This window comes from Eptesicus fuscus, chromosome 22 (genome assembly GCF_027574615.1).
Source record: "Eptesicus fuscus isolate TK198812 chromosome 22, DD_ASM_mEF_20220401, whole genome shotgun sequence".
Lineage (NCBI taxonomy): Eukaryota > Metazoa > Chordata > Mammalia > Chiroptera > Vespertilionidae > Eptesicus > Eptesicus fuscus.
The window spans coordinates 10,250,290-10,313,703 of record NC_072494.1 but is presented as its reverse complement, the minus strand read 5'-3'; the positions used below and the strand labels follow the sequence as shown (position 1 = coordinate 10,313,703).

Sequence of the window (63,414 nt, the reverse complement as noted above, 5' to 3'; positions counted from 1 at the left end):
TGGCAGAAGGGCCCCTGAAGAACATGGACCTGGGGAGACAAGAGGGGATGGCGAGGAGGGCAGGCTCTAGGGCAGGCTACCTGGGTTTGCACACTGAACTTATTTCTAATAGCTGTGTGATCTCAGAAAAGTTAATTAACCTTTTCTAACTCTCATCTATAAAACAGTATGTACCCCACAAGATTGCTGTGAGAATTGAACGGACGAATTTACTTAAGACGCTTAGAACACTATCTCGTGCTCAGTAAATGTCAGCCACCGTCCTTTGACCTTTAAGTGCATCTTCTGCCCAGTGTGGGCCTGGGCACCAAGGCGGCCGGGGGGAGAGCCTCAAAGCTGGTACTGAACTCTGGCCACCTGAATGCCACTCTCGTCCCAGAAGACAATGGGTGAGCTCACGGAGGACTAGTTCCCTGGGTCAAGCCGACATTCAGATAGGCCAATAGCAAGCTGGCCTGCTTCAGGCAGATCCCTGGCTCCATCCAACCATTTTTTAGTATTTCTATGTGCTGGGTGCTGTGGTAGGCTGTGCCCCTTACAAAGGTGTTAGCAACTCCGTCTCGGCTCTCAGGGAGCTTCCACTTCATCGGATGATCAGAATGCCACACAATCACGTCAGCACCCAGAGGGAATGGGGGCGGTTGGCGGGCAGGAGGGATGGACAGGATGGGCTGGGCTGGGACAAATGAAACAGCTGGGGAGGAAGGGGGCCAGGTACCGATGGAGAGAAGCGGTTTGGTGTGAATGATGGCGCACCAGCTGTGCCCTCCTGTTGGAGTCAAGTTCGAGGCTGGTGTGAAGGGAGAAGGGTCTAGAGAGGTAGGCTGGGCAGAGCTTAGTGAGTCATGCTCACCAGGCCCAAGAGTTTGGCTTTTACTCCGTAGAAAAGGGGAGCTCTTGAGAAGGTGGCGTTTTCTGTTTGTTTTGGTTTGGGGGCGGGGGGGGGGGGTGTTTGTTTGTTTTTTACAGGAGCATGGTCTAGTTCAGTGGTCGGCAAACTCATTAGTCAACAGAGCCAAATATCAACAGTACAACGATTGAAATTTCTTTTGAGAGCCAAATTTTTTAAACTTAAACTTCTTCTAACGCCACTTCTTCAAACTAGACTCGCCCAGGCCGTGGTATTTTGTGGAAGAGCCACACTCAAGGGGCCAAAGAGCCGCATGTGGCTCGCGAGCTGCAGTTTGCCGACCACTGGTCTAGCTAGATTTTCCTGTTAAGCTGAATTCCATGTTGTGTTTTGCTAATTTTTGTTCACAAGCCATGGCATCTGCTAGCAAGAGCTTGATGGTCTAGGACAGTGGTCGGCAAACTGCGGCTCGCAAGCCACATGCGGCTCTTTGGCCCCTTGAGTTTTTAGCAAAGGCCAGCTTAGGAGTACCCTAATTAAGTTAATAACAATGTACTTACCTATATAGTTTAAGTTTAAAAAATTTGGCTCTCAAAAGAAATTTCAATCGTTGTACTGTTGATATTTGGCTCTGTTGACTAATGAGTTTGCCGACCACAGGTCTAGGATGACCTTGGCTTGGACTCCCCTCATATCCCTCTAAGAGGGTAGCCTGGGCACGTTTTCATGGTGTCAGGGGTCCAAAAGAATGAGAGGAAATACATCGGTACTTTTTAAAGCTTCTACTTGCATCAGGACTGCTAACATCTCACAGATCAAAGCGAGTCACATGGCCACGTCCAAAGGCAAGAGCTGGGTTAACAGACTCCCTCTCTTTAGTGAAGGGAACTGCAGAAGGAGCGATAAAGAACGGGAGCCATCGATGCAGTCAAGCTGCCAAGTGCACGGAAAAGAGAATTATTTTTGAAATCAGCATTGACCACAGAGATAACCGTTGCCAATAATACAGAGTACCCTTTATTCCCGAAATACATACAACCAAGGAAAAGCTATGCAACTTCTCATTCCTGGCGATTGCCCGCCCCCACCCCCTTTTTTGTTTCCATTTTAGTGGCTCCATTTCTGCCAGAATTTAACATTCACAGGGTGATGTCATTTCCTTTCTGGAGGGAAAAAAAGAAGCTTTCTGTTGTCAAGAAAAAAGGAGAAAGAAAAAACAGAGCCAGAGAGAGACAGAGTTATTCTACTACCTTGGGAATCGGTGCGACGCCATTGTATCATTTGAAAGGAATGCAAAATGTAGTTCTTGCTTGAGATGAAGGTGGGGGGGGAGGGGACAGTTCTAGACAAAGCAACCCAGGAATGTATTAAAGGGGGAAAAAAATCCTATTCTAGGTCCTGGAAGATTAATGAAAAGAGATGTATTTTTTTTTTTTTTTAGATGTGATACGCTCAAATACTTATTCCACAGAATCATAGAAATTACTCCTTCTGTGCCCTCCCCTACCCTAAGAACTCGGGCCCAAGAAATAGTTAAACAGGGACCCTTGACACATAGTTTTATAGAATAACTCACATCACTATGTGACAGGTATTGCTAATCCCATTTCGCAGATGAGAAAACTGAGGGGCAGAGGAATCAACTCACCTAGCCAGGATCGTATGGCTGGGAAATGGCTGCATTCTAAGGCTGCTGCTTACTTTGATTCAGTGTTTTCTATTACAACTTGCAGCTTGCCATTCATGACTTTCAGAGAAAGCAGAATGTGTGTCTGCAGGAAGATGGTCATGATTTTGCAGGAAGATGGTCATGATTTTGCTCCTTTCCCTACTTGAGCTTACAGTTCAGGTCAGAGTCATGGCTATATCCAGGCGTGGAACTTGCCAAAGGTATGGGCTGAGCCTCTTGTCTACATGTATGGAATACCAAGCAGTGACACCACAGGAAGGGATCAAATGATCTCAGTCAACTCCCTCAAAGAACAGAGGGAGAAACTGAGGCCTTGAATGGGCCCAAGTCACTGCTGGGCTCTTTCCAGGGCGTTAGCTGCATTTATAAACAGCCAGTACCTTCCCCAGGCCTGGAACGGAGCCAATTCCTGGGCAAGGTGAGTAACGAGGACACAGACCTCAAAACACGAGCTGGTTCCCGCCCAGAGCACACAGGAGGCCCACAGGAAAGTCCATGGGGAGGCCAGCCAAGGCCGCGGCGGCTCCAAGGCCCAGCAGGAAGTCGGGGCTCCCGCGCTCCCCGCTGTCCAGGTCCCAGAAGCCAGCAGCTGGGGGGATAGCACTGTTTTTATATTACAGGGGCCAACACCTGGACTGGGTGGGTTCCAGACTGCGTCATGAGTCAGAAAAGCCACTCTGCTCCAGTCACGGTATGGTCACAGGACGTTGGTCTTGGTTTCCTGATCCGCAGAGAGGAACAACGACGACTTCTCTTTCCCGTTAGGAGACCAGTAAGGTCATGAGAATCACCCAAAGACCAAAAAGACCTGGTGCCAGGTCTGGCCCTCACCTTTCCGCTCAGTGGGAATTTCAATACTGACCCTATGAAATCCATTTCGTCTTTTATCTTTATTTTTCAAAAATGTGTTTTTATAGATGTTTTTAGAGAGAGGAAGGGAGAGGGATAGAGAGAGAGAGAGAAACACCAATGAGAGAGGAACCTCATTGATTGGCTGCCTCCTGCACACACCCGACTGGGGATCGAGTCCTCAACCTGGGCATGTGCCCTGACCAGGAACTGAACTGGCGACCTCTTGGTTCCTGGGTCGATGTTCAACCGCTGGACCACACCGGCCGGCTCTTCTCTTATCTGTAGTCAAACTCTGCGATACCGACCTAGGGGTTCAGAGCTCGGAAGGCGCTCGAGTTGCAACCGGAATTCAGCTATAATCCCTCACGCAGAAGAGAGAGAAGGATAGCAGAGGCCAACATCACGTTTCTCACACAACTTCCATTTAAATTAAACTTCCTTTAATGAAATAAAAAACAAATGGTGCATTGCGTAATATTTGTGGTCACAGTATAAAAACAATACAATCAGTTCATATAACATTGGAAATGGACAAAAATACACAAGATCCTTCGTTTGTCTACGTGAAATTTGGCAGCTCCCATGTGCCACACTACAAAAGAAAGTCAACTTTTTTCTCCTAGTGATTTGCACCCAATCTTTATCACTGAGAATTTGGTCAAACAGTGGAAGAGAACGTACCCAAATCTCAGTTCCCTTCTTCCTCTGTGGTTATTGGTGAAGCTAAAAAAAAAAAAAAAAAAAAGTTTTCTGAAAGTAGCAAGTTGTGTAGTATTGCTTATTATTTCCTGCCACAAAGGCCCAGTCTTTGGCTCATAGGTGCCCGTGGCAAAATCGTGGCTGCAGGCAGTCTGCAAAGCAAGCAAGAGCCACCAGGGAAGCAGACAAGAGTCTGGGTCGGAGGGGCCTCCCTCACCAGCATCCCGGGGAAAGCCGCGTGGATAGGAGGGGAGAAGGGACACAAATAAATACAATTTCTAAACGAAGACTGAACTCCAGTTGGTGAGTCAGAGTTCCACCGTCCCACGAAAAATCGGGAAGTTGTTAAAAAGTCAGAGCTTGCATTTTCTTTTCTTTTTTCTTTAAAAAAAGTGTAAAGTGTTATGTAAACATTACAAAGTAAACAATTGAAAGTAATTTTGAGGCTCCTATCTGAACATAGCTTAGGCGCTTTCCGGGGAGACTTTCATGATTAGGGGGGAAAAACCCAAACATTTTATAAAGTTTTGCTGTTGTTCAGAAGTGCAACGCCGTCCGTGGGCATTGTGGCTGGGTCCTTCCCTCCGTACGCCCAGTGCTTCTGGCAGGAACCCCCGCCAGAGAGCCCGAAAGAACGTTTCTCACACACGCTCCTGGCAGGTGCATGTCCCTGGGAGGGACGAGGTCCTCGCTGCAACACCCTGGGATTTTCGCCTTTGGACCCGCCCCCTGGACAGAGGGTGGGGTTGAGATCAAAGCCTTGAACTACAACAGAGTTTAAAAGGACAAGGGATAGTGTGAGCACACGTCACCTTTCCTACGACCGAGTGTCTGGTGTGACCCTTTCACAGGTCACACACACCTGGGGCCACCTGGTCACGCCCCAGGCTAAGTACACCCTTTCCTCCTACCAAGAAGGGCTTCCGCTGCAACAATCCTGAATCTTCCTAGTGCAGTGGTCGGCAAACTCACTAGTCCACAGAGCCAAATATCAACAGGACAACGATTGAAATTTCTTTTGAGAGCCAAATTTTTTAAACTTAAACTTCTTCTAACGCCACTTCTTCAAAATAGACTCGCCCAGGCCGTGGTATTTTGTGGAAGAGCCACACTCAAGGGGCCGAAGAGCCGCATGTGGCTCGCGAGCCACAGTTTGCCGACCACGGTTCTAGTGAGTGTGAGCTCTGCCAGGCTCCAGGGAAGGCTGCTCCCAACGCAACACCTGTTTATGTGTTCTCTCTTTAATCTCCGTGTGCACGCTCACGCGTGACCCACCTCCTCTGAAACAGCCGTTAGGAAGCGACACGTAGAGAATACCCAACTCTTGCCCAGCCGGTGTGGCTCAGTGGTTGAGTGTCGATCTATGAACCAAGAGGTCATGATTCAATTCCCTATCAGGTCCCATGCCCGGGTTGTGGGCTCGATCCCCAGTGGCGGGGCATGCAGGAGGCATCTGATCAATGATTCTCTCTCATCATTGATGTTTCTATCTCTCTATCCCTCTTCCTTTCTCTCCGAAATCAATAAAAATAGACTTAAATTTTTTTTTAAGAAAATACCCAACTCTAGTGCTATGGAGACCTCGTCCTCTTCCCCCAGTCACTCGTGCTCCGTGGCCCGTCTTCCCCGATTCCATCTGTGCCTAGACGTCATCTGTGCTGCCGCCATCAGTGCAGGATCCCGGGGCCTACCCCACGAGGGGTCCCGCGGTGGGCAAACAGGGAGTGGGGATCTGCCTCCTGGGGCTGCCTTGGTGGTGCCTGCAGAAGGGGCGGTGGGCAGCAGAGTGAGGGAAGTGGAGGGAAGACTGTGAGCCGGGAGGGGTCGGGCTCGTCCGGCCCATTGTGACAAAGAGCCGTACATGAATGGCCATCGTTTCGTATTACTTTATTGCTCAGAACCAATGTGTCTTTTTTCCCCTTCGGAAGACAGAGGAGTGTCAGATCCTTCGGGGCCACACGCAGCAGCGTGGAGGAGTGCAATGCAGGGCGAGCGTCACCGCCGAGCCTCAGGGCCCCGCGGGGAGGCCTCCGAAAGGCCGGCCCTGTGCCGGGGGCCAGACCCTCCGGGGAGCGGAAGTCTCCTTTGGTCCGTTGTCCTGTTCCTGGTACGAGCGGTCGGGCCAAAGAGACGGCTCTCAGATCTCCTTTGGAGGCTGCTCCCAGGGCAATCCATTGCTGGGTTTCCTTCATGTTCCTAACAGGAAAGCAAGCGTCCCACAGAAGCCAGCTCTCACCAGCCCTCGAAGGGGATCTCACACAGACCTGCGGGGGCTGACAAGGCCAGAGAAAACACTCGGTTCTTCCAGGCAATGTTTGATCCCGTGAAGTCAGCCGGTCTCCAAGCAGCAAGCGTCCTTCACGCTAAGGAGACCAAGCAGCCTCGGGAGGAGGGGGGGCACCTGTGGGTCCCCCTGGCCGTCCCTGGGTGTCCAAGGCCTTTGCCTCCTGCAAAGGACAGGATTGGGGACTGGAGGTGGCTTCTTCCGCCTGACACACCCCTGACCCTCCGGCATGAGCTGCAGAAACCTAACTCTCAGGATCCACCTTCCGCACTCCCTGCCCTCCCCCCACCCCACCCTCCCGCCAGTGGCCTCCGCACGATCGCAGCGTCTGTTCCTTCCCTTGTCCCCAGCCTCCTCTTCCTTGCAGACCTTCTTCCTGCCCTGGTCCGAGGTGGCTGAGTATTTTTCTTCATATTCATTCTTAAGGCTAAGGTGGCATGATAAGGTGCTTGGTGGAGAGCCAAATCCTAGATTCCAGGGCTGCCATTCTCAGCACGCTCACAGAAAGCAAAGAGCAAAGAAATGGAAAGGGGGCAGAGAGGCGAAGAACCAAAATACGCGTCTGGGCTCGATGCGAAGCTACATATCGCAAGTTCAGATTTCCTATGTGGCCTAACCCCCTGAAAACGGGCTGGGCAGGGGAGTCCACGCCACACCTTCGCCCTCGGCATAGGTCTGTGTGGTCCCTGGGCCGGCGTGGAGGGCCACCCTCCTCCTAACACCTGCCTCCCGCCCCGAAGCCGGATGGCTCTCACCCAGGACCAAGAGCTCCGAATGCCATCACCCCGCCCTCACCGCGACCCCTCGGGACAAAAAGCTATAAACACACACACAAGCCGGAGATCTATAAACCAGTAGGAGAAAAAAATTAGACAGAGGTTAACCACGAAAAAGCCGCCGTCGGGAAAAGACACGCGCGCCCGTCCTCGGAAAGTGCCGTGGGAAGAGAGGCTGTGTGCTGGTAAACGTGTCCGCGCTCGAGCTCCACATGCAGAGGGGAGCGCGCCGAGTCCCACCTGAGATGAGCGAGGACTGGGTTTTAGTGCGACACACTTCACGTTAGAACATCACCGTCCTCTTCCTGCCCCAACCGCTCCGAGACCGTCCGTCCCGGCGTCGTTGCCCCGGCCGGGCGCCGGCCCCGCTAGTCCATCTCCATGGACATGAGCCGGCGGCGCTCGCGCCGGGTCTCCTGGACCTCCTTCTTGCAACACCAGTGGGAGCTGCAGTACCCGATGAGGCAGGACAGGAGCCCCACGACGGTGGACAGGCCGACGCCGATCAGCAGCGGGTACTTGAAGGCGTTCAGCACTGGCAGGGGCAGAGCAGAGGGAAGCCGGTCAGTGATGCCGGGGCCGTGGCCGTGGCCGCAGGGCCGACCACCACCTCCTGTCCCCCCCCCTGGAGCAATCGGATCCCCTTCGACCTTGTCTCCAGCCCCTGGCACAGCACTGCTGACGGGAGCAGCTCAGCCCTATCTGTAAGCACATGTCTCCCCACCCGGTGCTGTGGGGGGGAAAGAAAACAGAAAAATGACTGCACTCGATGCCTTTGAATGTCAATTTGCTTTTTGGGGTTTTGGCAGGAGATGGATTTTTTAAAAGTCAGTATAAGGGCGCCGCACCCTCCGCAGCAGATGCCTCCTTAAGAAAACGGTACGTAAATCAATTCTACGCGTCAAACGACTCAAGTGCACTCGGGGAGCTATTTTAAGTAACACAGTAGTAAATTATCCAGCAAAGTCAAGAGTCACTCCCGCACTTGTTTGGTAAGTCTGGGCTTCCTTTTTTTTTTTTTTTTTGCCACTTCAAGGAAAGAATTTCTAAGATGCAAATACGGTGCAAGTGTTAGGAATGCACACTGTTTAGGTGCCCCCCCCCCCCCGAATCCCACGTCTCCTCCCCCGGGAAGCACCAGCACGCCTTGGTGGGATGCTCGCAATGTGGGAGGTGCCTGACATTTCGTACGGCTGCCCTTTCACAGCCGCCCAGGAAAGGCGGCTATCCCATTTCACAAGAGAGGGGATAGAGATCGGAAGGGCTACATCATCTGTGGGAGAGCTGGGGGTCCAATTCCAGTCTCCCCCGAACTGACACTATCACCAGGGCAACAGACTTGAGTCTCCAAATGCTCAGAGGCCCCTGGACTGGAACTCTCTCCAAGGGACGCTTTTCAATCAATGTTCACCCTGAAACGTTTTGCAGAGACGGTTCTCGTTAGCTAAGGAACCACTGTCTCCGACTCTGGGATGCTCGGGGAACAGGGTGGGAAGGGGGCCCTCTGCCCTCCTCGTTCGGCTGACCCTGGTGGTCAGTGTGGGCCGAAGAGGCCGGGAGCTCCCCCTCCCATCTTGGGGTCCCATGAAGAACCCCGCCAAGCTAGTAACACCCGGAGGAGCTTCCCTTTCCCAAGAACCGAAATCAAGGAGGGCACGAGTAGCAGGAGCCCACTCCCAGCATCTCCCCGGAGACCGGAACCGGCTCTCTTGACTCCGCTCTCTGCCGGGCACAGTGAGCTTGCATGGAATTTATAGGAAGCATCGAAAATCTTCCCAGGAAGTCTTAAAAATCATTTCTCAACGCTGCCCCCAGCATATGATACCGAAGCTGGGCAAACACCAAGGGCTGCCTGCTCTTTCTGGAGGACACCAGGCCGTGTTCTAGCACATTCCTCAAATAGGGGGAGCCCGGCTTCTGCCCGCCGCGGTCCAGCAGAGGGAAGACAGGATCTGCACGCCACCCTTACCATCCATCTTCACAGTTATAAAGATGGGCTTGGAGTAGATCTCCGCCTCCTTCTGCCAGGAACCCGTCGGCGACTTCACCCAGGGAGCCACGGAGCAATAGTAGTTGCCGAAGTCCTGGTCCTCGGAGCCGTGCACCTGCAGCAGGAACTCCAGCACGCCCACGCGCTCCAGGCTGAGGTCGCTCTTCCAGTCCCTGCGGGCCGTGCTCACAATCCCCTTGCGGTCCAGGGAGGACAGGAGGATGGGAGCCTTGTCCAGCCCGAAGGAGTGCACCACGAACCAGGACACGTCGAAGGCCATGTCATCTATAAATCACAAGCCAAAACCCCGGGGTCAGTGCCACGGGCAGAAATAGTCTAGCACACAGGTCACCTGACAACGGGCAGGCACTGCTCTACCTGCTCCTCACCGAATTCTCACGCCAACCCTGCGATGGAGGTGCTGTCACTCTCCACACCCTGTGGCGGGGCCAAATCCCCATGAGGCCACACAGCCAGGAGGCAGCAGCGCAGGGAGGCCAGCCCAGGGTGCCCCGCTTGACCTTGTCGCTGCCACCACCCAGCCCAAGGAGCACAGGAGGAAGTCAGACCCCAAACTGTCTCCTACAGAGAACACGGGGCGTAGAGCTGGTGACATCACACGCCGTCTCCCAGAGAAAGCAGGGCCCCTTGACATTTCGGGCAGAAGCACCCAAGACTGGGAGGACATGAACGTCGTAAGGAACGAAAGGTCCACCCAGTGGATCATAAAGAATTTAGAGGTGTCAACAGTTTCCATGTTATGGTTTCCTGTGGATTATCCCTCCTCTCCCCACCAAAGTGCTTAAACTCAGAACCAGAGAAAAAAAATGTCAAGCTGAGAAAATTGAACACAATTTAACAGTCCTAGAGAGCAACACTGCCGGATTGTAAAGTGTGCTGCAAAATTAAGGTCCTCACAGCCTCAAATACATTAATATGGGCATCAGAGAAAGAAGAGTTCGGCCCAAGTGGTAATGCTCACAGAATGAGAAGAGAGTGTCCACCATGAACCCTAGTGCATTGATACTTAATGTCCTCTTAAAAAGCGAGAAAGGGCCCTAGCCGGCTTGGCTCAGTGGATAGAGAATTAGCCTGCGGACTGAAGGGTCCCAGGTTCGATTCCGGCCAAGGGCACATGCCTGGGTTGCGGGTTTGATCCCCAGTAGGGGGCGTGCAGGAGGCAGCCAAGCAATGATTCTCTCTCATCATTGATGTTTCTCTCTCTCTCTCTCTTCTCTCTCTCTCTCTCCTTCTTCCTTCCTCTCTGAAATCAATAAAGAAATATAATTTAAAAAAAAAAACAAAAAACGGTTGGGATCCACTGCTATCGTGCAAAGCTTTTTTTTTTTTTTTTTTTTCAGGTTTAACTGATTTTTTTTTTTAAATTTCTTTATTGATTAAGGTGTCACATATTTGTCCTCATCCCCCCATTCCCATCCCACACCCCTCCCCACGCATGCCCCAACCCCCTGTTGAACTTAACCGTTGGATAGGCTCATATGCATGCACACAAGTCCTTTGGTTGAACTCTCCCTCGTGCAAAGCTTTTTGAAAAAATAAGTGAGAAAGGGACACTAACTGTCACGAAGAGAGCCACAAAGAAAGGGTGTAAGACGAATGGCCACATCTCTTTGGCGTCCTGTTGGCAATGCTAGTGTTTTCTTCAAAGAAAACATTTACAACGATTTTTCTAAGGATTTAACCTACACTAGCTCCTCCTGGTCACCTGCTACCCATCTGCTCTTCTCTGCATTTCTTCCTAGCATCAATCACTATCTGATGCTACATGGTGATGTCTTTCTGCTCTGCCTCCTGAACTAGACTGCCAGTGCCTCGAGGGCAGACTTTGAATGTTTTGTTCACTCCTCTACTCCCAACATCTCGAACAGCACCTTACACAGAAGGAGCTCGATAAATACCGGAATGAGTAAGAGAATGAAAGACCTTGCAAGGTGAGGCGCTTCACTCTGCCAGTGGGTTTCACACCAGCTTGAATCAGCCCTGTAAATGGCCCACTAAGTGCCTGAACAACCCAGACTAAATCTCTGCATGGGGCCCAGCTGGTGTGGCTCAGTGGTTGAGCATCGACCCAAGAACCAAGAGGTTGCTGGTTCAATTCCCAGTCAGGGCATATGCCCAGGTTGGGGGCTCGATTCCCTAGTAGGGGGTGTGCAGAAGGCAGCCGATCAATGATCTATGTTTCTCTACCTCTCTCCTTTCCTCTCTCTTAAAAAAAAAAAATCAATAAAAACATATTAAAAAATACCTGCATGTGTTTCCAATTCTTCTAAGAGACAGATGCATTCATTCAACAAATATTTATTAAACACATACTGAGACCTGAGCTGAGCTGTTTGGGGATAAGCAGATGACCCAATCCTTGACGTCCACGTCTGTGCTATGTAGTGGGGATGATGCAGCAGATATTTACAAAACGCCACGTGGGGAAAGGGTGGGAGAAGTACCTGGGTCCAGGGCTGCTCCTTCGACAGTGACGATACAGAACAATTTGACCAGATCTCCCCGGATGACTGAGGGCGTGTCTGAATACACGGAGGCATTAAATATGGGACCTGGAAGAAAGTGATTATCGTCATTCCCTTTCACAGTGTTCAGTACTTAAAGGGCCCAGGCCCCTTCTAAGAGAACGCAAGACGATAAAACCTACAGAGATCCTCACAAAGGATTTAGGTTTTTATTTACTTAATTCGAACCAGCAAGGAAAGACTTACCTAATCTGGACCAATTTCCCTCTTTTCCTTCTGTGACCAGAGAAAGCCCCAAATGCCTTCTAGGTCACCAGTCCCGGTCCTCACTTGGCCTCGTGGCCGCGGCTGCGGGAACAGCGGAGCGTTTGTGCTCCGGCTCCCCAGGCCAACGAGGACGGGAAAGGCCTGCCTTGGGAATGACTCACACAGCGGGGTTCCTGCTAATGAAACCAGCCACTCGCTGTTAATGTGGGCCATTATCCTGGGCTTGGAAATATTTTTATTACAGTCAATTTCTGTGGTGATGCTGTTTTTATAAGGGGATCTGTCTGGTTAACTTCAAGATGACAGGCTAGGCCAGTGAACCGGAGTCACTAGGTGTCCCCCGATTCCTCGTCTGCAGAGAGTACGTGGGCCACTTGGCTTTTAAACATAAACACTGACGCAAATCATCTTGCAACTCCAGCCCCTGAAAGAAGGCTGTTAGCAGCAGTGTTTTTGTGAAAGGCAAAATTGCAGACCAGCTGCAAGACCACCAACAGGGTGACCGTTAAGCACATTCTAGGAGGTTGAGTCGTTAAAGTTGGTGTTTACCTAGAACGTGTTATAACATGGGGAGTGTTTACTTTATAATGTTAAACAGGGGGAAAGCGGGTCATAAAATTGTATATACAGTCTGATCTCAACGTCATGAAGACAACGTACCAGAGAAAATCCTAGGAAGATAAAGACTACAAATCAAGTTTATAGGTGAGTCTCTTTTCCTTCTTTCTACTTTACTGTTTTAAAATATTCTCTATTAAGGAGAAAACCATCATTTCCCCCAATACTAAGTCATGACTCAGTAGAGCCCATTGGGAAATGCAGCCCTCACACCAGGAGGCAAGTGGCCTGAGACCAGGGGACAGAAAGGTGGACACGAGGAAGGACGTCCTTGCTGTACGTGTCTGACAGCGTGCTGCTGGTTGTAAGAAGTGAGAGCTCTTTTTTTAAAAAAATATATTTTTACTGATTTCAGAGAGGAAGGAAGAGGGAGAGAGAGATAGAAACATCCATGATAAGAGAGAATCATGGATCGGCTGCCTCCTGCAAGTCCCCCACTGGGGATCGAGCCCACAACTCAGGCATGTGCCCTTGACCGGAATCGAACCTGGGGCCTTTCAGTTCACAGGCTGCTCTATCCACTGAGCCAAACTGGCTAGGGCAGAAGTGATAGCTCTTGCCTGGCCAGCAGGACTCAGTGGATGAGCATCGACCTATGAACCAGGAGGTCACGTTTCAATTCCTCGTCAGGGCACATGCCCAGGTTGTGGGCTCGATCCCCAGTGTGGGGCATGCAGGAGGCAGCCGATTAGTGATTCTCTCTCATCACTGATGTTTCTATCTCTCTCTCCCTCTCCCTTCTTCCCTGAAATCAATAAAATATATCAATAAAATCAATATATATATATATATATATATATATATATATATATATATATTTTTTAAAGTGACGACTCTTCAATATCAAGTCAATATTTGCTAAGCGCTATTCAGGGCTACAGCATTGTGGATACTGACTGCAGCTTCTCTTACACTGTGAACTGGCCATGACAACTCCAGGGATTAAAATAAAAACCTTAGGGCAGTCTATTCATCCTGGAAGCTACGGTGATTTTTTTTTTCTTCCTGTTATGCTGAGACAGGAATTGAGAAATAAATTCAATACCCATTCCTTACCCAGTAATACAAAAGATTGTATGTCTCCCCTCGTCCTCATAACAGTTTTAAAGAAACATCAAATAAGAAATGTAAAACAAGATGGAATAAAGTTCTATAGACAGTAAAACAGACATACAAATAGAAAAAACACAATCATCTGAATCTTAATAGACACGGGAAAGTATGTGAAAACACCCAATACCTCTTCATGGTAAAAACACTCAACAAACTAGGAATGAAAGGAAACTTCCTCAACTCAGTTAAGGGCATCTATGAAAAACCCCCAGTTCCCATGACACTTAACGGTGAAAGCCTGAACTTTCCCGCCCGCTGAGACCAGGAACAGAATGTCCATTAGAGCCCTAGCTGGTTTGGCTCAGTGGATAGAGCGTTGACCTGCGGACTGAAGGGTCCCAGGTTCGATTCCAGCCAAGGGCACATGTCCGGGTTGTGGGCTCGATCCCCATTAGGGGGTGTGCAGGAGGCAGCCAATCAATGATTCGCTGTCATCATTGATGTTTCTAGCTCTCTCTCCCTCTCCCTTCCTCTCTGAAATCAATAAAGAAATATATTTTTTTTTTAAAAAGAATGTCCATTAGAGCCACCACTATTCAACTCTGTATTAGAGGTTCTAGCCAGGGCAATCAGGCAAGAAAAAGAAACACAAGGTATTCAGTTTGGAAAGGAGGAAGTAAAACTGTCTTTATTCGCAGACAGCATGATGTCCTATTTTTAAAATCCCAGGGAATCAACCAAAGAACTAGAACTCATAAACAACAAAGAAGTATCCAGGCCAAACCATGCAGAGCACGGAGGCCGAGAACCCTGCCCCAGAGCGGTGGCTCTGCACCACAATCACCAGGCGGGCGGGAAAGCTCAGGCTGTGTGTGCCCCCCTCGGGGAGGGAGTGTGGTTCAGCAGGTCCGGTGGGCCCAGCATCTGCATTCCCATCAGGTTCCCGGGTGAAGCTGCTGCTGGTCTCACCGTCCTAGGTTGAAAAAAGGTGGCATCCCTCCGTGAGCAGAAGCGAGGTTCCAAGCATACGCTCTAAATGGGCGAACTGGATGGCACAGGAACCGTATATCTCAACAAGCTGTTAAAAAAACAGAGCCCACCCGGTCTCTTCCAGCTCCACCTCTGGTTCCACAGGGTTCCCTGCTCACCTGAGGTTTGGAAGTCTATCTCAATGGGATTGGAGAGACTGGTTGCTGCTTCTCGCCACAGGCTGCCCCTGACAGGAGACCAGGCCGTCACCACGCAGCGGTACAGCCCTGCATCCGACACCTGAGTCTGGTACATGCGGTAGCGGAACTCGTCTTCCTGCACTTTCTCCAACACGACGCCGTCCGCCCGGGAGGCGTCTGTCCAGTTCTCCAGCCGCACCACGGCGTCCTGGTCCAGGGAGATGATGTACTTGGTTTCGTTGGCACCGGAGAGGTCGCCCGCGGGCTTCTCCGCCGTGATGAGGACGGAGTAGCGCGGCGACTTAATATTCTGGGAAGACACCTTGCAAGTCATCTCGAATGTATTTCCGGCAGCAAAGAAAGGCTTGGGCTGCCTCGCCTTCACCACGAGCACGGAATCTGGAATGAGGGAGCAGAAACAGGTGGTGTCCGGTGGGATCAGTTAAAATGGATATGTACCCGAAAGAACGATGTCAAGGAAATAGGAATTTATTTGCAAACTGCCACACAACAGCACTTCAGACAACGTGGAAACCCAGAAAAATCACGTGATGCTGTGGGCGGGGGGTGGGGGGATGGGGGTGGGGGGAGGAGAGCAGCCTGAAGAGACTTATCGGGCGTGAGGGAAGCGGAACTGATGGGTGGGAATTTAGTTTTGAGGCTTGTGAGGTCTTTAAGAAGAGTAAGAGTTTGGGTAGCCATGGGTACCCACCCCCCACCCCCTAAGGATGTGAGGGAGAGCTCACTCTCGGGGAACGGGGCAAGGCGGGTCTAGGAGACACCACGTGCCTCTCCTCGCCTGCGATCCCGCTGGGTGCAGGGAAGAACCCTCAGCCTAACCAGCCTCTGGGAGGGGCAGGGGCGGGAGAAACGTGTGCTCTCCGTTTAATCCCGCGACGGTAACGTCACAGAGCAGACATTTACCGAAGCGACGGACGCACCCACCTGCAGATCTAGTCATTTCCACAGAGACACTGCTTGAACACTGTGAGCATGCGTCCATGTCTACACTAACCTTAGGTTTCAGGTGTGTTACCCCCCATATCTCTGTCCAAAAAATAGTTATTTAAAAAAAAATTCCTAAGCATATACACATCAGAAGTCGCCGGTGTTAGAACAGCTCAGTGTCGGGCACTTTGGTACTGAAAATATTTGCTGAGTAAATGAATAAATGAATTAAACACAGCGTTTTTATCCTTTAATGAAATGATTAATTCTGTAATCTGTCGTTATAAAATGAGATATTTATGTTGGGGTTTTTTGGGAATAGCTGTTCCTCCAAACCTGTGAGCAGAACATGTATGTTACGGTGTCTCTCCAGAATCACCAGTTTCTTTCTTTTGTTTTATAATATACTTGTACTAGAGGCCCAGTGCACAAAAATTTGTGCACTCGGGGGTCCCTCAGCCCGGCCTGTGCCCTCTTGCAGTCCAGGACCCCTCAGGGGATGTCCACCTGCCAGCTTAGGTCTGCTCCCCTGAGGATCAGGCCTAAGCTGGCAGTCAGACATCCCTCTGGCAGCCTGGGAGCCCTCGGGGAATGTCCAACTGCAGCTTAGGCCTGTTCCCCTGCACACACCTCTGCGGAAGTGGGGGCGCCAGGACTGCCATGGCTGGCTTGGCAGCACAGGCTCGCTGCCCCCCCTCCCCCCACACACACTGGTCCTTCCACCATCTGGTCTAATTAGCATATTAGCTCTTATTATATAGGATTGACTTAGAGAGGTAGGGAGAAAGGGGGGAGGAAGAAAGAGAGAGGGGGGGGAGAGGGAGAGAGGGAGAGAGAAACTTCAATGATGAGAGAGAATCTATAAATTAGGCAATTTTATTGATAGATTTGTTCTTACCATAGATCTTAGCAACCTCAGCATATGATTTTTGTTCTTTCCTTATTAATTCAGGAACTTTCGTCTTTTCATTGAAACAAAGCACTTTATGGCTTCTTTTTGGCACATCCAAATTGCCAGCATCACTACACTTGCACATCAGGACCATTATTAGGTACAATAATGGGCATCATCTACGTTTCCTAACACTCTACTGCAACACCACAACTGTCGACCTGATCACCAAGAGGGCTCCTAAGTGACTGTCGGGCGAGGAGTGTGGACAGAGCAGAGATACTGGACAAGGGGATGCTTCACATCCCAGGAGGCACAGAGAGGGATGGCGTGGGATTTCGTCACGCGACTCAGCATGATGTGCGACTTAAAATTGATTAATTGCTAATTTCTGGAAGTTTCTTTTTAATAGTTTTGGACCACCATTGACCACAGGTTACATAAAGTATAACCGTGGGCAAGGAAGGACTACTGTGCCCTAGCCAGTTTGGCTCAGTGGATAGAGCGTCAGCCTGTGGACTGAAGGGTCCCGGGTTCGATGCCGGTCAAGGGCACATGCCTGGGTTGCGGGCTTGATCCCCAGTACGGGGGGCAGGCAGGAGGCAGGCGATCGATGATTCTCTCTCATCATTGATGTTCTATCCCTCTCCCTTCCTCTGTGAAATCAACAAAAATAAATTTTTTTTAAAAAAAAGGAAAGACTACTGTGAAATAAAAAAGAGTAACAGGTGGGCAAGGAGGCGTGGGGAACAAAAAGATAGAAGGGACGGGAGGTCAAGATTAATTTAAGTTAAAAACACACACACCAAAACAGGAGATCTAACAGCATGTTTACAAGCCAATGGAGGAGGTCCAAAAAGAGAGAAACACTGAAGGCACAGGAGGGAAGCCACGTGCCTGAGTTGTGAGAGGTCGCCTAACTGTGAGCTGAGCGCTGGGGCGGGGGTGACAAGTCTCCCCTGATTGTTTCCGTTTGTGTGCGGCCTAGAGAGCAGGACCGGGAGCTGAGAGGGAGCTGGGGGAGGAGTTTTCCAGATAAAGGGATATGCAGTCATCGTTTGAACGAGCAGGGAAGTAAACAGATTAAGGGAACGTAGATGATGCCCAGGGAGTGCTGAGAGCCCACTTGACATGAATGATCGCAGATCTGATCTAAAAGGAGCCCAGTCAACATCTTTCAATGTTTTTCTCCAACCACATTCAGCTCTGCAGACGCACAGAGGGAGGCGGCGGAGGGCTGGCTTTGAACCGGGGTGTAGCTGAGCCAGAGAACAGTGCCCACGGCCAGCTGCGGGTGTGTGCAGGGAGTGACTGTGACGGACTGGGAACCTGGGCGAAGTAAGAGCAGGGTGGCTCCTAACATATCCGACCTCGCACCCCTGGACACGTCTAAGAACGAAGAGGGTGCTATTGAAAATGACACCGGACCCTGGCCAAGAGGCTCAGCTGTCTGGAGCATCGTTCCGCACAACCAAGGGTTGCGGGTTCGTTTCCCGGTCAGCGTGTGTTCAGGAGGCAACCGATCAACGTCTCTCTCTAAAATCAATAAACATATCCCAGGGTAAGGATTAACAACAACAACAACAACAACAACAACAACAAAAGGACTCAGGATAACAGGTATAGACAGGACTACCCTGGGCAAATGGTCACCCTGCGTAAGACAGAAGTGAGGACAATGGGAGTGAAGGACAGTGCAGGGCGGTAGGATTAACGGACTGTCCGACCTGAGGGGTTGAAGAGTTGATGCTGGAGTCTAGAGAGAGTGCTCTAGAAAGGCGGCGGTGTGCATAGAGAACAGGGCATTTGAAATTGAGAGCATGGAGGACTCTCAGTTATCAGAAGTGAGATGGTCTAGTTCGGGTGTGAACGTGAATAACAACAGGCCGGAGGGCGTGGTGACCAGAGTGAAGGACAAGGGACCGAGAATGAAAAGCTTATCTACACGGCGGCACCTCAACGCGCCTGCACCCAGTGGGAACTCGTGGGCGCGGGCACTCCCAAAGGCCCCCAGGAAGTCTGGCTTACTAGTGAGACGCGCCCAGGAGAGCCACAGTGTCCACGGCTGACCCCACGCACACTGTGAGTGCCTCGGAGAGGAGTCCCTGCCACCGACCACGCCCAGCGCTCTCACGAGGACTTACCCTTGTCCAGCCTCACCGCCCTCAGGGCGGGGTGCTGCGGAGAGGAGCAGTAGTCACTTGAGCATGCATTTCTTGGGTTCCTCGTGTAAATGGAAACCTGCAGGGTGACTGTGCATCTGAAAACATGCGTGGGGATGACTGAAGCCAGAATGAAATGAGAACAGAGAACCAGGACAAAGCGCCTACCTTCTGAGGCCCAGAATATGTGGACGGGTTTGGAGAAGACATCCCGGCTCTTCACCCAGCTGCTGTTCCGCTGCTTGGTCCAGGCGGACACCACGCAGTAGTAATGGCCCCGGTCTTCCTCTGTAGTCCTTTGGATTCGGAAGCTGAACGTGTCCGCACGCTCCTTAGAGAAAATAAAGTCTCCGTCCTGGGCCCGCTGCTTGCTCCTCTCTCCGTACTTGAGCGTCCAGTCCCCGTCCATGGCGGCGAGGAGCTCGCTGGTCGCCACGTCGTCGTTGCGCCGGCTCACCCTGTAGTACCAGGACACCGTGACGCGCACGCTGCCCGCCATGCTCTTCTTGTCCACCACCCGGCACTCCAGCTCCGTGAGGTCGTCGGGGAACTCGGGGACCTTGGAGGCGTTCAGGTACACCTGATAGTCTGGTTCTGAACCAAAGAGAGAGGGACAGGGCTAAACCAGTGGTCGGCAAACTCATTAGTCAACAGAGCCAAATATCAACAGTACAACGATTGAAATTTCTTTTGAGAGCCAAATTTTTTAAACTTAAACTTCTTCTAACGCCACTTCTTCAAAATAGACTCGCCCAGGCCGTGGTATTTTGTAGAAGAGCCACACTCAAGGGGCCAAAGAGCCGCATGTGGCTTGCGAGCCACAGTTTGCCAACCACGGGGCTAAACAATCAGGCAGCAACATCCCCTCCTTAGCAAAAGGAACGAGACGCGTACTCCTCTTGTCCTGACAATTAAATGCTTATCCTGCCAACGACAAAGACAGAGATGGAAGTCCTTGCGTTGGACGGGAAGGGTCCTGGAAGAGCTGTTATTGCAAAACTTGTACAACTCTGTCCCCAAGAACACTTCCAAAGCCAGAAGCCGAATGTCCCCATCAGAGCCTGGATCTTTCCATAGGGGTGGGGTTTGCGGTCAGTTTCCCCAGGAGCCTGGACTCCTTGGAGAAGGATCTAAGAAGCCTGGTGTCCACACTCTGCCAAGATTTCCCCTGGAATGCCAAGCAGTGCCCACAGACCCCACTGGCGCAGCACCGGAAAACCCTATCCCAGAGGACATTCTAGCACTTGAGGCCAACCGACCCCATCGAGGCGCGGCTCCTGCCATCCCTGGCTGCGCCCCAAATGCAAGGCCCTCAGGTCACCACCCCCTGTGGTCTCACCCTCACTTTATTGGTCCCTGGACTTTCTCCACTGAATCTGCTCCACAGTCAATAAACACACCATCCTCAAACTCCCAACTGGCATTCTTCTCACGGCCACGTGGAACTCGCCCATATGAAGGTCAACCTTGAAGAGCCTGGCCCGCTGAGGCCCCACTTCCCTGCCAGGCACCAATCTGACAGGGAATAGGGGGAAAGCCAGCCTTCTCCTAGCGTCCCCAGGGCCATTGTCACGGTCCTGTTATTTTATAAAAACCTCTCCTCCGCCCTAACCGGTTTGGCTCAGTGGACAGAGCGTCAGCCTGCGGACTCAAGGGTCCCAGGTTCGATTCCGGTCAGGGGCATGTACCTTGGTTGCAGGCACATCCCTAGTGGGGGGTGTGCAGGAGGCAGCAGATCGATGTTTCTCTCTCATCGATGTTTCTAACTCTCTCTCCTTCTCCCTCCCTTCTTCTCTGTAAAAAATCAATAAAATATATTTTTAAAAAAATCACAAACCTCTCCTCCTTCTGAGGTTGACATTAATTTAATCCTTTTCTGCAACTCCACGTTGACCCCGAGCCCTTCCCCCGCACTTGCCAAGGAAGGGGTATTAGAACCCCCTCGCCACCTCCTTCCCTCTATCCCCACCCTCTGCACGTCACCCCGTTATCTGGAGTCCCCCAGTCACCACAGTCTCACACCTCTGTGGCGGCCTGTTTTCAGTGGCTTCTCCTCTTGGCTGCCCTGCAACCCTCCACTCATTCCTCAGCGTCACCTCTCCTGCACCCCCTTCTTGGTGTCCCCAGAATATGACCCTCTCTCTCTATGCTCCCATAAGACGGGCACGTGACCCTGGGTAGCAGTAACCCCACTCTGTTACACTCCTTGCTTCGGTCTCATCCCCAAGCTCCAAACACACAGCCTCGTATGCAGTCGGCACTCAGTAAAAGTTTGCTGCTTTCATGGTAAGGCGTTCAGAAAAGGCTACATTTTCTTTCATAGCCCTTTGCCTTCTAGGGGGGAAAATCACTACCTAAACTGAAGTTTCGTTTGCCAGCACGACCTTTATTCACCTCGGTCCGACAGTGTCATTTTATTTCACGTTGTTTTTATTTATGACTCATTCAGATTATAAACTGCTGAGGTCAAGGAACTGTTCTTTTTTGATTTACGCTTCTAATGAAATGTGTAATATCAAGGCTTCTCCAAGAACGATTCCCCGGGCCAGGCAATGGAAAGAACTCAAAATCCTAATTCCATCTCCACAAGCACTTAGTTGCAAGTGAGGTTGGACCCTGTGCCGTAGAAAGTTAAACCAACGTGGCCCTGCCTGCCCTGGGACGTCGCCCTGCCATGAGAGGTGGCTTCTGGGACGTCATGCTGCCTGCTCATCTTCCAGACAAGTCGCACGGCTGGGGGTTCCTGCCTCCCGGGCAGCGAGGGCTGACACACCACACCGCCCCCCCTAGCGACAAGGGACTGCGGAACAAATACCACCGAAATGTATTTATACCGTCACGTGCATAAGCCGAGGTTTTCCCAAGTTACGCCACATCCAGGTTTCAGACCCTTTCCTCGTGGCAGCTTCTGGCCTAGCCTATGGCTGGAGTGCAGACTAGGCTAACAAGCTCCGTTCATGAGGACAGGACAGACCGGAACTGGCCGTGCCAACATCGAGAGGCCTCAGGAAGCTCTTTACTGCACGGGTGGTCTCCTCATTCTCTGTTGAAATGAAATCGTAGGGCCCTCAAGAGGAGGACCCTAATGCAAAGACAAACAAAAACTAGTGAACTTACAAAGGGTAGGTCCTAGTGATTTAAAGCAGCGGTCGCCAACCTTTCGGACGTCACGGACCTTTGGTTGGTGACCGCTGATTTAAAGGACGTTCCAAGGTCACTTGAACTACACACCAGCCTTGTAGGTTGTACGAGACTTGCACTCCTAGAGAAGCTATGACCCCCCCCCCGCCCTATGTCAGAACAGTAGTTAGAGATGGCCTCTTACTTCTCTCGTTTGGTGCATGGACGGAGTGTCCTCTATTTCTCTGTGTGGGCAAAGGCTATGCCTGTTTCCCACGGCCCATCACGCACGTACCTCACCTCCTTCTAACAGAGAATTCTTCCTTTGCGCTCGCCTAGCCTGTCACGCCCCTCCTTCTTATTCAACCAACGTTCACAGACACCCTACCACCCGCCAGGCTCCCTGCTCTCCCAGGGCGGTACCTGAACACGGCCTTGAACTCTGGTTATGTGTTTTATGGACCTTCCTCACAGGGCCAGGCACTACCTACCCATTCAAACACATGTGCTACGCACACGCAGTGCCTTGTTCGTAAAAGATATTGCCGCACTTGCTGAATGGAACTGCATTTAATATTTTTGCATAAAAATGCTCATTTTGGGCAGAAACATGCCACCACTGATTACCGCTGCATTCTGCTTGATCTCATCAAGAAATCTGCTAAGAATGCCATGGTGGTTATGTTTAAAAAATGCGTATCAGTTTGAGATGCCTACTGAAGTATTTAGTGGTAAAATGACACGCTGTCTGGCATGTGCTTTAAATTCTTCCTAAAGGAAGAAAAAAAAAGTGTGTGTGTGTGCCTGTGTCTGGGGAAGGGAAGAGAGATGAAATGAGATTGGCAAAATATTGATCATCACTGAAGCTGGTGGCTCTTTCTCCTCCTGGGTACATTTCTCAGGCAATTCTGGTCCAACGGCACCACATGTGAGCCAGCCCTCTCTCCGAACACAGAGGCCGAGGAGCGGCGTCACCAACATCCCAACCAGCAAGGCTCTGCTCCCTGATCCGGTGCCCGGGGCGGCGTCTGCTCATAGGCACACCGCCTCCTGGAGCCACGGCCTCCATCACTAGGAGCCCCCCTCAAGTCCAAGACCACGGTCTTCGCATATGGGTCATGAAACTCCTCTGTTACAACTTTCAAAACAATGAGCAGCTCTCAGAATCACTGGCCGAGTTACAAAAGCAGACATTTTGCGCCTACTGTATGCAGGGACCTCGCTGCAGGTTTTCGCAGATCACCTGCGTGCACGCTCACAATTCGATAAGGAAGGTATCGTTATCCCCAAGTGACAACGACAATGACAGCGACACGCATTTATCGAGGGCTTCCTACAGGCCAGGCTCCCACCGTGCCATGCGCTTTCCCCACACTCTCGCTTCCTCTTCATAGCGACCGTATGAGACAGACACTATTTTCATGTACATTTCCTACATGGAAAACAAAAAACACCCTCCAAACACAGGGTACAGACGACGGGCTGAAGAACTGTGCACCTGAAACCTGTATCGCCCAATAAATTCAAGAAGAAGAAAAACAAAACAAAAAAATACCAAAGCCCAGAGGAGTTAAGCTCGAAGAGTCCAGCCTTGCACGGAATGTGTGAGCAGAATTCCAGGCTGGGCTTTGGCTCCATGGTCCTCCCACTAGGACCAAACGGCACGACCTTATTACACATCCCAGTTATTAACTAACACTTTCCCAGAGCCCGCTGCGTCCCAGAAGACGAGAGTGATGGTGAACAGCCCAGGCGCAAATCCGGACCGTGGACCACAGGGCCATGCTCTAATACCCCTTGGAAGCGTCGTGAACTTGGCACAGCTAATCAGAGGAACAGGCTGCCTGCCTGGTTAGAGGACACGGGAGGGTCCTCATCTCTGCTGACGGGGTTTCGTTATCTTGCATCCGGCAGGTGTCTCAGAGGCAGCTGAGCAAGTTGACTAATTGTTAAGAGTTGCCACTATCACATTAGTGTAGAACAAAATTCTCCAACATTTACACTGAGGCTATAAAGAAGGGGCTCTTGTTTTGAGGGGACACCTGACCCCTCTGTAGTAGAAACATTATTCTGAGGTTGTATTAAGATTTAGCCATGCCAGAGCCATAAAGGTAATATCGTTTGAATGGTTCAGCCATGTCCCCCACACAACATAACACTCATGTGGTTTTGCTCCATTCATCTTCACCCAACTCCTCCCAGAGAAGAGTGAGTTACAGATTTGGGGGTGAGGACAGGAAGGGGACTGGATGTGGTCAGCTCAACCCCCTCTTCTTGGGAGGGGTGCCTCCAGGACACACCCATTCCTGGTTCCTCCGTGCCCTAAGACAGGCTCCTATGTCTTACTTGGTTAAGACCTTGGTGGGGAAGAGTAGGTTACACATTGACACCCCCCGCAACCCCAACCCCAATAAATGATCACCACCACCACGAACACGTATTGAGCACGTAAGTACCAGGCACTGTGCTCAACACTTTTTATTTTATTTTATTTTTTTAAAAAATATATTTTATTGATTTTTCACAGAGAAGAAGGGAGAGGGACAGAGAGTTAGAAACATCGATGAGACAGACAGATCGATCAGCTGCCTCTTGCACATTCCCTACTGGGGATGTCCCCGCCACCAAGGTACATGCCCTTGACCGGAATCTAATCCGGGACCCTTGAGTCCGCAGGCTGACGCTCTATCCACAGAGCCAAACCGGTTAGGGCCTCAACACTTTTTAAATGTAGCGAAGAAAACCAAAGCTTAGAAACCTTAAGTGACACACCCAAGATAGCACACCCAGAGGGTCTTAGAGCAAGATTCCCACACTTTACCTACGTCCTCTCCTGCCTTCAGAGATAACCCTGGTCAGGCAGCTAATCACGCTGCCTATAAAAGTCTGCAGGGCTAACTCTTATCGCCTGCAGATGGCACAGAACGCTCAAGTCTCTACCATGTACTTAGCAGGTTAACAGCGCCTTTTAAAGAAAAATAATTACCTTCCTCGCTGGCACACTGCTGGAAGAGGGGACGGCCCTTTTGTGGGGAAGGATGCAAATCAGGTTCCTCCTACCCCCGAGCAGCAGAACTCAACTCTGCCTCCCCTGCTCTCCGATTAACACCACGGATTAACACCACGGAAGCTGGTACTTCGGGCAGGGAGCGCAACCACCAACTCATTAGCACCCAACTCGTGCCAAAGGCTCATTCACGACATCTCATAGCAGAGAGACGGCTTACGATGCAGATTAACCCGCGATTCCTCCAGACCCTCTCCTAGTTGTAGCTGTACACCCAATTGCATGGACACAAAGCAACACTTGTCCTCCACAGTAACACAGCTTCTGACGGAAACTCCTTCACACACTTCAGATGTAGGCCCTCAGCTCTTTCAGAAAGTGGGTAGAAGAAACATCCATTTAAACAATCACTCGGGGCCCTTTGTAAAAGAACAGTGGAAAGCACTGTCCTTTATGTTATCCAATGCCCCTCAAATAACAAAGCACATGACAAATTCAGTGCCAAGAAAAAGTTTGTCTCTCTGAGTCTGTTCTCCTTTATCAGAGGAGGACTGTCTAATCACATTTCTTTGTGCCTCAACTCTTCAAAACTTCAGAGGCAAGTTCAGTGTTCAAATGCAGTAACTCACTCACTCACCCAACTACCTTGAAATAGCTATCCTTTGATTTTTTTTTAAACCTCCTCTGATCTTGATTTTATTTCTATGTCTCCTGCTTTAAATTGTGATTCATTTTGCTAGCCAACTTGAATCTTTTTTCCCCCTTCAAAAGTAGCACACAAACCCTAAGTAAAAGAGGCCTTTTCTTACCCTCTAAAAAAACAAACAAACAAACAAAACCACCAGGGTCCTCCCAGCTGCTAAAATGCTCTTGGACTTGCCAGACCCATTTATGTCACTGCCCTGATCTCTGTCTGGTCAACACGAGAGAACGTGAGAAAGTTCAGAGTTTGGAGCTTCAGCCCCTCATCTACTCAGAGCACCAACCCCAAGCAGAGAAGGACAAGAACGGCTCAGCTTTGAGGACTCTATCTTAGACTTTCAGGAGGGGAGCTGGTTCCCAAAACCAAAAAAACGTTCCCACGTAAGGTAACAATACGCGAGACAGACTCCACTTCACGTGACAATACTTGGGACAGACTTGACCCAGGGCCGTCCTTCTAAGCCATCCTAAGCATTTCTTTGGAAGTCAACGAAACAGGCATTAACTACTGTGATAGATTCTGTTTTCCAAAGATGACGGCAGCAATATTCACCGGCCGCATGCCCTTTTGCAATGTGACCTTGCTACTCTCCATGAAGAGAGGGGGTCTCTTTCTCTACCCCCTTGAACTTGAGCAGATTCAGTGATAGCTTTGACCACACCAGGAACAGTGTAAGTGACAATGTCAGTCCTGAGGATAGCTTTAAAATATATATATATATATATTATTGATTTCAGAGAGGAAGGAGAAGGAGAGAAACATCAATGGTGAGAGAGAATCACTGATTGGCTGCCTCCTGCATGCCCGCTACTGGGGATCAAGCCCGCAACTCAGGCATGTGCCCTGACCAGGAATCGAACCATGACCTCCTGGTTCATAGGCTGACGCTCAACCACTGAGCCACGCCGGCCGCCCGGGAGACAGCTTTTTAACTGGCCGGGCACTTCCCCTTCCTGCCTCCTGGAAGCCAGCCACCACGTAAGGAGTGTGACTGCCCTGAGAAGACTGCGCTGTGAGAAGCTCACGCCACGTGAACAGGACTTGGAGGAGGAGATGCCACGTGGGGACAGCGGGGCCTGGGAGCGCAGGACATGTGCATGAGAAAGCCATCTGGAAGGGAATCCCCGTCCCAGCTGTCCCAGCTGCTGCCATGGGCCTCAGAGACAAATCCCCTCGAGTCCTTCCTAATTCCTGACCCTCAAAACCAGAAGCAAAATAAAAACCCGTGGTTTTCAGAGGCGGGCAGGGCAGCACCTCACTCACAAGGCTGGGGCGGGGATGAATGATTTAGTGCACGTAAAGCCCTTAGCCCGGAGCCTGGCCGGCAGTAGGTGTTCAATAAATGATGATGACGATGACTTTTAATATGTCAAGTAGCAACATGGAGAGTTTTGTGTAACACCTGCAGAGGGAACCGACTTTCCCAAGAACGCTTTTGTGACAACGTGCCACAGTCACACCTATGCCAACAGAGGACTTGGCAGGTCACGCCTCCCTGTCTTCCTGGGGCGCCTCTCAGTGACCTTTACAGGCCCCAAGCGGCACCTGGGATGGTAGCCACATACATACACACGCATGTTTTGTATCTAGAGAGAATCACATGTCAGGCCGGGTCCATGGGTTTCTGGTCAGCTATTCAACGGGGAGGTTCTGGGGAAAGATCGGCCGCTGAACTCGAGCCGGACGTGCCTCCTGACAAGTGTCCAAGCAGCTGTGATGGTGTGAGGCTCAGGCACGGGGAAGGGGGAGACTCAGGAGGGAGAAAGGAGCAGGATGCCATCGGCTTGTGCCATCCACCATCCACCCCCAGGCGGCCTACCCGGGTGCAGATGCCTCTGAGAACTCTGAATAGAACATCAATGCTTTCTTGGCAATTCTTGCTTCCTATGCACATACTTCAACACTGCCCATGTGTCCAGCGCGGGTTTATCTAACCAGCCAGCCAGCCAGCGCTTACAGAGTGCCCGGTACGTGCATGGCACTGCGCAAGGTGTGGGGTCCGTGCACCTGGGCGCCAGGCAGGGAAAAGCACGCAGGTGACAATGGTGCTGGCACTCTGCAGAAGAACGAACAACTGGATCCTTAGGATGATCACGGAACCGTTTCCCACAAGTCAGTCTCTTTATTCCTTCTCACTTTGGAGAACAGACCCCAACAAATCCCTTCCAGTCGAAAGAGTCTGCTCCCTCCCCGAGCCCCCCTCCAGTCCTCCGCCAGTGCCTGCACCCCCAGGTATGCCTGGATCAATGCGGGAGGACTTCAAAGGGGCCCTCGAGTTGGGGAGCAGGCAGCACTTTCTAAAAAAAAAAAAACAAAACCAACCCGCTGGGGCTGTGATTCTGAGTTGGAGGGGGGAGGGGGAGAGAGGAGCAGAGGGGGCGCCGGGATCTGACAGCACCACACAATGCTCCGAGAATCAGCTCCAGAGATGAAAAACCTTCTCTGGGGCTGACAACATCTGTTTTATTTTGAAGGTTGCTAAGGAGAGTTCTAGCCGGGCCAACATTGTTCCAGCTCAGAACTTCAGAGCGAGTCTCTTGCGTGGGGTTCGGGAGGCAGGGATAAAAGCTTGCCAGATAAACCCCGCTCCTTTCGCTTTCAGAGATCAAAGAATCGCTTTGCTACCAGGGATGACGAACGCCCTGCCTGGCCTCGCTCCGAACTGGATGTACCTTCTGCTTACTCTCATCACTCGTCTCTTCCCTGCCCCCTCGGTCCCCACTTGCCAACTCCCCATCTTTGCCAAATAAAGGCTTATCAGGAAGACACAGACCCACGGACCCATAAGAAGATTTCAAGGCAAAGGAAGAGCCGAGTATGACCTGGGGGTCACACACACACACACACACACACACACACACACACGGCAGGAGGGTGTTTAGCATCAGACAAAAGAGGAAGTGACTTCCTGGCCCTTGAAGAGGTTTCGCTCCTAATAATCAGGGCCACGCCAAAGGCCTCCAACCGGGCTCTGAGCGGGCGTGGGACGCAGCGCTGGAGCGCGGGACAGGGAGGGGTCTGACTGGCAGGCCTGCCTCCATCCCTGTGATGATGGAGGTGGACAGTGAGGCACACGCCACTCCACCCCATCCTGCCTAGGTTTGCCTGTAATTAATTGCAGGACCGTAACAGAAACCAGGAAGAGTGGGTCTTGCCGGGCGGCATTTAGGACAGGAAGAGGTGGGGAAGACAACAGTGGTGAAAAAGCAAGGACATGACAAAGGTCTTCACATATATGACAAGCTGGTATACATGCGTGGCAAGGGGATCAACAGGTGACGGCGCACCGTGCCTGGGTGAGAGCCCACCAGGAGAGCCCTTCTGTGTAACGGGTCCATCTGCAAAGGAAGCATCTGGTGATTCTAGGGCAGTGGTCGGCAAACTCATTAGTCAACAGAGCCAAATATCAACAGTACAACGATTGAAATTTCTTTTGAGAGCCAAAAACCAACTTCTGCGCATGGGCCACGAAGTTTCAATCGCACCGTACGTGGTATTTTGTGGAAGAGCCACACTCAAGGGGCCAAAGAGCCGCATGTGGCTCGCGAGCCGCAGTTTGCCGACCACTGTTCTAGGGCATTCAGTGACAAAACACGTGTCCCATTAGCTGCAGAATTCTCTCTCCCGGCACGGGGCTTTGCCAGGGAGCACCTAGGAGCCAGGGAAGGACAGGAAGCACGCTGACACAACGGTCCATTTCAAAGGGCCATTCAGCAGGGCCAGACCCTGCAAATCGCGACAAAAGGAAACTCTATCCTCTCAACTGAGGCCACATTATCTAAACATTGCCCTTGCCTGCCAGATTCTATTTCAGCCAGTTTTGCTTTCACCCCCAGCTTGGGACCTATCCAAGCCGCTCCAAGCCGCTCCTCCTGGTACCAAGAACGCCAAACTAGCATGCAACGCACAACGCGCTAGCTCAATACCCCCGAGGAGGGACGACCCCCGGGAGGGTAAGAGCCACCCTCCAAACCACTCACCGAGCCAGGTCACATCCACCCCCACTGGGGCGGACGTGGCTTCTGCCACCTTGTGCCAGCTTCTGTTATGCCCCGGTACCCAGAGCGCCACGTGGCAGGAATAGTAGCCAGAGTTCTCTTTGCTGACGTCTCGAACCAGCAGATGGTAGGAGCGAGCATCCGTGTGACTCAATGCGACGTGAGGAGAGCTGTGCACCAGGGAGTCGCGGTCCAGCCGTGCCAACGTGTGGGGGCCCGGCACCGTGCGGTCAGGCGTCCTGCTGAAGTACCACGTCACCTCGGGGCGGACGTCATCCGCGCGGTCGGTTGTGATGTTGCAGCTCAGGTCCAGCTCCTTGCCTTCAGCCACAGACACGTTCCTGCCCACGGCGGCTCGCACAACTCGAAAATGAAAAACAAGTACATCTTGATAATCTGGATAACGTTTGTCCCTTTCACCTCCCCCGTGTCCTCTTTAGATCTTTTCCTTTTAGGTTCTTATTTATGGCATTAAAGTTAGAAGGCTTTGTACAGCTGTAAATGCTGGAGAAATTTTTCTTAAATAAACTCATAAAGCACATCACATTTCCTTTTCATTCGTAAAAATGTATATACACTTACTATATGTCAGATACTTCCTGAGTGCTTCATAAATATAAATCTTGAAAGCAACCCTATGAGGTAGTCACTGTTATCATCTCCATTTTACTGCTAAGGAAACTGAAGCACAGAGAAGGTAAGGAACTCGCCCAAGGTCACACAGCTAATAGGTGGCGGAGTTGAAATTCAAATCCAGGCTGCCTGCCTCCAGGAACTCTGCTTTTAACTGATACACTGCTGTGTGAAAAGAAGTCTGCTGAGCATCACAAAACTACTCCATGTGTATGATAAGACCTGGGTGTTTTGTTTTGTTGTTTTTTTTAAATATTTTTAAAATATATTTTATTGATTTTTTTACAGAGAGGAAGGGAGAGGGATAGAGAGCCAGAAACATCAATGAGAGAGAAACATCGATCAGCTGCCTCCTGCACACCTCCCACTGGGGATGTGCCCGCAACCAAGGTAGGTGCCCTTGACCGGAATCGAACCTGGGACCTTTCAGTCTGCAGGCCGACGCTCTATCCACTGAGCCAAACCGGTTTCTTCGAGACCTGGGTGTTTTATAAAGACATGACAGTTCTGTTCGGATTGGTACATATTATTAGTTGGGGACTGGGCATGGGGGATGGGGGCTAGAGGGTAGGATCGAGGGTGAAACCATCTTTTAGGTGGAAGAGGGGAGAATCCTAAACAGAAGGACTGGGAAAGTGAAACCAGACCGTACGCCTCATGAGTCACGTCTTCAAAATGCAACACACGCAGCGCGCCATTTACTCCATGAGACATACCTCCTGGAAGTTAAGCTTTGTAAAGCACATTATTTCCAAACTAAAACAATGATTTTGGGGTTCCCCAAGCCGCCGCCCTCTCTCATCGGCGTGGACGATGAAAAGTGGCCTATATTTAGGAGAAGCGCTGGCGGGCTTGGAGCCACAGTCTGGAGGCAGCTCTGGTTTCAGCATATTCCCCGGTCACAGCTTTCTACATGGAAACGCTTTACTGTATTTAGGGGGCTTTTGAAAAGAAGTTGAACATCTGTAATCAGAGTAGAAAAACATTCAACTCGTGGTAATGCTGTGGGAACAGCTGCTTAGATGATACATAGCCAACAGCTCCCAGGGGAAGGGGGGGAGGGGGGGAGGGAAGGAAGCACAGGCACAGGCCTGGTCCTCTAGCAAGAGTCTCGCGGCTTCCAAATGCTGTCGGAGGCGGCTCGCTGACCAAGGCCGGTGCCGGTTCCAACAGCACCAGCCCCCCAGCCCACGCCCTCTGGAGTGAAGTGCTTTCCTGTGACTATTTCCAAAGCCTGACAACGTTTCAAACAGGGGTTTCAGGCCAAGTTCAAGACCCACCTTGATGAAGACAGAAGATGAGGTGGGCATAGTAATTAGAAAAAGGAATTTCAGCCTCATTCCTCACCTCCACCCTCCAAAGTCTTCCTCTCGAGGCAGGCCCTTTCATAGGAGCCAAGCATAATCTGAGGATGTCTTTCTTTTTATTTTTTAAAAATATATATTTTTATTGATTTCAGAGAGGAAGGAAGAGGGAGAGAGAGACAGAAACATCGATGATGAGAGAGAATCATTGATTGGCTGCCTCCTGCACGGCCTCCACTGGGGCTGGAGCCCACAACCCGGGCATGTGCCCTGACTGGGAACTGAATGGTGACCTCCTGGTAGCCATGCCGGCCAGACTAGGAGTCAGTCTTTAGAGGAGTCAGTATATGGAAACTGTTGCCCTGAGTCTGTGCGGTGGTTTGAACCACCCCACGTACGACCGTGGTCAGAGACCCTGGGATACTGCTGAGCCCTGTGCCGGCCACCAGCGGCGGGAGGTAGACGACGGCTCAGAAGGGAGCCGGGTGCGTGGAGAAGCGGTCAGCACAGCTGCGGGCTGTCCGCATGGAGTCAACGGTCTTAGGTTCAGCAGTCGCCGGGATGTCTCTTCCACTGTTCAGTTCTCTGCGGAAAGGTCTCTGCCAAGTGGCTAATACCTTGGCACACCACTAACCACTGTTCCCGCATGTTCCGGATTGGGGGAGGGGGTCCCCTGTGGGAAACAGGAAGGATTCAGGCTGGAGCAAAAGGAAGCAGTTCTGAGGACTCGTAACGCAAGAGGGGACTGGCCACACAGCGGGGGACACTGCCGCCCAGGGGGCACAGCCCACTGTCCCAGGAGCTTTGAGCTGTTTATCAGAGCAATGCAGGAAGAAGCCGCATGGGCGGTGCAGGTGCTGACAACGAGAGAGAGCATCACTCCAGTGTAGGTCTGAACCTGGGCTCCACAAAGGGAGTCCATGATGGATGAATGAGAAAAAATTCCTCTCTATTTTCCTACCTGAAATATAGCATCTCCTCTCATGATGAGACTAAGCTACAACCCAGCGTTGTATTATCTAGTTCTTACACCAGCACTGGCCAGAAAGTAAGAGCAAGTCTAAACTATCCATTCCCAGAAGCTCACCTGTTGGCTGGATCACCACGGTGGCCACCTCCACGGCTTTTTCTTGGATTTCTTGCCAGGCGCCCTGCTCTTCGATCCACTCGCTGACGACGCACCTGTAGGTGCCCTGGTCGGCGGCCAGGGCCCGGTTCACGGAGAGGCGGTAGCCGTCGCTCCCCACGGTGTCCAGGCGCACGTCTCCGCCGTGGTAGCGCGGCTCGTAGCCGGGGCCCGGGTGCAGCCGGCCCTCGCGGGTGAGGGCCAGGACACGCTGCCGGGTGGCGCCGTGCCGCAGCTCCCACAGCAGCGCCAGGTGCGTGTGCAGCGGGGACGCGGTGGCGGCCTCACAGCGCAGCTCGAAGGGCTCGCCCAGGTGCAGGCTCAGGCTCCGGCCCAGGCCCGGCGAGGACAGCGGGCTGGCGGCCACGTGCAGGGCGTCGGCCAGCACTGGAGGTGGGAGGGACAGGCCGTCAGCAGAGCACCCGAGCACCCGCCCCAGCAAGCACCAGCCACCTCTCTGGCCTTGAGCCACAAGCCAGGCTGACCAAGGACAACTTCCTCCTCCCCTTCCCTGTGCTAATGCCCAGATGGGCACGTTTTCCCACTGTCATTCATCTGTCATCTTACTTGGCTTTCTCACTTGAAAATGAAAATAAAAGAGGGCCTACTAAGACCCCCTGGTAGAACTGGGGGTGGTGAAAACTCCCTTTTGGGAGCTGGGCCTTGGGGACCTGCTTCTGCTTCCCTCAAACTAACCTTTACCCGCTCTGTGCCTTAGTTTCCTCTCTGAAGAGGGATGACAAGTGGACCTAGCTCAGGAAGCTGAAGGGAAAGCGCCCTGGACTGCACTGGCCCTCGGCAATCACGGTGCAACCACTGGCCACGGCGGTCAGCTGTCACACACCCCTTTGTCAGGACCCAGGGCTAGAGTGGGGAGCGCAAAGGATCTCCCGAGACTCCAAGCAGCATGATCCCCAGAGGGAGGCTGGGCAGGAGCGGCCTGGGCCTGGGCCTGGGCACTGCCTGCGAGTGAGCAGAGTTCCGCAGGTGCGGAACCCGCCAAGGCAAACAGACACCTCAGGCCATCCCATCGGGAAAGGGGCTGGGCTCTCCTACAGAGTCTAGGAAAAGACGGCCGGCGATCAAGGAAGTGCGGTCAGTGCCGTTAGGAAGGAATTGAGAGGGAGGGACCCATCGAGGGGCCTCTTCCCAGGGGCAGGCACAATCCCCGAGGCCTGTCTAGGAGCTGGATGAGAGAATGCTCGCACACCACGACTCATCATCTCTGGTTTTCCCCACCATCTCACACTCAGAAACTAACATGTTGTCTTTGAGAAGGGCTACTCAGGAAAACAGGATAAAACTTACATATTTAGAAAGACCCATCCCTGCTACAAAATGAATGGAATGACCTTCTAGGATATACACCCGTCTGTGATTCCGGCTAACGGGACTCAGTCCCCGAGGCCAGTTTTCCCTGACACAGATGAACACGTTTCAAGACCCAAGAGGCTGACGGCCAGGCCGATTCTGGACCACGTGTGGCAGGTGCCAGGGGCTCCCCCTGGGCAGCCAACCAGCCTCTTTCGTGGGCCGTCCCTCTGCTTTCCATGACGAGGGGAAGCCAGGGTGCATCTGACCTAATGGAGGTGTACCATGTGCGTGCTGACTACAGAAACAATGCATTCGTTAGCTGCAATGCAAGAATGCCTTACGGGACATTTTTTCTAAAAAACATATTTAGGATTTTCTACAGGAAAATGGAAGAGGTAGATTTGATGTTTTAATACCTTCATCATGGACAGGGCTGTTTTATCCCCTCAGGAGTCAAATGGGGGAACAGTTTCTGAGATATGGTAGTGTTCTACAAATCGTTACTGCGGGAATCAAACCCTCTTGTTATGTCAACATGTAGCATCTTCCACTTTCTTGATTGTTCAATACACTCCTACCCTGATATCAATTCTTTCTGGAACAAGGCAGGGTACAAATAAATGCATAATTAATAAAAATAACAACAATAATGTTCCTATTTGGCTAGCCCCAAATTAAAATTGTTTGTTCTTGCTCATTTACTAATTAGCTGTGGGATTTCAAGAAAGTAATTAACCTCTGCTCTCCCATTTCCTCATGTGTAAATTCAGGAAATAGCCTGTCCTACCTTCTTCGTTGAATTCAGAGAACTGAATGTGTGAGTAAATCTAACAGGATTCGGAAAAAACAAAACAAAAACATTGCCAAGCCCAGCGAATGAGGCTCAGTGATTGAACATTGACCCATGAACCAGGAGGACACGGTTCAATTCCTGGGTTGCAGGCTCGATCCCCAGTAGGGGGCCTGCGGGAGGCAGCCAATTAATGATTCTCTCTCATCACTGATGTTTCTGTGTCTCTTTCCCTCTCCCTTCCTCTCTCTGAAATCAATAAGAACATATTAAAAAAAAAAAAGCATCATGTAAAAAAAACAAAACAAAAAAAACATTGCCAATATACAAGGTGTGATGACCTGCACAGCCAGGCCAATCAGCTTGCCGTGCCCATCATAAGCGAGCAGTGACCACATCACTCTTTCTCTACATATAATCATAACCCATACAAGTTCAAGAACTAACAGGTGCTTCTGGGCACACAGGAGGACATGAGCTTTGAAGTGTCTGTTATTCCCATCAGGCCAAACATGACCATCACGGCCGTTAGCTTCTCGTCGCCAACCTTCACTGAATGCTTACTGTGGCACTGCTCTGCGGCTGTACGCGTGCCATCTCCCTGTCCTCGCCACCTTTGAGAAAGGCACTGTGTAGTCTACGGCCATACCACCCTGAACGCGCCCGATCTCGTCTGATCTCGGAAGCTAAGCAGGGTCGGGCCTGGTTAGTACTTGGACGGGAGAAAGGCACTGTGACAGGGGAGGAAGCTGGTCAACGCGCCCATGCCACATCGCTGACAAGTGGCAGAGCCAGTAAGTGACTCACGGAGTACAGGCAACCTGGCTCAGAGCTGCGCGCCCTACCACCTGGCCCCCCTGCCTCCAACTCACCGGCCAGGGGATGGCCTAGAATCATAGTGAAGAGAAAGGACCCCCGGGGGCCCCGGGGCCCACCCCTGCCTGTAATCAGATAAGATGCTATTACTCATCAGAGGAGGAAGCAGGGCCCCAGAGGTGTTCAGGTGCTGGACAAAGTCACCCACAGCCAAGGGGCAGGGGAAAGTGTGGCCGCTGGCGTGGCGACCCCCCTTGAGGATGTACCTTTCACCTGCACGGTATCCTCGTAGTTGCCCTGGACGGTGGCGTCCGTGCTGGGGGTGGAACACTTGTAGTGGCCTTGGTCCGAGGGCTGGACGTTCTTGATGTGGAGCTCCACGGCGTCGTTGGCGGTGCGCCTCAGAAGGATCTCGCCCCTCTGCAGGCGCTCCCGGTACAGCTGGGCCCCGAAGCCCACCTCCCAGGTGCTGGCGAGCTCCACGAAGCTGCCCCCCGAAGACGAGAAGCTCCAGTCAAAGTTCTGCTCGCTGGGGCCGTCGTAATCGCTGACGTTGCAGGGGATGACCAGCTCGGTGCCCACCACCCGCACCAGGCTCCCGGCGGGGACTCTCACCACGCGCCCTCGACAGACAGCTGCAAGGACAAGAGGAGAAAGGCGGGTCTTGAATCCGGCCAGGCCTTCCTGTCGGCACACCTGTGGGCCCTCCTGTGTGCAGGCACATGGCAGAGCTGTGACACCTGCACACCTGGGGGAAATGGGGTCCTGTCTGGGTCCGTACAGAAGGAGCCATGAGCGAGGAGTGCACCCCGAATCAGGGCCTCTCACCCAAGTTTCCTAGGATGGCCAGGGAGGAAGACAAGTATTTAAGGCAGGCCAGCCACAGATCTGAATAGCGGCTTCTTCCCTCCCGTTACTATGTAACATACCGTCATTACCACTCACTGGGATGTAGAAATGGCTTGGGTTTTGTGGGAAAGAGAAGGACACAGCTAATCAAGTATTTACACTTGTGCCCACCCCTGTATCAGCCCTCGTCCCCGGAGACCATTCCCTGGGGCTCCTGGGACTGATTTACACTGATGGATGTCAATTTTTAAATCCTACACCAGCCTGCTGATAAAATGATTTAACTCTGATGATCTGACATTGCCTATAAATTAATTTTAAAATATGACGACTCTACCAAGTATTAATTTTCTATTTTCTGGCTCATTTCCTTCTCCCTACTCTTCACCAAATGCAGCATGAGGATAGGAAAACACACAGGGGGAGAGAAGCGGGGGTGAGGGGGGGCTCGTCTGGCTGGTTGCTGGGCTGGGTGTAGTTAGGAATGCAGCCACTCGCCGGGGACAAACCCGTGGACAAAGCCACGAGTTCACGGGCATTCCTGTGCGACCTTTGAGACATCTTCATTGCAGTGAAATTCGGCACGATTCCATACTGCATTTACCACCTGCGTTTAGCATTGCAACCCAGACCAAATGAACGCGCGTGACTCCTTCTGGGTGCTCTATGAATGAGACACACAGGAGAAAGCACGGGCTCTGAAGTCAAGGAGACCCGCGTTCCCATCTGCGAGCCCTCTCAGCCCGGCCTTCCCACTGTGAAATGGGGCACGCAGGATGCCATGCGTCCGGGAGATGAAATGGCTAGCTGAGGGCCCACCGTGCAAGCAGAGCTCGACAGAATGGGGACTACCCAGCAGCAAAGCCACCATCGCCACAGTTCACAAGGGAACTGTGTCTCTTTGTCAATGTCCTGCTGGAGAGGACCCGGCAATTCGGAATCTCCCTAGGAAGGCTTCCAGAAGGTTCGCGTCAAGGGGGAGATCTTTAAGAGGCAACACAGCCTAGTGCTTAACCTCCTAGCGCCCAAGTTTCCTCATCTGAGAAATGCAGACAACAGTCACCACACTCCCCCCACCGGACTGAGCTACACGGCACTCACGACCAGGCCTACCTCGCGGTAAGGGTGTGTGATTATCACCTGCTGGGCAGGCCGCCTCTAGAATAAGCCTGATCACATCATTGGCCTTGTTGCCTTGACATGGTTTGCAAAGGGGTTTCCTCATGTAGAAATCGTTTCAGTTCCTATCCCTTGTCAAAAAGTTGACCAGGGCTGCCCGGCCGGTGTGGCTCAGTGGTTGAACATCAACCTAGGAACCCGGAGGTCATGGTTCGATTCCCAGTCAGGGCACATGCCTGGGTTGCAGGCTTGATCCCCAGTCATCATATTTTAAAATTAATTTATAGGCTTGATCCCCAGTGCAGGAGGCAGCCGATCAGTGATTCTTAAAAGGGTAATATGCTAATTAGACCGGACATCATTCCAGATGTCCTTTCTGATGAAGCTGGGGTCCTTTCTGATGAAGCCGGGGCCAGGGGAAGCCAGCTCGGGTCCTGGGTGCCTGCCAGCGGCCAGAGGAGGGAAGCCTGGGTCCCACGTGCCAGAGGGAAGCCGGTGTCAGCAGCCGGGGGAAGGAAGGCCTACTCTTGCATGAATCTCGTTCATCAGGCCTCTAGTATGTATATAAAAAGTAGAGAATCTTAGTGTGGTGAAGGCCTGGAGTGGGGGTGGGAGCAAGCTAGAAGAGGTCAATGGGGGGAAAAGGGAGATAACTGTAATACTTTCAACAATAAAGATAAAATTTTTAAATAAGTTGACCAGGGTTGACGACTGCCCCCAGGCACGAGACTACATGCCTGGTAGGGTCTCTATGTTTATTCTTAGTGACTGCAGCTTGGGAGACTGATCCAGCTCCTTGTGTCTCCATCCTGCCTCCACATGGCTGCCATGCCACTTCCCTGGCCCAGAGTCTTCAGGGCTCCTTATCACCTACAGGCACAATCCACCTCCCAGATGTCCCCACTGCGATCACCCCGCGCCAAGGTACCATCCCCCTCACCACAGTATTGCCAGCAACCTCCCAACTGGTCTCCCAGTTAACGGCTGTCATTGTATGACGTCATTCCTCTGCTCAAAACATTCCAATCATTCCCCATTTCACTCAGATAAGTCAGAATCCTCGCAGAGGCCATCCAGACAAAACCTCACAACATCTGGCTGTCCTCGAACCCCCTGCTTCTCCCCTCTGGCTCCCTCCACTGTATTCCAGCCATGCACTCCTCCTACGGTTTCCTGCACAAAGCAGACCTGCTGCAACCTCGGGGCTTTTGCACGGCTCCTCAGTCCGGAGCCCCCTCTCTCTCTCTCTCTCTCTCTCTCTCTCTCTCTCTCGCTCGCTCTCGGCTTCTTCACCAGCTTCAGATCTTTATTCCAATGTCACCTTCATAGGAAGCCCTTTGCTAACCACACTAAAACCGCCCCGCCCCATTCTTCCTCCTGCCAAATTTTCTTCTTCTCACTTCTCCCTAATACACTTTATGTACGTGTATATATTTTTACTATTACGTATAGTCTGTCTCCTCCCACTGGAATGTAAGTTCCATACGAACAGTGATTTTTTTTTTTTTTTTGGCCTGTTTTGTTCACTGCTGAATGAATGCCAGTGCCTACTCCAGGGCCTGGTACATAATAGTTGTTCAATAAATATTTGCAAAACGAGTGGCTGAATGAAAGACATACAAGATCATGCATGGTCTGGCCCATGGCTAGCACTCTAGCTTCTTCTCTAACCATTCTCCTGCCCCATAATGCTTATGCTCCAATAAAACAAATGACCCTTCGTTTTCTGGAAACGCCATGCTCTCACGTGCCCCCTGGCCTCTGCCTAGGTGCCTGTGTCGGCAATCTCTCAGCCTCTTGCAAGAAGCAGCGCCAGCGCCACCTCCTCTGTGAAGCCTCCCATCTCCCCCGGGATCAGCAGGCACTCCTGCCTCCACGTTTTAGCTCAACCCGTGACAGCACCTCCGACGCTGCCTCTGTGATAGTGCCGCTGGGAAAAGTGAAGCAGATATGAACAGATGCTTGAAAGATCAAATTCTAATCTGAAAACATATAAACCCGAGCTGTGTCTTGCATGCAGAACTCAGCTGTCCCCTCAGCCATGCAAATCAAGATTTTAAATTCTGGTAACAGAATTCCAACTTACTACAAGCAATCTGGTATTCAGCAGATTTCCTTTAATAGTGTTAAATAACAGCTAATAATATTTTAAAATAAATATAAATGGTAAAAAAATAAAGCATATGGCTTTTTTCTGATCAAAAAAAAAAATCTGCATAGCTACACATTGCCAATTTTTGTCAAAATCTCTTTTAGCAGCTGATAACTGAGGGGAAAAGAATAAAACTTTCCTCTGGTTTTCTAAATTCTACCAGCATTTCAAATTGAGAGTCCCCAAACACACTGCTATTTGAACTATTATTAGTCTAGTTCTTCATAAAATGTCTTTACTAAGTAATGATTTAAAGCTTTTCTTTATCACCTTTAAAGTAACATTGAGGATATTGTTGTATTGTTCAATGACACAAAAATCTGTATAATAAAATTCCCTTAGAAGTAAGTACCAGAAAAAACACACCTGTTAATGGACCATTATACATTCTTTCCCCAGAGGATAAGACTAACCAGTTGAGTACCTTTGATACTCAAGACAAAATAAGTTTTTTCTTCTTTTTTTTGGGGGGTAATCTTCACCTGAGGATATGTTGTCTCTATTGATTTTAGAGAGAAGGTAAAGGGTAGGGGGGAGGGTAGAGGGAGGGAGGGAGGAGAGAGAGAGAGAGAGAGTGTGTGAAACATCAATGTGAGAGAGAAACATTGATCGGACACCTCCCCCTCGTGCCCTCCACAACCGAGGCATATAACCTTACCGGGAATTGAGCCCACAGCCATCCAGTGTAGGGATGGCGCTCCAAACAACTGAGCCACACCCAGTGGTACTGAGGCTTCTATGCCAAACCATTAGCAATCCCAATGACTGAGTGGCCCAGCACATGCAATGCCCCGATTAGGTCAGACTCTCTTTGATAAGTTTCAGAACCCTCCATTGCCTCCAAACTTCTGTTTTAAACATTTCTAAGTCTACAAAAATAAAACCAAAATAGCCAAAAAATAAAACAAACCAAAAAAAGACAAAAAAAAACAACTCAAAAACCAATACAATTGTTACTACTATCATCATCTCTCTTTTCTCTATGCCAACTTCCAAGTCCTGTGTTCCCCCAAACATATTAAGGTCATGTGTCCTTTTGTACCTTAGCTTCAAGGAAGTCCTGTCTAAATATGATGGTCAACAACGGAAACCACCCATAGTTTACATTTCTAATAATTACCTCCCTCCTCTGTCTCTACTCCTTCCTCTGCCTTCCCTGCTGTCCTGTGCTTGCGATATTTTTACTCTTCTTTTAAGGTTTCTATGGCATGTATATATGTATTTTACTGCAGGCTGCCTCAAATACTTTATTGGGAAAATGGGGTAAAAATGATATAAATTTCAAAAGACCAATTATTGGGATTTCCACTTCCAGGGGATTCTGTCTATCTGCTATGACAGAGTAACTTATGTCAGATCAACTCCGGCCCTGAGAACGACGACAAAATATGGATACATTACAAAACAACAGATAGCTGAATGCATTGGTGAACAAGCCAGGATCCAGGGGGCAAGGTCAGACCTGACAATGTCCACTGCTTTTTCGCTGGAGATCCACCAATTGTAAGAGGTACAGGTCAGAGACTAAGTCAAGTTAGTAGCTCAGAGCTGTCAGCACCTCATGGGGCCAAGAAGACAACTGAAGTGCAGGCCCACGAAGAAAGCCACGATGTGAGGAGTCAAGATCCGAGGGGAAGAGGCACCCGCAGGGAAATGAGCTGACATGACTGTTCCCCTCGAGGAGACGAACATGATGAAAGCGGCCTGGGGTGGGTAGTGGGGTGAGAGGGGCTGAGAAGCTAAGCACAAAGTAAATGCTAAGAGGCTAGAAGGTTAAGCAAAGTAATTACCCCAGACTTTCAATGACAACCCCGGAAGGGCTATGCCCTTGGAGTAAGAGTCAAGCTCAAAAACAACCAGCTCTCATCCGCACTGAAATCCAGTCTCAAAGCATCTCAATCCCTCACTGGGTTGTGGTCTTCATTACTTCTTTTACTCCACAAGCCTAGCGGGAACAGAAAAAGTAAACCTTGGGAAGAAGAAGACATGCAGAGCCTCTATCATGTTTCAGTATTCAATCATAACTTGCCAGGCATTCCGAACAACAGGACCAAACGACAGAAAACAAGAGAAGAAAACAGATGATAGAAACAGACCCATAGATCCAGACACTGGTGTTATCAGACATAGACTTTAACTCCACCTAGTTTGCTAAAGAAAAAGACGAGAGGATTTCACCTCTTAACTAAAATCTATTGAAATTTTAGAACTAAAAACATAGATGTAATATCTGAAATTAAGAGCTCGATTGCCTTAACTGGTTTGGCTCAGTGAATAGAGCGTTGGCCTGCGGACTCAAGGGTCCCAGGTTCGGTTCCAGTCGGGGGCGTGTGCCTTGGTTGCGGGCACGTCCCCAGTGGGGGGTGTGCAGGAGGCAGCTGATTGATGTTTCTCTCTCATCGATGTTTCTGGCTCTCTCCCCCTCTCCCTTCCTCTCTATAAAAAATCAATAAAATATATTTTAAAAAAAAAAGAGCTCGATAAATGGATTTGCTAGCAGATTCGGTGAGGTAGAAAAGAAGTCAGTATAACTTATCCAAACTGAAGCCCAGGGTGCAAAAAAAAGGATGAAAATACAGAAAAGAATCTAAGAGACACATGGGAGACAGTGTAAAAAAAAAAGCTCAGACATGTGTAATAGTCCCAGGAGAAGAAGGAATGTGGTAGAATTAGGCAGAGTTCATTTTTGAAGACATAATGGTTAAGAGGTTTCTAAAATCAACAATAGACAGCATACCACAGATTCAAGAGGTGCTATGTACCTCCCTGGTGGTGTGGCTCAGTTGGTTGGAGCATTGTACCGTACACCAAAAGGTGGCGGATGCCATCGCTGGTTGTGGTGCGTGCAGGAGGCAACCAACTGATGTTTTCCCTCTCTCTCTCTCTCCCTCCCTCTCTTCTCTCTCTCTCTCTCTCTAAAATCAATTAAAAAAAAAAGAAAGAAAAGAAAAAGAAGTGCTATGTATCATAAGCAGTATAGACACAAGGAAAACCACACCTAGGCACATCACGGTAAAACTGCTGACAGGCAGAGAAGGGAGCAACAGCACACTGACAGCTGACTTTCAACAGATAAGATGCTCGTAAGACCATGGAATGGCATCTTGCAAGTGATGAAAGAAAACAGCCAACCTCAAATTCTACACAGAAAACATCCTTAAAAAAAAAAAGTAATATAAATATGCTTTCCACCAACTTTCAACAAGGGGAAGAGAATTAATAAAAAGAAATGGTACTATAAAAATAACAAAAAGAAATACCAAAGGCGGTTCTTCAAATAGAAAGAAAGGTAGTAGAGTAGACAGGCATAAAGAGCAGGAGAAAGGATGAGTATGTGGGTAAGTCTACTGATTACTGATGCTATGCTACACCACCAGTAATTCTTCTGGAACTTAAAATATATGCACAATTAAAATATGTGACATCAACAGCACAAAAAGTGAGGGAAAGAGTGGAATAAATAGGGCCACTGGTAGACATTATGTCCACAAACCATGTTCTATTCCCTAGAATAACCATGAAAATGACAGAATGGATAACAAATAAACTAACAGAAGGCAGAGGGGCATGATAAAAAAAAAATACTTGATTAATCAAAGAATCCATTTCAGCTAAAAATCATGTAAGCATCTCTTAAGTACTTACTTATTTAGTAATGTGTTCACTTTGACTCATCATCAAATATCTGTCAACAATAAGACTGGAATACTAATATACTGCATCTCCCTTATATGCCATGCACTGAGGTAGCAACTATTCATAATTCATCGTAATGAATCCACGGAACAGGACCATAAGGAAGGTCCTAAGATGCCACCTCTATCATAGAACTGAGGAAACAGAGGTCTGAAACGGAGACTCAGGGAAGTGAATCAACTTGCTGAAGGTCATAACAGCTATTAAGTGGGGAGCCTACACCCAAGTTTATCTGGGCCGTCTACACACTGCACAGTCAAGGCCTTCAACTGTGCTGCTGACATTAGCACCTCCTGTTGACTGTGTCTTTGCTCTGAAGAGGAAGGAGAAAGCTTGAAATTCCCTATAAAACCTTTCAAATTCTCCAAGGGCCATGGAACCAAATCGGCAGCAGAGTAACAGAAATGAGTTACTAAGAGAAGAAGTATTAATTCTCAAGATGAAGTAGGTAGGCGAGAGAAATAGAGAAATGGGACTGTTAAAAATACCTTCCAGGTTCTTCAATTTTTTTTTTCCCCTGAGATACTACCTTCGTTATTTTAAGCAAGACTAACTCTAACATCTCCCACTTTCATATGCAAAAGAGGTAAAGGGAACTTTCTTCCAGAGCCGTGTAGGAGGGCTGTTGGCAGCTCAAGGCTCTGACTTTTCGGCGGTACAGATAATTGATAATCAAGAGGCCACTCCTTCCAGATGAACATCTGCCTGCCTTTGAAGTACCCGCAAAGATAATGAAATGCCTCCGACGTTCTTCAGCCATGGCAATGGGTGGGGGCAGGCCAGGAAAGTCAGGCACGTTTTCCAAGGTAACCTATTCCCGCGACGTTGCGTTCAATAAGCAGGATTGGCAACCGTGAGGCATCTAAGAGAGACGAGCTAATAAAGGCTAAACTGAATTTATCTACCCTCTCCCACCCCCTCATGGTATCCATGGGAAATCGATTTTATTTCTTGGGTTATCACCCACATGATTCTAAATCAAGACCTGCAGAGTCCAGGCCAAGGGTTTTGGCCACCGCTCACATTTTATCGTCTCGCTGAGCGGCCTAGAAGCAAACAGCCTGAACGTTCCAATCGGAGCCGTTTGGAAAGATTGGCAGTTTTGAATCCAGGGGTCCAGGCAGAGCTGAAATACTGACACGAAAGAGCTCGTGGTATTTCAGCTTGCCTTATAAAAGGACACCCGAGTCCCCTCGCCTGAAACCTTACCGGGCCTTTAAGAGAGACCGAAGGCCTAGGGATCTCCACAGGGAGCTAGCTCCCAGGCCGCTGCGAGCTAGAACTGAGCACGGAGGTCAAACTTGTAAAGCTTTATGGGGCCTTTCTTGGCGTATCTGACTCAACTAATGAAAAACCTTTGTCTCTTCCCGTCTGCCACCGAGAGGCCTGGCAGGGAGGGGCTGTGCCAGCTTCTAGACAGTCCCTAAGCGATGAACATGCAGCAGTGTGCGCACCGAACAAGTCACGGCCAGCAGAGAATGCGCAATGAAGTCACATGTGGCAGGACTTCAAAATCCCATCTGAACGCAAATAGGTTCTACCAGAGCAGGCCTTATAATCATTTTTTTTTTTTTAAGGTTCAGCTAAGACCTCCCTGACACACACTAGACACATAGAATGCTACTCATTCAACAAACAATATTGAGCAAGCAGCCCCAGTGCCAGATGATGCCTGGGAGAGGCAAACCGGCCCCTGCATCTTCTTTTGAGGGACGTATGTGTGATGTGTTGAGGGTCAGAGGTGCACTTAGAAACTGTGATGTAAGGAAGGATATAAGGAACCAAAGAGAGACACGAACCAGTGGCATGGAATTCAAAGGGAGGGTGTGCCCACCCAAATGGATTGGTGAAAAGCTTCGTGCATTGTCAACGTTTGAATTGGGCCTTTGGTTGGTGGGGGGGGGCGGGGAGGTTGGACAGGCTGTATTTCTTTCCCGTGTTCTTCCCTTGGCTGAAACCAATAACCCAGCCCGTCTCTGCCCAACAAAAACCTACTTAGTCCAGACGTAACGCACTCACGCGCATCCACCTTGCAGAAGCCACTCCTGATCCGCCCCCAGGCTCAGTCCCGGCCCAGGTGGAGTTCGGAATGTGCCCGCTGAGGGTCAATGGGCACGGCTGCCAGGATCACCCGGGCATGTCTGCCTCCCTTGCTGGACTGTGAGCCCCTTGAAGGGGCAGATGGCTGGTTCCCTGCTCATCATCACGTTCCCAGCCCAGCGACATGCCTGGTGATGTCATGACTGCACGAGCTTCTGCAAACTGGAATCGATCCCGGGATCATCACCCACGTGGGTTATAACAGGAGTCATTAGTCTCATTTATATCAGAAATGGCTCCTCGTCAATGAATTGTCAAAGCTCTTTGCTAAGCTCATCACAGAAAGTGAGAGAAACAGACATCAGTCCAGAGAGCAGTTCTCAGTACCCCGGACGTGATGCAACCTCAATGTTCCAAACCCCACATTTCACCCCGTCAGTTTTATTGTCACTCTTCTTTGGGGCTTGAGAAGCCAATGAGCTGGGTGCTAGATCTTACAAAAGGTTCCCAATCCAGACAGGCCACTAAAGCCCAAGAATGGATGTCCAGGTAGAGAGGAGACACAGGTGGTGATACAAATAGGTTTAGAGGATTACGTCGGTCGTCCTACCTAGTCTGCAAGAGCACCTCTGTCTAAATTAGCCCAGAATGTTCTCCAAGCTTTCAGCACTTTCCCCCTAACAATCCCTGGACACTCCTGCGATGCCACGGCTCTTCCTGTGTATGTCACACCTCCACATCGAGACCGGCATCCACAGGAGTCGAGGGGCTGTCCTCGTGGGCCCAGAGCTCTGGGATAACGTCAAGCAGGGCGCTGAGAATGACCAGAGGCAATGAACGAGGCAGCCGGCCGCAGCATCCCTGCCCCTTCCCTCCATGTGGCCAGAGCCGGCTGCTGCTACAACAGTGAGGACCAGCGGGAGGGCTGCGGTCCGGAGGCACTGAGCCACAGGGCCCTGGGCGCACGCTGGACCTGAAGACCTCTGCTCCTCCTCCCCGTGAACAACCAAGTGTGGCCCAGAAGGGAGCGGTGCCAGAGGGGATGGGAGAGGTTGTGTCACCCGCACAAAGCGAGGAAGGGGTGGAGGGTGAGGAGAGACAATGAGGAGAAGCCATGAGTTGTTTGTCTTTCCCGGGAGCTGCCAAGGAAGAAGCCGAGGAAGAATGGAGACCGTCTCAGCCCTGTGTTCATGGCAGACTCCATTTTCTCCTACCCGACCCCACAAATATACGCCTTAGGAAGGAAGTGACCAGCAATCCTTTCGGAAATACTAATAAAAGGACAGTAAGCACACCTTCTGAAGATAGTAAGAACACATCCTAACCTCTGCCCCCTTTATGACTTAAGGCCCACGATTTTATATACAGACTTCATATACGTCACATATTGTATATGTTACAGACGTAGAAGTATACGTGAGATAAATCTATGTAGAAATGAGTCTCATTCAAAGACTTGAGTTCCTAGGCATCGAGATACAAACAGACATGGTCCTGCGGTCAGGGTGCTTACCCTGGGGGCTAGGAGGCCCAGCACTCACCCTAACCGTCAGAGCATTCTAGTCCACGGCTGTGCGCTGAAGGCACGCGGCTCAGTGAGCCCACGGCGAAGGAACTGGCACAGGCTGGCCCGTGCCACGGGCAGCAGCACCCGGCTCGGAACGGGTCCCCCTGCCTCCCGGAAGTGAAGCTTGACTTCAGTTCCCAATGGAAATCGTTCCGAGATAAACCAAAAACAAAAGAGGGGCAACTCGGGCGTAGATTATCCAGTCGTTTCCAAGGACATGGAATGAGGGGCACTTGGGAAAACTTCAAGGAGTCGTCAAAATCAGACGGTGTGCTCAGTTTCCACACTTGTGTGTTGTTTTTAAAATATATTTGCATTGATTTCAGAGAGGAAGGACGAGGGAGGGAGAGACAGAAACATCAATGATGAGAGAGAATCATAGATCGGCTCCCTCCTGCACACCCCACCCTGGGGATCGAGCCCGCACCCTGGGCATGTGGCCTGACTGGGAATCGAACTGTGACCTCCTGGTTCATAGGTCGATGCTCAACCACTGAGCCACGCCGGCCGGGCTCCACACCTCTTGGTTTTGAGGTCCAAATGCCTTCAGTGACCACGCTGGACAGAACAGCAAGCTTGCCACCATCACTGCTGTTTTCTTAGGACCAAGCTCCCATCCTGCTGTGTGGTAACTCCCTTAGGCCTTGGGTCCCTGAGGGGACACCTGGGCAGTATATACCACCTTGAGGTGCGGGATCAGGGGTACCCTCCCCGGTTACTTACGGAGCCAGGAAAGACATGAAGCTTTCGGGACGCATCCTGTTGTTTCAGAGGAAACTTGCTTGTGGGATAAATTGTTATTAAAGTAGGACCCGGATGAATAGACCACATGATTGTATAGAGCTTGTTTCCACAGAAAACCCATCTAAAATCCCCCATTCTTCCTCTGAAACTTACCCGTGCCTCTTACCAGGTGATAGTTCTTAGAAGAAATGCTCTGATCAACTACCTAAGGGGAACATCAGTAATTGTTTTATGAGCCATTTTCCTTGTAAGGAAACAACCAAAAATAGGATTATGGCCTGATGCACCACCTTCATTTAGCAGGCGAGCTTCCTGTGAGCCCCGGCAGACCTCACCGGCCTCGCCAGCGCGCGTGGGCTCTTAGCTGCTCTGCGGGCGCTGACGACACCTTGCAGGGTGACTGCTCACCTTCCTCCTCTCCGCCAGCCTCCCTCCTCAGGGTTCAGTACATCCCCGGGGTCTCTCTCACGGTTCCAGCTAATCCCCAAACGCGACACCAACCCAAACACGCTGATCTACTCCTGCCCACCACGGGCCATTTCCGTACCTGAGATGCTTTTCCTGCTCCCGGCTCACACCACTTCCCAGTCCCACCTGCTCCATGAAAGGCCTTCCTTCCTGTCAGCCCCAGGCCTCCGTTTCACCCCCATAATCCCGACAGCCCCATCTGCACAGCTCCCTAAAAATGCATCCGCTCGGATGCGAAACAAGCACGAGCCACCCCTTCCGCTGTTCAGTATAACTGGACTGCATTTCCTGATCCCCTTGTCGTCTCCCACGGTGTCGGGAACGTGGCAAAGGCTCCCTAAATGCTGCTCAAGTACTGAAAACGGAGACCCCCCCAGGACAAGGAGGGGTGTCTCGGCCTGCAGCCTCGGGTAACAGCGGGGCATCCATTTGTGCCTTTGAGCAACATGACTCAGCGGCCACCCTGTGCCAGGCGCTATGCTTGGTCTTCACTTGGAACTGGCTGCATGGATCTGTCCGTCAGAGATGATGGACTATAATGCCTTCTAATAAATAAGAAAACACTGGACGTGCCAGGCTGCAGAAAATGGAAAAATGAATAGCTATGCCAAAAGCTGTTTTGTTTTGAACTCCCCTCTGCAGCATAAGCAAAGCAGCAGCACCCTGGACAGACGCCAGACCCGCGGGTCTTCGGTGCCCAGGACATCCTGGAGGGGGCAGAGCACTTGGGAAGCACTGGCCACCCCTGCACCCCCAGAATGGCCAAAGGCGGAGGAGAGCCACGCCAAACACAAAACACAGCCGGGACTCTCTCGGAGAGGGCTCCTAAGAAGCCGCGAGAATGTCTGCATCCGGGACGCGCGAGAGAACGTCCCTGGTCGGCATCTGGCTGCACCTCGAAGTAGCGGGTGCGCCGGCGACTGGGTTTGCAGGCACGGGTTCCCAGCAGAACGGAGGTTTTCCCGGTTGGATCCTTCTGGTTGTCATTGCCTCCAACACCATTTTGAACCTTCCCCGTTCAGACTCAGAGATAAAAAGGAAGCAAGTCCCCATCACGGGGAGCACGTTTCTTAGCCGATGAAGACCACGGGTGGGAGACGTCTGCATGTCAACGCCCCTGCCCTTGAGGAGACACTGGGACACACCTGAAGCCATCTGTCTTCTCGCCCTCGTCTGGGGCGTATTAGGAAAAGGAGAGCCACCCTGGCTGGGTTTCTCAGTGGTTAGAGCACCAACCTGCAGGCTCAAGGGTCCACAGTTTGATTCCAGTCAAGGGCGCGTACCTCGGTTGCGGGCTCGAACCCCTGTCCCAGTCAGGGTGCGTGCGGGAGGCAACCAATCGATGTGTCTCTCTCACATCAATGTTTCTCTCTCTCTCTCCCCCTCCCTTCCACTCTCTCTAAAAATCTATGGGGAGCCCTAACCGGTTTGGCTCAGTGGATAGAGCATCGGCCTTCAGACTGAAAGGTCCCAGGTTCGATTCCGGTCAAGGGCATGTACCTTGGTTGCAGGCACATCCCCAGTGAGGGGGGGGGAGGGGAGTGTGTGCAGGAGGCAGCTGATCGATGTTTCTAACTCTCTATCCCTCTCCCTTCCTCTCTGTGAAAAGTCAATAAAATATATTTAAAAATTTAAAAAAATAAAAATCTATGGGGAAAAATTTCCTTGGGTGAGGATTAACAAAAAAAAAAAAAAAAAAGGAGAGCTTATCGGGCATCAACGTCTGGCAGGCTCTTCCGTGGACTCGAGGGCCGCGTGTGGAAGAACACCCAGTCCCGCTCCTGAGGGCTGGGCCTCGGTTACTCACCCCCAGCTTACTCACGGCCCATGTCCTCAACAAAACTTGCCCCAAAGTCAGTAATAAGAAACAGTCCGTCTCCTAGAAACGCCTCGCTGGCTCTATCGCTTCTTTGACCTTTCCCAGAAGTCCGCCTGGTGGTGGGGACACCTCCGTAGCCTAGAGAACCCCGGGGGTGGGGAGAGATGCCGTCTCCCAGCGCAGGGACTGGGCTGGAAGGAGGAAGCAGCTGCTGATAGTGACAGAATGACAAACAATTCCCAGGGCCCTCCGAGGCCCCCGCCCGGCTGTAGAGAGGTGCCAGGCAGGTGAGAGATAAGGAGCGCAGGCTGCAGACGGGAGGGAGGCTGGGGAAGATGGGCCCGGAGCCAGGGCTGGACCAAACAGCCCATATGGCCCACAGCAGGGGTCGGCGTGGACTCAAAGAGTTCCGGAGACGGAAGGGGACCTTCGGGGGTCGGCTGCTGGTCCAGCCGCTGACGTTCCAGAGGCGAAGAGCTATTTTTCAATGCGTCCAAGGTCACAAAACTAGCGAGTGGAAGATCCAGGGCCGGAATCCAAGCCTCCTGTTTCAGAATGCGAGGAAACAAATGTTCTCACATTGTGGCTAATTGTATCAATTCCTTTCTAGGTTTGCAAACACATGTTTGACTCTGAATAGCTAGACTAATGAAGAGGTGGAGCAGGGTGCTGCGGTTATGGGCTCAGATCTGGACCCCGCCAACTGCGTTTAAATCCCACCCAGCAGCGCTGCCACTAACTGAGTGACCTTGAGCAGATTCCTCCACCCCTCCGTGACTCAGTTTCCTCATCTATCAAATGGGGGCAACAGTACCGACCTCGTGGGGCTTTGAAACCTACTAAATGAGTTAATATATGGAAAGTGCGGTGTCTGGCGTAACGTAAGAGCTATGTAAAAGGTAGGAAGGAATTTCTTAGGGAGGTTGGTTCCTCCTCAGCACACCTGTCCCCAAACCCCAGCTCATCTTAGCCATACCTTTCCCCTACAATACCTGGGACTGATGCTTCTAAAAAGTGAGACCTCTGTCTCCTAATCTGCTCACGCCCAACCCAGTCAGGTATTATTTAGAGACACATTGGCCAAAAGGACATGAGAGGTGAAGACTCTGGATGTTTATTTTGGCTCCTGCCCGCCCAGCCTACTACCCCTCCGATTCCTCTCCCAAGACCCTGGATGCAGACGTTGCTTCTTTTGGTCCTCACCGCCTACCTTCCTGGCCCACCCACTCCCTTGTGCCTCCGAATATGCTTTTTCACCCTCATCAATGCCCTCTGGCCCTTCAAACCATCTACCATTTATCAGCCCTTCCAGCCTCACTCACCTGCCTCTCCCACCTGGACTCCTTGGCCAACCGTCTCCATGAGGCAGCTCCCTACAGATTCCTGCATCCTTCATCCTCCCACCCTCATGGCATGGAGAGACCACACCATGTGATCCCGGGCTGCCAAACTTGGTGGGATCAAGTCAGGAACCAGGCTGGCTGCCTCCACTACAGACCTAAGCCGACCCATCCTCATGGCTAATTGAATGGCTCCACATTCCCACGGAGCCCACCCACCCACACTCCTCTCGTTCTGACTCTGACCATGGCCTTGGCCTCACAGTTCGCCCAGGAAGCCCAGGCCACCAAATAATCGGTGTGTCGGGCACTCATCCAGACCAGGGCATCTCAAACTTGAGCGATCGTTCGAATCCCCCGGGGATCTGCTTACAACCTCACTTCCCTCCTCTTCAGTCGCCAAATCCAAGGCTACCCTTTGCCGTGATCTCTCTGATTTTACAGCAGCATTTGACCAATCCTGCTTTAACAAGTCTACTCACTCTCATCTCTGCTTGGCCTCTACCGAGCGCTCTCCTGGTTCTCCTGCCATCCTCTGGCCACTCCTTCCAGAGCTCTTCCTTCCATTTCCTGTTCCCCAGCAGGCATTCCCAAGAACCTGACCTTGACCCTCACCTCCATCATCCAGGTGGTGCGGCACATTCTGGCAACAACAACCACCACGGGTCTGGTGCATCCTGCCCCACCTTGGAGGGCAGATCTGAGTCAGCTCTGTTCACGGCAGAATCTCCGGCACTCGGGACAACGCCTGGCCAGGGTTAGTGAACATTCTCAGTGTTAACTGAGTGAATAAATGACCACTCTCCAGGTCACCGAGCTTCTCCACATCCATCCTCAAACAGCTCATATCTCAAGGCCAGGTTGGGGCTAAGGGCTGTGATTCACCAGGTAAAAGACTTAACTGCCAACCTCCATCAAATCACAGCACACACAGGAAGTGACCACATCTGTATGGCTCTTGGGGTAGCCACAGTGTCTGGTTTAGGGGCAGCTCTGACCTGTCAGCTCCGGGGGCTGAAGGCATCGGTAAGTGGGACACACATACAACCCACCTGAAACCCCGGCAGGTCCTTACCACGGCACAAAAGCCGGGAAGTCCTGGCCCAATCCAGTTCTAACGAAAAACGAGGAAGAGCCATGATCAGGATGTTCTTGGCTTGGTGTCACTTGTAGCGCCTGCAAAGTAACCCGTCTGTCTGCACACTGCCTCTATTTTTTTTAAAATATATTTTATTGATTTTTTTTACAGAGATGAAGGGAGAGGGATAAAGAGTTAGAAATATCGATGAGAGAGAAACATCCATCAGCTGCCTCCTGCACACCCCCTACTGGGGATGTGCCCGCAACCCAGGTACATGCCCTTGACCGGAATCGAACCTGGGACCCTTGAGTCTGCAGACCGACGCTCTATGCCCTGAGCCAAACCGGTTAGGGCTTTATTAGGATTCAAAGGTAGCACCCATTCTGAAATGTGCCCTGAACCCTCAAGCATGGTTCTCAGCCAGACTCCTCCTAGGCCAGCCAGAGTGTTACTCCATCCCCTGAATTACACTGAGTGATGTAAACGCTTTCACATTCCGGCTGCTTAGAAAGGTGCGAGGCAGGACGCAATTAAGGTCCCAGCGCATCGTATTTAAACTTGAATCATGCCGCTTAGCGATGCCACAATCTCGCACCAACACTCAGGGAGCATTGTGGCGAAATCAGCATTTGAAGAACGCAGACGTGTACACAGCGTCATTACCTCTCGTCTACGCACCGGCCCAGGGCAGCAGCAGTGACTGGGTCTAATCGCGTTGCTTCCCAAAGACTACAGTTGGTTTTGGGGGGAAATCTTCCAAGATCTTAAAAAACCACCGGCTGTGCCAAATGCAGCACTTGGCCTCTTCCAGAAGATAAATTATGGAGGATTTTTGCCAGTTCAAGTTCTTTTCCCAACGCAGAGCGTCAAATGGCCTTGCTATCCTGCCTTTAAGAAACCCATGCAATTAAACAGCAGAGCTATAAAATGCCCTGACAGCTCTCCCACCCCAACTTCGCTTGATAAAGTGAGGTGCAGTCACACACTGACAGACGCGCGCACACCTTATTTAACTGCCAGACACGGCGCCGATATGAAAACCTACGTTCGATCTCCGGGGTTAAAATGCGCTCAGCACTCCGTCACTAAAACAGAATAGCCATATACACGCGGACCAGCCCGGCTGCCTGGTAAGGAATGAGCACTGACGGCGAGAGCTCCTATTCAGCAGGCTAATAAGAATAATTACAGCCAGGGCAGGCATTAATCAGCTTGGCAGATACAGGAATTCTGTTAACAAGGCTAAAATGAGTGCCAAGGAATCTCTGAAGGCCACAGCACTTCAAAGACCGCTAGGCGGGATGAATGCACGGGAGTTCCTCCTGCCAGGCCTCCTGCTTCCGCGCTTTCTGGAGAAAGCTGCCTTTCGGTCCCTGTCCTCGGAGAAGGGGCGGTGACCCGCCATGGGGTTGCAGGAATTGTGTCTGGGCTGCGCTCACCCCAGACCCTGTTATTTTGAACCCCACGTTTGCTTTCAAACACCACTGTCACCCCTTTCCACCTAAACTAACCTCAAGAAATACACAGCATTAGGTGATGGGGCCCATAAGCCAACTTCTCCTTAGCAGAGTCAGCATGGAGTCCCGGGAGGACTCCAGACACGTGCCTTCACTTCTCTGGGCACCAGTTTCCTCACCTGGAATATGGAGGGAATAACGGTACCTTCCTCCGAGTGTTGTTGCGAGGATTAAATAAGAAAATACACGTAAGAGCCTGATGCTTGTCTGCACGCACTAGGTCAGTAGCTGCTATTTTCACTCTGTGCCTGTATAGGTGCAGAGCCCTGTGTAGAAGCTCTGAGAGAGAGCAAGCAGAACATTCAGTACACGGACACAGGTACCTTACACAGGAGTGCTATGCCTGGGCAGTGGGAGGGTGGGCGCTTTTCTATATATTTTTTTTACCTTATATCCTTTATAACTGACACAGAGACTGCTCGTTGTCCTCCCAAATCTGTTCTTCTCGTCTTCCACAGTAGCTGGCACACGGCTGCCAGGCGACTCTGCATGTGTCAGCTTCCCTTGCAGCTACTGAATTCAAAGGAACGGAATGTGTGCAGAAATGATGGGTGCCACTTCCAAGCTTGGCCGTGAGGCCTCCGTGGACTCCTCCATGCCCTTTTCCCCTTTATGGGGCTGGAAAGATGGTGATGACAACCAAAGGGACCTTAGAAACTGGTTGCCCTAGCTCAGTGGTCGGCAAACTCATTAGTCAACAGAGCCAAATATCAACAGTACAACGATTGAAATTTCTTTTGAGAGCCAAATTTTTAAACTTAAACTTCTTCTAACGCCACTTCTTCAAAACAGACTCGCCCAGGCCGTGGTATTTTGTGGAAGAGCCACACTCAAGAGGCCAAAGAGCCGCATGTGGCTCACAAGCCACAGTTTGCCGACCACGGCCCTAGCTGGTTTGGCTCAGTGGATAGAGCGTCAGCCTGTGGACTAAAGGATCCCAGGTTCGATTCCGGCCAAGGGTACATGCCCGGGTTGCAGGCTCGATCCCCCCAGTAGGGGGCATGCAGGAGGCAGCCAATCAATGATTTCTCTCATCATTGATGTTTCTCTCTATCCCTCTCCCTTCCTCTCTGAAATCAATAAAAATATTTTTAAAAAAAAGAAACTATGGGTTGAAGACTATGAACTGCCATCAGCCTGGTAGCCAGAATGGCTGTGTGGAGGAGGGGTCCCACCCAACCTTTTCACCTGAAACATCCCCTCGGGCCTGCCAAGAAAGACACTTCTATTGTCTGAGGCTCTGTGCTTTGAGTCTATTTGTGAGAGCAGCCTGGCCTGCCTAATTAATGCCCTTCTATGTTAGGTGAGTTTTAAAATGTAGACGCAATGCTTTTGTCATTTAAAAACTACTTCAGTGGATTTGGCAAATATTTTTTTAAAAGACACAAATTAAAAATATATTAACCTCCCTCCACAATCTCCATACCTTCCCTTCTCTAATTCATGCTGCATACTAGAGAGGACTTACCCTCCTCAATCAGACTGCCATGTCCTGTGAACTTTCCATGGCTACCCATTACCCACAGATAAAGGGATACATACAGGTATCCAGAGCCAAGGTATATCGAATACCTACTATGCGCCAGGCACCCTATTAGTAACAGGGATACAATAGTGAACAAGACCAGCGTGGTGCCTGCCCACAGGAGGGTATAATCAGAGTGGGGATTGCGGCCAGGAACAGAGAACTGCGTACAGTGAGCTAAATAAGCGGGAAGGTGGCAGCACGCACAGGGCCAGCAAACCCAACCCCTCATGGTCCAGACTTCTCAGCACAGCACAAGAAGCCCTCAGCATCCACCCCAACCCCAGCTTTCCAGCTTGCTCTCCCATTATATCCCCTCCTCCCACCTCGCTACACGGACCTTCCTTCCATGCCATCTCTGAAGAGCCACGCACCTTCCCTCATCCACACAGGGTGTCTTTTCAATGCCCTTCCATCCTTTCTTTCAAAATTCTTCTTGTCCTCAAGGCTCAGCTCCAATACCACCTCTTTAGCAAAATCAACTCCAATCCCACGCCAAAGGAATCGTCCTCTTCCTTGCTTCCGACCAGCACTTGGTTTCTATGCAGGCATTTCATTCTGTTCTATAGCTGGCTGTTTTATTACCTGCCCACCCACCCCCACGGGTCACTCAGTGCGGCATCTGTCCGGACACTTGTGGACTCTAATGGACACTTGAGAAATGCTGTACTGAATGGATAAACAGGATGGGTCAGACACAGGCACCACGAGTGAAAACTTGCTCCGTGAAGCTGAGTGGATGCTGATGGGATGGCAAGTTCGTGAGGGAAGCTTCATGGAGGAAGCTGAGTTTTAGGAGGAGAAGGAAAAACACAGGCCAGAGCAGAGAAGCAGGAGGGGCATTCCAAGGCCAAGGGAAACGACAGAGCCAGAAGGTTCACCAACAGACCACGTGAAGGATCGCAAACAGGTTCCTTAGAATGAAGTGTCTGAATCAGAGAGGAGACCAGAGGGCAGAGGACACAAGGGAAGCCAATCTGTGTAAGAACGTCAGAAAGAACCTACATGCAAAGGATGGGCCCTCCCAAAACTCATCCTTTAGGGAAATAATGAACTGAGAAGGGAAGCTGGGGGGAAAAGCCCTCCACGCAGTGGTGTGGAGAAGCATCAGGACCTGGGCTACAGGAGCAGCTGTGCAAACAGGGAGGTCAGGACGGAGCCGGAGCCCGCCATGTGGGCAAAGCCACAGAACTGAGGGTCAGTGAGAACGCGGAGGTCAAAGAAAGTGGCAGCAAGGTTATGCCCGGGTTGCAATACAAGAGGAAAGATGATCTTGCTTATCAACAGATCAAGTTTCAGGCATCGGGACATTTTGCTCGAGTGGTACAACAGGGAGGGCATCCCAGAGGTCAGCGGAAGCCAACCGAGGGAGAGTGTGGGGGCAGAGTTATCGGGTTCAAGTTCGGGGAACTGTCAGGAGAAAAGGCACTGGCTGGTGACACCACATCCCCTGTGTGTAGTGAATGAGATGCCCAGTCAGGGCAGGAGACACTGGTACACAACCGAGACTCCCCAAGCTGTGCTCCCCCCACGTTCAGTCTCTCTTTGGCCTGACTTCTTTTCAGGGTTACTCAAGGGCATTTTTTTCAAACTTCTACCAGACCCCAACACCTTCACTGGTATACAGGTTGTGGTGTGACCTGTACAACTCTAGGGGGAGTCATTCTCACACGGACTATAAAGTGCACGCCACTCCTGGAGTTGGGCAGTGCACAGTCTGTGCAACCATTGGCCACCAGCAGCGTACCACACACGTACACCTTGCACGGGTCCCAGGGTGAAAGGGAAAGAACAAAAGCACTAGGATCTGGAAGCTTTCTGTACACAGTGGCAGCCAACACGAAGGGTACTGGGTCAGCTCTCTTGGGGAGTGAGTTCCAGAAGACCCCTAGGAGGTGAAGGAAGAAAACACAGCAGCTAGAAAGGCTGGCACCCCCAAGAGCGGGAGTCACGGGTGGGGCGTGTGAGCCCCTGAGGCCAGCAGGACGGAAGTGGCTGTGCAAGGCCTCCACTGGGACCCTCCGACCATAAGTGCAGAGCAGTCACTTACCCCGCGCACAGCTGGGGCCCGGCCGGGACAGACACCACACGCCAGCGCTCTGCAAGATTCTGACCGCCTTGCCTTCTCAAGGGGCTTGGAAGGAAACCCGTGGTCAGGTCTCGGGATTCATTCTGTTCTGGTTGACACAGACCCAAAGGATCCAAAAATATCCCGGCATTTAAGGGTCAGCCCTGGGTACCACGGTGAGCCCTTAATAAAACACATGTACCTCGGTGGTGGAGAACCACATGGTTATGGCAATGGAACCATTTCAGATAACCAGACGTACCTATGTGAAGATGGTGTCTGTGTGCATAGAATAAAAGGAAAATGGAGAGGGGGAAAAAACCCACCCAAAATTCCTTGGGGGGGGGGGTGAGGGTGCCAGGCCAAATTATCAAGAGGTGCCAAGGTTCGGGGAGGGTGGAAGGCAGGAGACAGTGAAGGGAGCAAAAGTAACAGGTAGGAAAAGTTGGCGAAGCCACGGCTCCCAGGTCTTTGTGTGTAAATATGGAGGTAGGCAGCTTCCAGAAGAAATAAAAGAAAAGCCCGAGGCAGACGCTCTACCCACAGAGAACAGGACAGAAGGGCTCGCGCACCCATTTTCATGGCAGCGCCCTGGGCCACCCTGTGACCTTCGTAGAAGGAAGTTGGTAGGATCTCCCGCTCCCCCAGAAAGGCAACTCAACCTAGGTTTGCCTGTGAGGAGCGGGTGAGCCGGTCTCGGCGATGGCGGGGCAGATCAAAGGCGCCTATTTCCGCTCGCGAGCTGGGGATCCCAGCCAGGGACCGCAGGCACCTTCCGGCCCGGGAGTTCAAGGTGAGTCGGGCTCCCAGCGGCCAACAGGTAGGGAGGGCCCGGGGCAGCCGGTCACGGGCCACTCCCCGCGCACGTGTGGGGGGCGAGGCTCGGCCTAGCAGAGCGGGGATTGACATCCCGCGCGTGGCCGGGGCGGGTTCGCGCCTGGCTCTGGGGGCCCCGCGCGGTTCCCCGCCGGGCAGCGCCGCCCGCGTATCCCGTCGGGTCTCCCGAGAGCGCGGCCCCGGCACCCTGGGCGCCCCAGGCCGCGCGCCACAGCCGCGCCCCATGAGTCCCCCAACCCCCGCCCTGGGGCCCGCAGGTCCCCCCCGCGCCCCGCCGAGACCCGCGCGCACTCACCCAGCCACAGGAGCGCCAGCAGCAGCGGCCTGGGCGCCGGGCGCCCCATGCTCGCCCGGCGGGAGCGTCTCTCCGCCGCCGCCTCCTTCCCCGCCGCCGCTCCTCCGCCTCCAGCTCCGGCTGCTCCAGAGTCAGCGCTCCTCCGCCTGGGCCGCGCGCCTGCTCCGCTCTCCGCGCCAGCCGCGCACTCCCAGCGCCGGGCGTGCGTGCGCCCCTCGCGCCCGCCCCCCGCCCACCTTCCTCCGCCCTCCTGCGGCCCGCGGGCACCGGGAGCCGGGCGCCTCGCCGCCCCGCCGCGCCGAGCCTGCTGCCCCGGCCGCTTCCCGAAAGCAAAAGGGAAGAACCGCAGCGCCCGCCCGCGCCTCCCATCGGGCGCTTTGCCAGCAACAAACACAAACTTTCCCAAGCCCCTCCCCGCGCCAGGTAACGGAGGGAGCGCGGGCCGCCCGCTTAAAGGGGAGGCGGCGGCGGAGCCCACCCAGCCCTCCTCTCGGGCCCCCGCCCACGACAAACTTTCCTCCGACCTTTAAAAGTTGGCGGTGCAAAGTCTGGTCTGGAAATCCCATCATTTGAGCTCTTTTCCGGGACGCCACCGTGGAGTCACCCACGCTTGTCTGCTGTCCCCTTCGGCTAACTGCACGCACGTTCCCCGCCGGGCCCAAGCTGAGTACCCCACCAATGAGCAGATAGGCCCCTGCTAAAAATTATGCAGCAAGGACGACGGACGGAGATGGGAGGACTTGAAAGGCCATGGATCCGACCTCTGCATGGGACCCAGGCCTCACATGTTCAGGTGACTGGCCCAGGGATTCGCAGGGAAGTGGCAAGGCCGGACCCCAGATCTCAGGCCTCTGCTCCTGCCCAGGGCTGGGTGGGCCTCGCCTTCCCTAGTCCACTCTCTTCGATCTCCGGGTGCCCATAGCACTGATTAGAACACTTGCCACAAACACACCTACTACAAAACAAAAAGAAAACACCCACGTGATTAATAGCTACAGTACTTGTAGGGAATGTACTCATGAGACTACATTTAGTGCTTTAAGTAGAGGAGACTGGTTGCCAATAAAGACTCTTCCCCCTCTCCCCCCCCCCAACAATAGGGTTTTGTGCTTTTGATTTGAATACAAAAGGCCCAGTATGGGGGGGATTAGTGTCCATTGTTTAAAACTTCACAAAGAGGATTCAAACATACTGGAAGCAGCCCTGGCGCCCCCTGTCCCCCAAAACCACAGCCTCATGAATATATGCAAAACAAATCACATATGTTAGTGGGGAAAACTGCCCTAGTTGGGGAGAGGAACACTGCTTTTACTCTGATGCATCATTATTTCCACTAACAAATGTGTGATCAGCCAGGTATGAGCCCTTCTGAAAGAGACCCTTACAAATTCAACAATTAAAAATTCACATCAATGTGAATGTACCTAATGCCACCAGACTGTACACCTAAAAATGGTTAAAATGATAACTTATAAGTTATCTATGTTCTAACATAAGTTTAAAATTGTTTAATTCATTCTTGCCACCAAGCCTTTCTTTATGCTGATCACTCATCCTGCCTTTCTTTTCCCACTTCCCATCCCATAGAATCCTCCAGATTGTCTCTGGGAATGTTAAGGGAAAAGGGACAGGGCCCTGCGCAGGTCTGCCTCTGGCTGGCCTGTTGTGTGTGGGTTCTTCCCTTCGTGCAGGAAAGATGTCGCAACATGAGTCCAGGTGATTTTGGCAGTGAAACAAAGGGCTTGGGATAGAAGAAGCGGCAGGAAAGAGACCAGGCGTGGCTGCTTAGGCTCTAGAATCTGTGGGAGAGAAGTGAGCCAAGGCGGAGCTGCTGCCAGCTCAGTGGAGAGGCAGAGATGAGGGGGCCTTGGAGGCAGATTCAGGGGTTTAGCCCAGGATGAGCTGCTGCTGCCCTTTGCTCCCCTGGTTGCAAGTCTCCTGGGGTCCCTTAGAGTTTAGAAGATGCATGCCTGTGGGGGAAGAAGGCTGGGAGGGAAAGATACACTTCTAGGAAAGGGAACACTCATTGGGTTCTTCGTTTTTTGAGTGTTTTAAAGGGGAGGTCTTAGTGGAGGATCTCAATAGAATATTAATCAGCTTTTCCAGGTGTGTCCTTGCAGGGTTTTGGCCTCCACTGATTAGTCATTGCAGAGGATCCTGTCATCACCTGCCTGGCTTTGCTGCTTTTCTGGGCCTGGAGCTGAAATACAAGTGAGGCCTCGACGTTATCTCCAGGGAGGGAAAGGCCAGAGGGGGTCTAAACTGCATGACCAGTGATAGGAAAGGTTGGGGGGTGGGTCTAAACTGCATGACCAGAGAAATGCCAGGGGAGGAGAGGCCATCCTGGGAGTGAGGTCCAGTGCCAGTTTTGCCTGTTGCTGGGCACCCGGGGCTTTCCACCCTGCTGACCTTCTATATTGGCCTGTAAATTGCTCGGCCAGTTTGTTCAGCTATCTGTCTCAGTTTCCCCATTCCACTTGCCAAGGAATTTTCCTAGCTTCTTTCTGTCCTGCCTTGGGTGGGGGAGGGGGCGATAATTAGGTCCTGAGGATGGAGCCCACAGGAATGGGACTAATGTCCTTATAAGAAGACATCAGAGAGGTGATCTCTTCCCTGCCGCCAGGAAAGGACACAGCATGGGAGAAGATTAAAATTCTGTTCACCAGGAACAGAATCTTCGGGCACCTTGATCTTGTACTTCCCAGCCTCCAGAACTGTGCGAACGAAATGTGTTTGCCTAAGCCACCCAGTCAGTGGTATTTGTTATAGCAGCCTGAGCTGACTGAGGCAGCATAACATACCTACTGCTCCCATCCCTACCTAATCATGGAACGGCCAAATAGATGGCCACATCCTTATTTTGTATCTCCCATGTCACTGCAGAGTCAGCGTTTGCTAAAGACTCTTGTTTAACAAACAAGTGCAAGTCTGGGAGTGTGCCTGGCACATGGTAGGTCTTCAATCAATATCTATAGAGTGAATTCATGCCAAGCCCTGGACGAGGCCCTGGGAATACTCGGTATGACATCATGTGCAAGGTGCAGTTGTGATACCAGAGAATGGTCAGTCCTAGGAAAGGTTGGCAAAAGAGCTTCTCAGAGCCCTGGCCAGTGTTGCTCAGTGGTTAGAGTGTCAGCCCACACACCGAAGGGTTGCGGGTTTGATTCCAGGTCCTGGGCATGTAGTACCTGGGTTGCAGGTTCAATCCCCGGCCCTGGTCGGGGCACATGCAGGAAGGCAACTGATTGATGTGTGTCTCTCTCACATCGATGTTTCTCTCTCTCTCTAAAAATCAATAGAAAAAAATATCCTCAGGTGAGGATTCACAAACAAAAAAAGAGCTTCTCAGAGGAGATGACTGACACGAGACCTGAAGGACCATAGGTCTTTCGCTGTGAGGTGTAGGGATGAGCTGACAATGGATGTTGTCTATTTACTATGATAGGGCTTCTCCCCTCCCCTTCCCACTGCTAGGTGTCATTAAATTAATGGTGCATCTTACAGTCCTGGAAATAACCGTGGTTACTAGTTGGACTGGAAAGAATAAAGGAGACTGTTCAGGCAGGGCAAGCAGAATGAGGACGAACGTGGATAGCCTGTCGGCGGTGGGCAGTCACCTGTGTCATGAGCGTCAGCCCAAGATGGCCGTTTTTGTAGCAGAAAATGAGCATGCATGAGTAACTCCAGACAGTTGGTCATAACCACCACACCCGTGGGTAGCCCTGGGTACCAAAGGATAAAATAGGTTTCTCAGTGAAGAAGCGTAGCACCTGCAGCAGACCAGCACAATTTGTCCATTCATGCCTCTGGAATCTGATGGTGCTTTTACGGTGAAAGATATTCATATGCCAGAGTGAGTAACCTCCTATACAGGTAAGGCGTTTGCCCCACTCAATTGTTCTCTGTTTGCTTAGTCTACGGGCAGGAAAGCTCACTCCTCAGCTATTTTGACACACACCCATCCCCAAGGAGGTGAGTCCGCCCTGGGTTTCCTTAGCCACATCACAGGGACCCTCAGGGGCTCTGGTCACAGCGGCCAGCCCTTATTGTCTCTTGATTACACGCGTGTGTCTGTAGGCATTGCCGCTGAAAAGCTCGTAAGGGTCTTCACCCCCACACTCCTAATGGGTTTTTCTGCTGAAATCAGTAAAATCGCCTTATTATTTAAAGTTGAGAATGGAAATGTTAAAGGTCCCACTGAATGAATTTGCTGCTAGGATTCACCCAGACTTGGCGTGTTAGCTGTGCCTCCTCCACCAGTCTCCCCCCACCCCTCCATTCCCGCCTTTACCACCTCCCCCCACCACCACCCCCCCACCACACACACACACACACAATCTCCAGATGACCCTGACCCTATGCAGCAGAGTGGCGGGGGAAGGAGTGTGTTCCGTAGCAATATTTCATTCCGCCACTTATTTTCATTAAAACAGTTCTTGTTTGGTTTCCAGGAGTCTATTTCCCCTATTGAAGTTAAACAGGGGATTACTATTCAGAAATTTTAAAATGTAATCATAGAATTCGAGAATGGAATTAAGAGTTAAAAAGGGAGGGGTGGGGAGAGGAAGCCTCCATTTCCCGCTGAGTGAGAGTCATTCAATGCTGGGGAGGCCTTGGGGGAAGTTGTGGAATGCTCATCGGACAAGCTTCCGAAACACCAAGGGGGTCTCATTTGTTTACAACGGGTTACGCTTGGGCTGCCCTCCGTGACCTCTGGCCTTAAAAGGCTGCCCCGGGCAAAGAGGGGAGA

General features: G+C 51.3%; 1 protein-coding gene across 1 annotated transcript; it reads right to left on the bottom strand.

Annotated features, from left to right (window-relative positions):
* Nucleotides 1-3,816: 3,816 nt before the first annotated feature.
* PTGFRN (prostaglandin F2 receptor inhibitor) lies at nucleotides 3,817-58,881 on the bottom strand. The gene is made up of 9 exons (XM_054711543.1): nucleotides 58,665-58,881; nucleotides 35,814-36,182; nucleotides 32,589-33,014; nucleotides 29,547-29,927; nucleotides 18,905-19,330; nucleotides 14,714-15,133; nucleotides 11,607-11,714; nucleotides 9,121-9,426; nucleotides 3,817-7,686 (listed from the first exon to the last, which is right to left on the bottom strand). The coding sequence occupies exons 1-9, from the start codon at nucleotides 58,711-58,713 to the stop codon at nucleotides 7,520-7,522; spliced, it is 2,652 nt and encodes an 883-aa protein (XP_054567518.1). The 5' UTR covers nucleotides 58,714-58,881; the 3' UTR covers nucleotides 3,817-7,519.
* Between the last annotated feature and the right edge of the window lie 4,533 nt (nucleotides 58,882-63,414).

What these genes read in the sequence shown, in the direction of transcription:
- PTGFRN (XM_054711543.1), bottom strand. Translation starts at nt 58,713, where the DNA reads ATGGGGCGCCCGGCGCCCAGGCCGCTGCTGCTGGCGCTCCTGTGGCTG. An exon ending in GGTGGATGTGACCTGGCTCG is followed by an intron (nt 19,331 to 29,546) that starts GTGAGTGGTTTG and finishes TCTTTGGTTCAG; the next exon opens with AACCAGACTATCAGGTGTAC. An exon ending in GATAGACTTCCAAACCTCAG is followed by an intron (nt 11,715 to 14,713) that starts GTGAGCAGGGAA and finishes ACTTTCTTCCAG; the next exon opens with GTCCCATATTTAATGCCTCC.